Source organism: Coregonus lavaretus, assembly GCF_964263955.1.
Source record: "Coregonus lavaretus genome assembly, chromosome: 13".
Lineage (NCBI taxonomy): Eukaryota > Metazoa > Chordata > Actinopteri > Salmoniformes > Salmonidae > Coregonus > Coregonus lavaretus.
In genome coordinates, this window is record NC_140000.1 from 9,385,653 (window position 1) to 9,457,741 (window position 72,089).

Genomic DNA, 72,089 nt, shown 5'->3' on the forward strand with positions numbered 1-72,089 from the left:
CATAATACTGTGTAAAGAAAATGTCAATGTTTACATACACTGACCTGTCCAATCCCTTCCTACTTCCTTAATATCTATGATGTAATAGGGTAGCGTGCATTCCACCTGCATTCCCCTGATTAATAATTATCAGACTTAGTAATAACGAGTATTGGGTATCTTTCCGTTTAAAGATATCTTCCAGAAAAACATATTTCATTGTAAGTGTTTGACTCTCATGCCCCATTTCTCTCAACTCTCACTGTCTCACCTGTACAGTACAACAACTGAAACTCACTAGGTTTTGTATGAAGCCACTTAACCACCTTTATCATGATCAGTTTAGTGAGTCATGACAGTCATCTTAACTCTTCTATTCTAGTAGAGAATGTTTACATGCACTTTGACCCCCACTAATGCACCCCCAATCACACACAACTTCTGCCGGAAGAGCAACAAACGCTTCACTGGCCTCCTTTTAACAATATCAGGCAGTGAGTCAGGGGCTGGAAATGAAAGTTATTCTTCAACATTCTATTTTTGTGTCAGTTTACATACACTGCGATTACACACCCGCCCACTCTCTCTGTCTGTCTCCACCTCTCTGTCTGTCCTCTCGTTGTCTTCTTCGCTTTCTGTTTTTCTTTCCCTCTCCCTTTCTTTCTCCAGACCTCTATCTCCATCCCTCACCTCCATCTCTTCCTGTCTCTCCCCCTCTTCCAATCTCTCTCTCACTCCCTCTTTCTCCATCTCTCTCTCCCCAACTCTCTCTCTCCACTACTCCCTCTCTATGGGTCTATGAGAAGGTCAGTGTTGGTGTTAGTGGGGCCAGGTCGAGCTGGCCTGGCCTAGCCCTGGCTGTGTCAGTGTCTGTCTTGTATTAGTGACGCCCCTGCATCTGGCTGGACCCCTTGCAGTGCCAGGAAGAATGGCTGGAATGTCAGGAATGCTCCCCAGTCATAGATAAGATGGAAATTCCCCAGGAATAGAGTGAAAGAACACAAGGGACAACATAAAGAAAATAGACAGACTGACAATCGCCAGGGGGAAGAGAAAGGGATGACAGAGAGAAAGGGGATGATTAATAAGAGAGGGAAGGGACAGGACAGGATGACCAGCTAGAAAGAAAGATGCAACGCAATGATGGCGGACAGACTGACAATCGCCAGGGGGAAGAGAATTGGATGAGGTCATTTCCATGTAAAATGACCCATGAGCACAACCATGTGAAGTTCATAGGAGTATGTCAAATAGGATGTCAAATGAAAGCTAAGAGTCTATATTGTTTTAGAAATTAAGGCATATACAGTGCGTTCGGAAAGTATTCAGATCCCTTGACTTTTTCCACATTTTGTTACGTTACAACCTTATTCTAAAATTGATTAAATAAAATGTTTTCCTCAATCAACACACAATACCCAATAATGACAAAGCGGAAACAGGTTTTTATGAATTTTTGCAAATGTATTAAAAATTAAAAACAGAAATACCTTATTTACATAAGTATTCAGACCCTTTGCTATGAGACTCGAAATTGCGCTCAGGTACATCCTGTTTCCATTGATCATCCTTGAGATGTTTCTACAATTTGATTGGAGTCCACCTGTGGTAAATTCAGTTGATTGGACATGATTTGGAAAGACACACACCTGTCTATATAAGGTCCCACAGTTGACAGTGCATGTCAGAGCAAAAACCAAGCCATGAGGTCGAAGGAATTGTCCGTAGAGCTCCAAGACAGGATTGTGTCGAGGCACAGATCTGGGAAAGGGTACCAAAACATTTCTGCAGCATTGAGGTCCCCAAGAACACAGTGGCCTCCATCAATCTTAAATGGAAGAAGTTTGGAACCACCAAGATTCTTCCTAGTGATGGTCACTCCGACAGAGCTCCAGAGTTCCTCTGTGGAGATGGGATAACTTTCCAGAAGGATAACCATCTCTGCAGCACTCCACCAATCAGGCCTTAATGGTAAAGTGACCAGACGGAAGCCACTCCTCAGTAAAAGGCACATGACTGCCTGCTTGAAATTTGCCAAAAGGCACTTAAATGACTCTCAGACCTTGAGAAACAAGATTCTCTGGTCTGATGAAACCAAGATTGAACTCTTTGGCCTGAATGCCAAGTGTCACGTTTGGAGGAAACCTGGCACCATCCCTACAGTGAAGCATGGTAGTGGCAGCATCATGCTGTGGGGATGTTTTTCAGCAGCAGGGACTAGGAGACTAGTCAGGATCGAGGGAAAGATGAACGGAGCAAAGTACAGAGAGATCCTTGATGAAAACCTGCTCCAGAGCACTCAGGACCTCAGACTGGGGCAAAGGTTCACCTTCCAACAGGACAACGACCCTAAGCACACATCCAAGACAACGCAGGAGTGGCTTCGGGACAAGTCTCTGAATGTCCTTGAGTGGCCCAGCCAGAGCCCGGACTTGAACCAGATGGAACATCTCTGGAGAGACATGAAAATAGCTGTGCAGCGACGCTCCCCATCCAACCTGACAGAGCTTGAGAGGATCTGCAAAGAAGAATGGGAGAAACTTCCCAAATACAGGTGTGCCAAGCTTGTAGCGTCATACCCAAGAAAACTTGAGGCTGTAATCGCTGCCAAAGGTGCTTCAACAAAGTACTGAGTAAAGGGTCTGAATACTTAGGTAAATGTGACATTTCAGTTTTAATTTTTTATAGATTTGCTCAATTTCTAAAAACCTGTTTTTGCTTTGTCATTATGGGGTATTGTGTGTAGATTGATGAGGGGAAAAAACAATGTAATACATTCCGAATGCACTGTATACATTTTTCAACCATTGTCCATTCAAACATTTTGGAATAAGCAAAGGCTTTGATTTCTGGTCACACAGATGGAAAAGGGGTCTTAGAAAACATCTCCCAGAAAAAGACTTTAAAGGTATTAGAAATACATTTAAACACAATAATGTTGATGTAAAGACCCCACCTACTAATAGCAACACTTATATTTTGTTTTTGAGAAAATGTTCTGCCTTTTGTAAGTTTAAGAAACAATGCTTTGTGCCTTGAAATTCCGTTACCAAAAACCCACATATCTTTAAGACATTTTCAAGTTTCTCTCCCTCATGAGGAGGGAGGATAATGAAAGTTCACAGAAGTAACCAGTAAAGGTAGACCTATCAATTAGTTATAGTGTTTTTACTGATATCAATTTTGTTTATGAATTATTAAGTGATTAAAACTCGAAATTCCGTTTCCAAATCGGTAATGGAATTTCCTAAAGAATTGGTCACGGAATTTCTGCTATTGAATTGTCTACAATGGGAAATCAAAGTAATCACAAACCACAGTTGGGTTCACATGTTTGAAGAGCACAGTACAGTACAGTACAGTGCAGCATAGTACAGTGCAGTGCAGCACAGTACAGCACATAGTAAAGAAAAATAGAGTTCAGTACAGTACACAGTAGAGCACACTAGAGATGAGTACACTGTAATGTACTGTATTGTACTGTACTGAAGTATACTCTACTTTACTGTACTGTACTGAACTCTACTGTACTGAACTATACTCTACTTTACTGTACTATACTTTACTATACTGTACTGAACTCTAAAGTAGTGTACTTTGATGTCCAAACTTGTGAAACATAGACGTCTATGATTGGTTCAGATTTGGTCTGTCTCATTAAAATAATAGTCAGGAGGATATTGTATATTTCTACCTTTGTGTACCTATTTAGGTTACATCACCATGAAGAGAATGACTTTCATATCCGTCATTATGCTTTTCTGTGTAGTACAGATCAGGGATCCATGATGAAATTCCATTACCCCAATTTTCTTAACGGGTGTAAATCCACTTCACTTACTGTAGTTCAATAACCAAAATAGATTTTTTCAAAGTCAATGTGTAATGTCATAGCTGACACCCCATTGTTTCTGCAGACATCGCTAATCTTAATTCGTAGCAGATATCTAACAGAGTTTTGAGAAAATGTGGACACATAAAAAACTGAGGGAGATTTTACAGAAATTCTGTTACCAAACTTTGAATCTGTTAAATGTTTTGTGTAAATTCATAAAAGTAGTCCTTGTGCATAGAGTTGTATGGTTTGCTAAACTTTGAAATCAATGGTTTTTGTTTGGCATACATTTTAAATGAAACATCAGCACAATTCAATTTCCGTGGAATTGCCCATGACAGAGAAAGTGAGGGGGATGATGAATGATAGAGGGATGGGACAGGATGACCCGATAGCGAGACAGAGGTAGGACACAAAGGCAACAGACAGACAGACCATAGCCAGGGGGAAGAGAGAGAAGTATGTCACAGGAAGGACAAACCCAGCTAATCTGTGTGTGATTGGGCAGGTCTGACATTGTGGAGGAAGAGGAGGAGACGGCTGCATCACTACCTGATTTCTGAGTGGTGAGTCGTTAGCTGTGTGTGACAACACCTCTGTGTGACTCAGTAGGCCCTTTCTCATTTACATTTACATTTTAATCATTTAGCAGACGCTCTTATCCAGAGCTGTCCCACCTGCCTCCACTGGACCCTCTTTGTGACCGACTGGGTATCGAGCCTGGGTCCCCCGTATGACTCAAGATGGTATTTACCCTACTGAGCTAAAGCCTATACGTTAGCTTGGGGGAGCTTACACAAGTCTTTAGGTCTCAGACAAGTGATTTTAATTTAAGAAATCTGTTCCGAAGTATTCCATAATAGAGAAACTTTGCTGTAGTATTCACTGTAGTGTTACTTTCAGACTGAAGTCCACAAAAACACTACAGTGAATACTGTAGTATTTACTGTAGTATACTGTAGTATTTACCAGGGGTTGGAACCGGTTCAGGGAACAGAACAGAACATTTAAAAAATAAACAGAACCGGGAACGAAAGTGATCTCTGTTCCGGAACAGAACCGTTATTTTCAAATTCCAAAAATAAAATTCCCAATGTCTAGTAAATAATTCTGTAATTTGGAGAAGTTATAATACTAGTAATAGCCTTAACACATTCCAATTCACATCATGATGCTGAACTCTTCAAGCCAAGCCCCCTCCATGTCCACCCCTCTCTCTGTCGATGTGCCCTTGAGCAAGGCTCATTTGCTCCAGGGGTGCCGTACTAATATGGCTGATCCTGTAAAACAACACATTTTACTGCACCTATCCGGTGTATGTGACAATAAACATACAGTATTCATGTGGTCCTCTGTAGCTCAGCTGGTAGAGCACGGCGCTTGTAACGCCAAGGTAGTGGGTTCGATCTCCGGGACCACCCATACACAAAAATGTATGCACGCATGACTGTAAGTCGCTTTGGATAAAAGCGTCTGCTTAATGGCATATTATTATTATTATTATTATTATTGTTTTTACAAAGAAATTCAGTCACGTCTCGCACCTGCACTTAGGCCTATCTGGCCAATCAAACATGTCAACAACTATCTAACCCATTCCACAGCAAGCTGCTCTATCAACGCTAATTGGTGGAGTAAATGAATGAGCTAAAATGTAAAAACAATGTTGATTTCACAGGTTAAAAAATGAACTAAAATGTACAATATGAACCATTACCTTTTTTGTTCGAACCAGTTCAGAACTTTATTTTCTGTCCAGTACATTGGTTTCTGTTGGAACTGAACAATTGGAATATAATTTCTGTTCGAAACCCTCGTATTTACAGTTTAGTATAGTATAAATACTAGTGAAACTGTAGTATATACTAAAGTAATTACTGTAGTGTTTTTGCAGACTGTAGTATACTGTAGTATTTGCTGTAGTGTTTTTGGGAACATTAGTGTAGTATTTACTAAAGTATTATTGTTTTATTATCTTTGACATAGAAGTGGAGGCTTTTTCCTTGAGGAAACCTACTGGAGAAATACTAAAAGAGGACATTTTCCATAACCTGTAGGAAGGTAGGACTGGGTTCTGAATGGATAGTTCAGAGATTCTGCTCTTTCTATAACCTGTATGGAACACAATATATGGTCTATACTTGGCATTTAGGTTTCTCACATATGGGTGGCACAAATTGGGGGGAGGGGAATGGGCAGGGTATTTGCAAATTAAATATTTACTATATACATTTAAAAAAAACTGTAGTGTTTTTGAGGACTGTTCTGAAGTATTTATTACAGTGGTTTTTTTGTGGATAATACTGTAATATTTACTATAGTATTCTACAGTATACTACAACATTCTATAGTAAGTACTACACATGATCGAGGGATATACAGTGTTTAGTACAGTAGTATTTTTTTCATGTGGGCAGTGTGAGTCAGTAGGCCCTGTTCCTCTGTCTGCACTGACATCAGTGTGCCACTGGAATTAGCTCCAGTTCCAAATCAACCCATAGCAGGGAAGGGACTCAAAACTGACATTGGATCACTTCCTATGAGCAACTTCATCCAACTCCACATGAAGTGATTAAGCTAAATCGCTGGGAGTCGCTGAGTCCTGAGCTGCACTGGGAGCAGCTAGGAGGCTTTAACCTCATCTCTGTGCATGCTGGGGCTGATCTGGGAGCAGAAAGTAATGGTTTTAGGCAGCAGCTAAATAGCCCGGGGAGGGATCAAATTACTTTACCACCAGGGTAGTTTCCCCCCGTTTCCCTTGGATTACATCACCTCCCAGGATCCTTCATCCGTGAGCAAGCACATACCGCACGGCGAGGTGTGGCCTGAAACTATGCTGTAGGGTGGGTGGGGGGAACTGTGATCTATGATCTCTATATATGGTATGTACTGTACAGTAGTCTATATATGATGGTAGGGATGAGAAATGGTGTTGGGAGGAGTTACATACACTATTTACCCTAGAAGCAATAGAAGGTGATCTGCTGCCTCATGGTATGTAACTGACGTTGGGTGTGTCGCTGTTGGTGTGTGTGTGTGTGTGTGTGTGTGTAATATGCGTATGTGTGTTAGTAAAACTCACATCTGGCCTTAGCCCATCATGTCATAAATCCTAAAGCAGCCTGCCCTACTGCCATATACAATCCCCTAATGTGTTTTATCTTGTACAACAATGAATGATTCCTCTAATACTGTATCAGCAAGCAGAAGCCATTTATTATGAGAGAGAGAGTTTATTGGATTAGAACAGGACGGAGGGTGTGGAATCAGAATCCCTTTACAGTGAGGGAAAAAAGTATTTGATCCCCTGCTGATTTTGTACATTTGCCCACTGACAAAGAAATGATCAGTCTATAATTTTAATGGTAGGTTTATTTGAACAGTGAGAGACAGAATAACAACAACAAAAATTCAAAAATGTTTAATGAGGGAAATAAGTATTTGACCCCCTCTCAATCAGAAAGATTTCTGGCTCACAGGTGTCTTTTATACAGGTAACGAGCTGAGATTAGGAGCACACTCTTAAAGGGAGTGCTCCTAATCTCAGTTTGTTACCTGTATAAAAGACACCTGACCACAGAAGCAATCAATCAATCAGATTCCAAACTCTCCACCATGGCCAAGAGCAAAGAGCTCTCCAAGGATGTCAGGGACAAGATTGTAGACCTACACAAGGCTGGAATGGGCTACAAGACAATCGCCAAGCAGCTTGGTGAGAAGGTGACAACAGTTGGTGCGATTATTCGCAAATGGAAGAAACACAAAATAACTGTCAATCTCCCTCGGCCTGGGGCTCCACGTAAGATCTCCCCTCGTGGAGTTGCAATGATCATGAGAACGGTGAGGAATCAGCCCAGAACTACATGGGAGGATCTTGTCAATGATCTCAAGGCAGCTGGGACCATAGTCACCAAGAAAACAATTGGTAACACACTACGCCGTGAAGGACTGAAATCCTGCAGCGCCCGCAAGGTCCCCCTGCTCAAGAAAGCACATATACAGGGCCGTCTGAAGTTTGCCAATGAACATCTGAATGATTCAGAGGAGAACTGGGTGAAAGTGTTGTGGTCAGATGAGACCAAAATCGAGCTCTTTGGCATCAACTCAACTCGCCGTGTTTGGAGGAGGAGGAATGCTGCCTATGACCCCAAGAACACCATCCCCACCGTCAAACATGGTGGTGGAAACATTATGCTTTGGGAGTGTTTTTCTGCTAAGGGGACAGGACAACTTCACCGCATCAAAGGGACGATGGACGGGGCCATGTACCGTCAAATCTTGGGTGAGAACCTCCTTCCCTCAGCCAGGGCATTGAAAATGGGTCATGGATGGGTATTCCAGCATGACAATGACTCAAAACACACGGCCAAGGCAACAAAGGAGTGGCTCAAGAAGAGGCACATTAAGGTCTTGAGTGGCCTAGCCAGTCTCCAGACCTTAATCCCATAGAAATTCTGTGGAGGGAGCTGAAGGTTCGAGTTGCCAAACGTCAGCCTCGAAACCTTAATGACTTGGAGAAGATCTGCAAAGAGGAGTGGAACAAAATCCCTCCTGAGATGTGTGCAAACCTGGTGGCCAACTACAAGAAACGTCTGACCTCTGTGATTGCCAACAAGGGTTTTGCCACCAAGTACTAAGTCATGTTTTGCAGAGGGGTCAAATACTTATTTCCCTCATTAAAATGCAAATCAATGTATAACATTTTTGACATGCGTTTTTCTGGATTTTGTTGTTGTTATTCTGTCTCTCACTGTTCAAATAAACCTACCATTAAAATTATAGACTGATCATGTCTTTGTCAGTGGGCAAACGTAAAAAATCAGCAGGGGATCAAATACTTTTTTCCCTCACTGTATGTGGTACTTGGAGGGTGGAATCTGTGTATGAGGTTAGAGATGGACTAGGAGGGTTAGTGTGTGTATAAATCTCTATGTGTATGTGGAATTATGTGTGTGAGTGTGTGTGGAATCTCTCTGAGGTTATGGTTGGGGCAGAAGAGAAGCCCAGGTCTCCCTAGGGGACAAATGTGTTTACTCCTGTACCCAGCAGGTTACGTCAGCTCCTCCACACACACACACACACACACACACACACACACACACACACACACACACACACACACACACACACACACACACACACACACACACACACACACACACACACACACACACACACACACACTCACACACACACAGCTTATAAAGAGCCCCTGTGAGGTCAGCTCCTACATGCTGAGGCTGCCCACTGTTAGCCTGGCTAGCCAGCTAAGCCCCACAGTCTCCCAGGCGGCTCCAGCCACCGCCACCAACCACCCTGCTGCCCTGCCCTGCTCACTCTCTTTCTCTCTCTCTCTCTCTCTCTCTCTCTCTCTCTCTCTCTCTCTCTCTCTCTCTCTCTCTCTCTCTCTCTCTCTCTCTCTCTCTCCTACTCTCTCTCTGTCTCTCTCTCTCTGTCGGCTGTCTGTCCTGCCGTTGGCTCTCTGGAAGGGTGTGTGTATTGGGGAGGGGGTCAGTGCTGCAGACTGGGGCCTGGTGGTCTTTTCCTAAAATGTCTGCACCCCTCCTCTCCTCTTCCCCCTCTACCTTTTCCTCTCTTTTTCTTCCTTTCTCGGGGGCTTGGGGGGCTGTGGGCAGGGGCCTTATTCCGTCAGCCCCGGGGCTTCTGTTGGAGGCTTGTTCCATTTTGCGTCATGGTGTTGACTGAGCGGATCCCACACTTAACTCCCATAGAGCAGTAGGCTGGGCGGGCAGGCAGGCGGCGCGGGGTAATGCTGCCCCATGTTCACAGGCTGATGATCTGATGGCCGTGTTTATTTTATGTAGCGCTCGTTTGAAGGAGCAGAAAAAGTCTTTGGGCTTTTTGTTTCAGCACTTTCACTGCCAGGTCAGAGGTGCTCACCGTGGTTACGCTCAGGAATAATAATATTTGCCCTCATATTCGCTCCAAACAGGCTTTTTTCCATATTAGTGTGTGTGTGTGTGTGTGTGTGCGTGTGTGTGTTTGTTTATGTGTGTAAGTGTGTGTGGTGTCAGGGATATTCGTTGAGTTTCTCTTCCACTGATTCGGCACATTGGAGGTGAGGGGTAGAGAGGGGGTGAGTCGACCGCACCGCGATAGCATCTCATTCCAACAGGAGAGGGTGTTGTTCAGGTCACCACCGGGGGCTATCCCTGCACCCCTGACTGAACCCCTGGCTGTCACAGCCCACGGAGAGGCCCTTCATGGCCACGTAAAGCCCAGACGTGAGTGATAACGCACACACAGACTCCTGCATATACACACACTCTCTCTCTCTCTCTCCCTCCCTGTGGGGGCGGCAGGTAGCCCAGCGGTTAAGATCGTTCGGCCAGTAACCAATAGGTTGCTCGTTCAAATCCCCGTTCTACCCTTGAGCAAGGCAGTTAACCCCCAACAACAACTGCTCCCCGGGCGCCGATGACATGGACGTCGTTCAGAGTGGTTGGGTTAAATGTGGAAGACACATTTCGATTGAATGCATTCAGTTGTGCAACAGAGTAGGTATCCCCTTCCCCCATGCCCCTGGCTCCCCCTCAGCCGTATTGATTTTCAAAGCTTCCCGGGGGTTAATTCACTTTAGTGGAGTTTGAAAAGTAAAGTTCAGGAGTGGCACAGCAACACCGCCCACTCCTCCAGCACTTTAACAAGCCTCGCCTATTAAAACTCACACACCCACCTATCTAAACCGCGTCAGCTGGTTTACATAACGCCTGTCAAACAACGCGCCAGAAACCCCTGAGCAGAGTCTTTAAGTTTGTGTGTGGTGCATTCACCCAAACAAACAGTAATGACAAAAATAGTTGAACTATATAGCTCCTGTACCAAGCTACTGAGATAGAAGAGGTAGAACTATAGATCCTGTACCAGGCTCTCTCTCTCTCTCTCTCTCACTCTCTTTCTCTCTCTCTCCCTCTCTACCTCTATCTCTCTCTCTCTCTCTCTCTCTCTCTCTCTCTCCTCTCTCTCTATCTCTCTATCTATCTCCCTCTCTCTCTCTCTCTCTCGCTCTCTCTCTCTCTCTCCCTCTCTCTCTATCTCTCTCTCCCTCTCTCTATCTATCTCTCCCTCTCTCTCTCTCTCCCTTTCTCTCTATCTCTCTCTCCCTCTATCTCTCTCTCTATCTCGCTCTCCCTCTCTCTCTCTCTCTGTCTCTCTCTCTCTCTCTCTCTCTCTCTCTCTCGCTCTCGCTCTCGCTCTCGCTCTCTCAATTCTGTTCTCTTCTGACTCAGCTGTTTTGTAGGAAACCCTGTCCCTTTGAAGAAGGGAAGAATCTTTCATTACTAGACAGAAGAGAGAGAGAAGGAAGGAGGGAGATGATAGGGAGAGAATAACTGGTCCATTGTCTCCCCCCCCCCCCCCCTTCTCCCACCAATGATAATTGGCCTGAGCTAATTACAGAGAAACGCTCCAACAGGTGTGGAACTCTGCACCTGGGGACAGAGTTGTGTGTGTGTGTGTGTGTGTGTGTGAGAGAGAGAGAGAGAGAGAGAGAGAGAGAGAGAGAGAGAGAGAGAGAGAGAGAGAAAAAGTAAGAGAGAGAGAGAGAAATGGACAAAGAGAAGATCGATCTCCCTGTATGACTATTTACAACCATATGACAGCATGTATGCGCATATCAATGTGGCTGAATGTGTAGCTAATGGTATGACATGTGTCGGTGTGTCGGTGTGCATACATGAATGTGTGAGTGTGTGTCACACACAGACTAATGACCAAACCTTAGACATGACATACATTCAAACTCAGACAGGGATCAGAGAGGTTAACTGTAGAGCATATAACTGGACACAATATTACACAATCAGCACAGTGCGTTACTCTCCCCTCCAGATCTATTTTCCATACATTTGGGTTAAATTACTGGAAAGTAAAAATTAGCACACACACACATTCTCACTCACTCTCACTCATACACCGCATTTAATTTCAAATGAGAGAGATCACAAAGTCACTTATTGATCAATTTAACCACAGGGGCCTCTTAGAGATGATTCACAATCTATAACCGACTCTAAGCAATAACATCGAGTGCATGTTTTTCGATAACAGCCGAGTAAGACAGAGACAGGATCCCAGTTAGAATTGGAGACGGTGACGATGATGTAAGTCCTTTCTCTCACGGGAGTGTTTTCAGGCTTTTTACCATAAAAGAGTACAGCCAAAGTTGTTGACCGGAAGAGAGGAAGAGGTTTGGCTACCAGCCAAAGCATTAGAGGAAAAAACACACACAACTTCTTGAGATTCGAGATAAATACCACTTCATTAAGTCGTGGGAATTTGAAGATGCTTCAAAACTGAAGAAGAAAGATAAATTGACAGACTACTTTCTCCACTCTCAATAGGCTATTAGAACTGGGGGGAAGTAGGCTACTTTGTTTATTTAGAAATTTGGCATGAGTCTACTGAGTGACAACAAATAGTTAGGTTACTTACAGTAACATGGTTTATGAGACGCTCGCAGGCCGTCACACAAACAGATGTTACTCACACCACACAGTCTGACATCACCCGTCTGCTGCCCGTCCACAAAAACCGTGCACTAATTTCACTTAAACGAGCTACTGGTCATTTTATGAGACCAACTATCGGATATGGCGCATTAATGCAATAAAGGAACAAACTGATTAGACTGTCCACAGCCAGTTCAGCGTGTGTCATCACCGCACAGAGAGGAAATGAAAAATCTTACCCATTGAAGTCATACTCTCTGACCCCTCAGACAGTTCACCTTGGCACAGCCAAGCCCAGGCATCATCGAGTGTGGTCGTCATCCGCTTCCTAAGCCATGGAAGCACCATCATGCGTATGTTATGTCTACGTTGGAATAACCTATTAATCACACAGGAAATATGATATTTCGGAAATCGGGTTGACTGACAGGGACCCCCGCTAATTCCCTAGTCTAGTAACTTTTGAGTCATCATTCCAGCGGTTGACTGAGTGCTACGTCGCCACCTTGTGGTCCTTTCATTTTGGCACCCCGGGTACAAAATGAGTCAGGAAATTCACCTTTCCAGACCCTGTCTAGTTGTTGAGTAGCGTGGTACAATCAAAGTAAAAGAAAACAAGGACAAAACAGCCATAACAAAGGAAACACACTGTGCAGATCATATGCTACCTACATTTTATTTATAATATGAGGACAGTACATGGCAGTTAGAAATAAAATACACATGGTAAAACAGTTTCCTTCATAATGTTAGTGTTTACTTTGGTATACAATCTAATGTTCTGTGACAATACACATTTACCATATTCTTTATATGAGAATATTGGTGAGCATCCATCCATCCAGTATAAAGCTGACCTACAGGGATATATTTTGCATAATAACATTGTCATACCACAATCTATGCTTCATTTTGCAGGACTCTTCTTTTTCAGGCAACCACTGCATCCAGGCAATGTGTTACAAAATAAAGAGTGTTTAGAGAACAGTAAAGAAACAGTTGTATTGTCTTACAGTTAGATAACTATTACAGTGTTTTATGACTTTCTTTTGACACTTGCCATTCCTCACACCAGTTGCCATTCCTCACACTAGTTGCCATTCCTCAACTAGTTGCCATTCCTCACACCAGTTCCCATTCCTCACATCAGTTGCCATTCCTCACACCAGTTGCCATTCCTTACACCAGTTGCCATTCCTCACACCAGTTGCCATTCCTATCCATTGCATCTGCCTTACGACAGAGGGTTCATTACAGAGGGTTCAATATAGCATTGTTATCAAAGTAGCCCGAGATGGATGAGGTTGCCCCTAGACGCTGATCAGCTGTCAGTTTTGTGTCTTTCTCCCTTCATGGTTGAGGCGGATGGTGAGCTGATCCTAGAACTGTGCCTAAGGGTAGCTTCTACCTGGAACTCAACTCTTCAGCGCTCACAGCCTGGTCCTCTGATTGGCTGGCAGCTCATCCTGGTCGAGTCCCCACAGGAAGTTGCGCAGGCGTGTCACTTCCTTTTGTAGCTCGGGGCTGGGGATTGGCTGGGAGAGGTCCAGCTGAGGCGTCTCATTTGGCAGGATGAGAGGGGGATGGTCCAGGAAACTTTCGAAGATGTCTTGGACAGAAAAGCATTAATAGAAATGTAGTGGTCTGAGATTCTTAGGAAGAAATCATACCCCTTCTATACATGTATACCTACAATGTTCAGAATGTCTAAGGGCTGAATCCTGACTTGAGATCACAAACATTTTTTAATTTACATAAATGCATAATTTACGTGAACATTCTACTTATCTCAAGTTAGCAGTTGTATCTAATGTTGTGTTCATAACCAAGTGGGAAGTTGTGAAGTCGTAAATACCAGTTGGATGCATTCACATGCTTTAAACTCATTGAGAAACGCTGATTGGCTAATGGCCAACAAGCTTCATCAACCATAAACTAAAAGTACAGCTATCATGCTTGTAAACAGATTATAGTGTTCAAAAACCATATTAATACATTGCTATTTATAATTTATGTTCTGTTGTTGCATTTAACTGCTGAAAATGCTGTTATCGAGGTAATTTCCTTGGAAGGGGATGTCAGAGGTCAGCATGTGGGAGAAGTCGGAGCTCAGGGATGATAGATGAGTTTCCCACTAGTAATTACTAGTTGGAGAGGTATTCACGTGTATTTTTCCCAGTCATATATGGTAAATACTACCTTCCCACTTGTTTATAAACGCAGCATTAGCTCCTACATAATGACCCTCCAGGACACCCAACCCCTCCTCTCTCGTGTCTCACCTCCACTGAGCTCCGTCCCAGGGGGAGGGGCCCAGGAGGCCGGCGGGGCTCTGGCCGGTCCCAGCTTGTAATGGGTCAGCAGGTGGTGCAGCTGGGTGGGGCTTAGCAAGGCGTGGTCCTCCTGTAGACTGGCCCAGGATGACTGGCGGGGGAGAAACAAGCGAACGACCAATGAGCAACAAAACAGAGGAGGAAAAGTGGACAATATCAGCAATGTCTACAACTGAGATGGGATGCCAAATCTGAAATCTACCACCAGCCCCTTGACACCTCTAGATGACCCCTCATATCTGAAAATAACTAAATGGGTGTGAACAAATTAACGGAAAAACGTGTCTATCCAGCTTCCTAGAGCGGTTATCATACAGTTTATACCTATCTGATCCAATCAGCTTTAGGAGAAGGCATCAGGAAGTGTCTAGTGGTAGGGGCTAGGGGTGGATGTGTGATAAGTCAAATAGGTTTAGAGGAAGAACAACACAACAACAAAAACAACGAGACCAAAACATGATTCTTTATCCAGAATGTTTTGATTTGGGTCATTATCTTGCTAAATCGACTGATTGTTAACTGGCTAAACCAGCATTAGTTTTACCTGGATGAGGCGGGTCTTAGGGACGCACAGGAAATTGACTGTGACAGACAGCTTCTTCAGGAACTCAGAGGCGATATCTCCAAGTCCTGCGCCCTGCAGCCAGTCCAGAACCAGGTCCAGGTTTGTACGGATCTGGACCGCTCTAGACCAGGAGAACAGACCGTCTGAGAGAGGGAGGGAGATAGAGAGGGGGAGGGAGACAGAGAGAGAGAGAGAGAAGAGAAGGAAGAGACAGAAAGAGAGGGAGTGTGTGTGTGTGTTAGTGTGTGTGTGTGTGTTAGTGTGTGTGTGTGTGTGTGTGTGTGTTAGTGCACATCTGAACCAGGGTTGGAAAGTTCAACTTATTTTAGAGCCGCACCCAGAGTCTCTGTCTCGCTGTGCTTGGTAGCGCGCATCCTCCTCATGACCTCTACACTAAATGGTTCGTGCACAAACAATGGCTTGTGTAGCGTAAAGCAATTTCTGCATGTGTAATGTGGAACCCGCTTAGCTCATGACTGCAGCTTCCTCAGACCAACCCCTGACCTTGGACCCCAGTATGACCCCTGCCCTCTCACCTCTCTCCAGCAGTGTGTTGAGCAGGGAGGTGTTGGTGAAGAAGAAGAGGTAGCCAAAGGTTTGGGAGGTGAGTGGGGGGGAGAGGCACGCCTCCCGGGACAGCATCAGGGAGCAGCGGTACACCTCCACCAACCCAGCCACCGTAGGGGGGAGGGAGGACACGTCATCCCCATCTCCCTCCCCTCCACCACCCTCACCCCCCTCCGCCTCGTCTCTCTCCTTCTCCTTCTCCAGGCTGGAGAAAGGGTTGTTGTCCAGGAGAGCTGGTAGGAGTGAGTACAGAGTCTGACAGAGAGAGAGAGATGAATTAATGTATAGATCGGGATATAATTATGGACGGTAACTTGATCGTGTCTTGATTGTGAGGTAACTCAACCTCCCTCACCTTTGTGAGGTGGTACACGCACTGCTGGAAGGTGTGCATTATGACGTCATCAAGCTGCGCCAGGGCCTCGGAGCAGGTGTCCAGGTCAGCTGACAACACCGGGTCACCAGGAGCTGGTAAATATATATGCATTAACTTCTAACTACAGTCATATAACTACTGTTATTGCAGAACAATCCAAAATATCTTAAACTTTCTCAATGACTAAACTAACTCTTGTTTTGACTACTGTGGGGCTAAATTATGATAGTAGGAATGTCACACAGGAAGAGCAAGACAGGGAGACACAAAGATACAACAGCCTTGTGACGTCAAACAGAGAGATGAGGCTAATGTTACAAAATGCTATTATTTTAGAAATAAGCTTTTTTGGCAGATGATCAATGGTGATTTGCATTGCTCAAGAGGAAACAGACTATTTTGACTCGGGTGTCTCACCCTCAAACTCCCAGTCTCGCTCCATGGCCTCAACTTTGACCTGGAAGAAGTTCAGGAGCTCTGTGGCATTGGACATCCAGAACATCAGAGGTCGAAGGTCAGAGGACAGCTTCTGTGCACTGGGCGCGCTCAGTTCAACCTCCTGCTCTGTGGAACTGGACAGACCAGAACAGAACACACACAGCGTTATAGAAGTTGCTGTCACTATCTATTAATCGATCTACTCAAGGAGTTACAGCAAGTCCTTGATCTATTTTATTGAGCATGTAATGACGGGGTTCAGTAACACTTTATTTGGATAGTCCATCTGTAGATGCTCTACAGACTATCTACAGACTATCAATAACATTTCAACTAACTATCTACTAACCCTAACCCTTAACCCTTATCCTAACCATAAACTTAACTCTTACCCTAGACCTGACCTTAACCCTTACCCTAACCCTTATTCTAAACCTAACCCTAACCGTAACCTTAGCATGCAGTTACTTATCAACAAATACTTTGTTGATAATATGACCATATGTAGAGCATCTACAGATGGACAATCCAGACTATCCAAATAAAGTGCGACCGAGGGTTCTACTACATCTGATTACATCTGTTAACTGCTATTCACTTGGGATAACATCTGCTAAATGAAAATTAATATTAATAGATATTTGTGTACAGTATCAGTTTATCAGTATCATATACAGTTTATACTTTGCATAAAAGTCACATATTTGAATCATGAATCCTTGCATAATGCTAAATAGTATCTGCATGTTTGGCACATAATTTACAGACACACAAGCTAGACAAACACTGCTCTTGATTCACCCTAATACAGCCCTAAAGGAAGCTCTAAACACAGGAAACAGCTGAAATATGACGTTGAACAGAAATGATCTTACTTTTGCGTGGGATGCTTATCCCCAAATTCCTTAATGTTATCCTGTAAAAAGAGTTGGAGAGGGAAGAGAGGACATGAGAGGAGAGACACAGTTTCCAGGGCAATTGCAACACAGTTTCCAGATGGAGGGAAGTGACATCAGCTCATCCCCTGTTCTGTTCATCTACAATGACAGGCATCTGTCTGTCTGTCTGAATGAATCCCTGTTCACAGCCTACAGGGTTGTAGAGAAAGACATGTCTGTCTAGGGCTGGCTTTCTGTTTATAACCCTTTACAATCCCATTTTATCTATTGGGTATCTTTCTCTGTCAGTCTTGACTGAGCTACGGCTAGTTAGCGTTATTACCATTGAGATGATCCTAAATGAACTCACCCAAACGATCCCTTTGATCTGATTGGCTGCTTTCAGCAGCAACTGAGGCATGAGGGCGGGATCCAGGTGTTTGGAGGCATGGTCAATCATGATTGACAGGAGATAGGCTGGGGCTAAAGGCCCGCCCTCTGAGTCTGGAGAGGAGTTCTTAGAGATGATCTCCTGATGGAGAAAGAGTGTGAAACAGTGGCTTTAACCCACCTGTAGAACACAGTTCTCTACTCTAATCTGTAGCAGACAGGTAGCAGACACAGTGGTGTAACTAACAGACACAGTGGTGTTACTAACAGACAAAGTGGTGTAACTAACAGACACAGTGGTGTTACTAACAGACACAGTGGAGTTACTAACAGACACAGTGGTGTAACTAACAGACACAGTGGTGTTACTAACAGACACGGTGGTGTTACTAACTGACACAGTGGTGTTACTAACAGACACAGTGGTGTAACTAACAGACACAGTGGTGTTACTAACAGACACAGTGGTATTACTAACAGACACAGTGGTGTTACTAACAGGCACAGTGGTGTTACTAACAGACACAGTGGTATTACTAACATACACAGTGGTGTTACTAACAGACACAGTGGTATTACTAACATACACAGTGGTGTTACTAACAGACACAGTGGTGTTACTAACAGACAAAGTGGTGTTACTAACGGACACAGTGGTGTTACTAACATACACAGTAGTGTTACTAACAGACACAGTGGTGTAACTAACAGACACAGTGGTGTTACTAACAGACACAGTGGTGTTACTAACAGACATAGTGGTGTTACTAACAGACACAGTGGTGTTACTAATAGACACAGTGGTGTTACTAACAGACACAGTGGTGTAACTAACAGACACAGTGGTGTTACTAACAGACAAAGTGGTGTAACTAACAGACATAGTGGTGTTACTAACAGACACAGTGGTGTTACTAACAGACGCAGTGGTGTTACTAACGGACACAGTGGTGTTACTAACAGACACAGTGGTGTTACTAACAGACACAGTGGTGTAACTAACAGACACAGTGGTGTTACTAACAGACACAGTGGTATTACTAACAGACACAGTGGTGTTACTAACAAACACAGTGGTGTTACTAACAGACACAGTGGTGTTACTAACAGATTCAATGGTGTTACTAACAGACACAGTGGTGTTACTAATAGACACAGTGGTGTTACTAACAGACACAGTGGTGTAACTAACAGACACAGTGGTGTTACTAACAGACAAAGTGGTGTAACTAACAGACATAGTGGTGTTACTAACAGACACAGTGGTGTTACTAACAGACGCAGTGGTGTTACTAACGGACACGGTGGTGTTACTAACAGACACAGTGGTGTTACTAACAGACACAGTGGTGTAACTAACAGACACAGTGGTGTTACTAACAGACACAGTGGTGTTACTAACAGACACATTGGTGTTACTAACAGACACAGTGGTGTTATTAACAGACACAGTGGTGTTACTAACAGACACATTGGTGTTACTAACAGACACAGTGGTGTTATTAACAGACACAGTGGTGTTACTAACAGACACAATGGTGTTACTAACAGACACAGTGGTGTTACTAACATATCCAGTAGTGTTACTAACAGACACAGTGGTATTACTAACAGACACAGTGGTGTTACTAACGGACACAGTGGTGTTACTAACAGATACAATGGTGTTACTAACAGACACAGTGGTATTACTAACAGACACAGTGGTGTTACTAACGGACACAGTGGTGTTACTAACAGACACAGTGGTCTTTCTTCTCTTACCTGTAGCAGAGCATCAGCGTGTCGGGGCTGGAACCTTAGCAGAGCCTCAGGGGACCCCAGGTACTGCCTCAACGCTTCCTGTCTGTCCACCAATCCCGAGAGGCAGCAGGTGGAGGGGACGTCGGCTTGCCAGGGCAGCGCCAATGCCAGTGGAGGGGACGGGGTCACTCGGGGGTCCCGATACAGGAAGAGGAAGTGACCTCCTATGCCAATCACGTCCCCAGGTTTAAGCACCGCCTCCCGGTAGAGAGCTTCTCCGTTGTGTGTGACTGCTCCTCCTCTGAAGGGACGCACCAGAGCTGGGGGAAGACAGAAAATAGGTTGATTAACTAGTAACACTATAATTGAAGTTCTGCTCATAAACTGCTTATAAACATGTATGATAGTTTTCTAACCATATATAAGGGGGTATCAAGAAGTGTCTAGCGGTAGGATCTCTTGATTGTGGACAGGGAAATACTGTAAAATCAGGTGTCAACGTGTAGTAAGGAAGTATTACTTCTTTGGATACATGTAAGCGTATTTGGAAAAGGCTCATTATTTTGCTGGCACCTTTCTTTTTTGTTCAGATCTGCAAACATCACAGGAGTAGGGCCTGGGTTTAAGACTAGGGTTGTTTGTGGACCAGGCCTACCTTGTCCAGAGGGAACGTCGGGTACGGCTGAGTCTCTCCTGACCAACAGGTGCCTGGCCAGCATGTCTGGAGCAGAGAGGAACGTTTCCACCTTCAGAGGCCTCTTCCCCTTCCTTTCCCTTTCTCTGTCCTTCTCTCTCTCCCTCATCGTTGGCTTCCGCCCAAACACGTGTGTGTGCCCCGCCATGATGTACAAAACAAAGTCCTGTACAAAACACAGAAAACACACACAGAGGAGAAAGGAAAAAGGAAAGAAAGAAAGAAAGAAAGAGAGAGAGAAGGGAGTCTGTTATCATCCGAAGGCCATGGTTATGATAAGAGGACATCTTGGCGATCTTAAGTTGTGCGGAGGTCAAGAGATAAGGTATGAAGTGTGTCACAGTTTGCTACAATGAAGACCTGTGTGAGGTCATTGTGAGAGATGGAGTGATGTACACAGTGGGGTATTGTGTGTCTCCCAAGGTATTGTGTTGCTGTGAGCCTGTTATGTGCTCAGGGTTGAATGGGAGAGGCTGGGGAAGGGATGGAAACAGTGATGGTATGTGGCGATTAGGGGAATGCAGGTATGATGTCATGTTCAGGGTTTGTGTGTGTGTGTGTGTGTGTGTGTGTGATCATCTGGGAGGCGCAGGACTAACCTTGCTCTGGTCGTAGCCCTGCAGCAACAGGAAGTAGGGTCGGTCCGTGGGCGGGAGGATCAGGCTCTGTGACATCACTTCCAGGTCGCAGGCTGAGTAGTCTTTCTCCTCCTCCACGGCCTTGTCTGCTTTGTTCCTCCTCTCCACCTCGTCTCTGACCTTTGACCTCATCATCTAAGACAGAGGGAGGAGTCCTTGTGGTCAGACTGCTGCACTGTTGAGATTAGGTGGGGTTGCCCTGTTGCTATCAAGTTGCAATATGTGTTGAAACACATCCACTCATCCTCACCTCTCCGTGCTCCAATGGAGCTATCATGCTCACAATGTTCTTCCTGTCCTGGAGTCCTGCGCTGTTGTTAGGGTGGTTTCCGGAGCGACGGGGGTCATTGCCGACGTGGTTTCCTTGGCGACGCCTCAGGCTGAGGTTCATGTCGCTGATGCTCCTCCTGAGTTCCGAGTTCCGACCTCGATGACCTCGCTCGCCCTCTTCAGCCCCGCCCCCCGACTGTATGCGGCTCCGCCTCCAACGTACACCTGTTACCACGACAACCAGACATTAAAAACAAAGAAATTACACTTTTCAACGGATGACTGGAGGAAACCCCAGATGTAAGAGCTGGTCATCAAGAGACACTATATTGTCCTTTTACCTGTGTGGTTCTCTCCTTCCCTCTCTCGCTCCTTCTCTTTCTCCCTCTCCTCTCTTTCGTAGTCGTCCCGTCTCTGGATCTCGAAGCGGCGTTCAAACCCGTCCTTGGGCTGCCACATATCCACCAATAGCAGCGGGCATTCCCATTCAGCCACGCCCCTACGACACTCTGTCTCCCATTGGACGGCTCCATCCGGTTGCTGGATGGGCTTTCCAATGACATCACACAACAGGAAGTCTTCCGGGCTGTGTTTCTGCATGGCTGGGAGAGGGAGGTAGGGCGACCAGGCTAATTATTTTCCCAGTGAATATGATGTGCATAAACTGGACAAGTGTTCACAGCTGTGGTTGTATTTACTGGAACAATTCTGGCTAAGTGCCTGACTTCATCGGGCAGTGATACAGTGAGGGAAAAAAAGTATTTGATCCCCTGCTGATTTTGTACGTTTGCCCACTGACAAAGAAATGATCAGTCTATAATTTTAATGATAGGTTTATTTGAACAGTGAGAGATAGAATAACAACAAAAAAATCCAGAAAAACGCAAGTCAAAATGTTATAAATTGATTTGCATTTTAATGAGGGAAATAAGTATTTGACCCCTCTGCAAAACATTACTTAGTACTTGGTGGCAAAACCCTTGTTGGCAATCACAGAGGTCAGACGTTTCTTGTAGTTGGCCACCAGGTTTGCACACATCTCAGGAGGGACTTTGTCCCACTCCTCTTTGCAGATCTTCTCCAAGTCATTAAGGTTTCGAGGCTGACGTTTGGCAACTCGAACCTTCAGCTCCCTCCACAGATTTTCTACGGGATTAAGGTCTGGAGACTGGCTAGGCCACTCCAGGACCTTAATGTGCTTCTTCTTGAGCCACTCCTTTGTTGCCTTGGCCGTGTGTTTTGGGTCATTGTCATGCTGGAATATCCATCCACGACCCATTTTCAATGCCCTGGCTGAGGGAAGGAGGTTCTCACCTAAGATTTGACGGTACATGGCCCCGTCCATCGTCCCTTTGATGCGGTGAAGTTGTCCTGTCCCCTTAGCAGAAAAACACCCCCAAAGCATAATGTTTCCACCTCCATGTTTGACGGTGGGGATGGTGTTCTTGGGGTCATAGGCAGCATTCCTCCTCCTCCAAACACGGCGAGTTGAGTTGATGCCAAAGAGCTCGATTTTGGTCTCATCTGACCACAACATTTTCACCCAATTCTCCTCTGAATCATTCAGATGTTCATTGGCAAACTTCAGACGGGCATGTTCATGTGCTTTCTTGAGCAGGGGGACTTTGCGGGCACTGCAGGATTTCAGTCCTTCACGGCGTAGTGTGTTACCAATTGTTTTCTTGGTGACAATGGTCCCAGCTGCCTTGAGATCATTGACAAGATTCTCCCTTGTAGTTCTTGGCCGATTCCTCATCGTTCTCATGATCATTGCAACTCCACGAGGTGAGATCTTGCATGGAGTCCCAGGCCGAGGGAGATTGACAGGTCTTTTGTGTTTCTTCCATTTGCGAATAATCGCACCAACTGTTGTCACCTTCTCACCAAGCTGCTTGGCGATGGTCTTGTAGCCCATTCCAGCCTTGTGTTGGTCTACAATCTACATCCTTGGAGAGCTCTTTGGTCTTGGCCATGGTGGAGAGTTTGGAATCTGATTGATTGATTGCTTCTGTGGACAGGTGTCTTTTATACAGCTGTGAGTGTGCTCCTAATCTCAGCTCATTACCTGTATAAAAGACACCTGGGAGCCAGAAATCTTTCTGATTGAGAGGGGGTCAAATACTTATTTCCCTCATTAAAATGCAAATCAATTTATAACATTTTTGACATGCGTTTTTCTGGATTTTGTTGTTGTTATTCTGTCTCTCACTGTTCAAATAAACCTACCATTAAAATTATAGACTGATCATTTCTTTGTCAGTAGGAAAACGTACAAAATCAGCAGGGGATCAAATCCCTTTTTCCCTCACTGTATGTGTCAACAAGGAATATGAATACCAGTAAGCCACTGTCCCTTTCTCTACAGTTACTGTAATTTCCTGTCCTGCCATCACAGGCATAGGCTACATACTGAAAGTCCCAAAGCTTTTGGCTGTATTAGTTATTGTGTGGTAATCATACAATAGTCTTATCCCATGTTTATCTGTACTTTCACGCCTCTCTTACATGAATCCCTGTACTGTACTCTCTCAGTATTCTCTCTCTTTCTGCCTCTTACCGGCATCGTCTGTCTCCTCCCTCTCTCTCTCCGTGTAGCGGGTGATGACCTGGGTGATGAGCTGTTTGGCTGTAGAGTGGGCGTTGGCCAGCAGGGAGCGGTAGTTAGCCCCACTAGACAGAGCATCCCCATAGATCTTGATGAGGCCTGGGGCTGTGGAGGAGGCAGGGGGCAGGTAGTGGTGGGAGGAAGGGGCAGCAGAGTGGGCCCACACCTCCCTCTCCTTCTCCCCTATGGCCTTGTCCCGGTCACTGTTTGAGCGCCCCCTCAGGAAGAGGTGAGAAAGACGCTTGGTGCGGGACTGGGGTCCGGCGGGACGGGGCCGGAGGAAGGCCGGAGATGGAGTGGGGGATGGGGGAGCGAGGGAGGGGGTGGAGATGGAGAGAGAAGAGGAAGGGGCAGAGGGGGCCTCGTGGAGGGATGCTGCGTCAGAGCTGGTGGTGGACCTAGGGAGAGAGAAGGAGAGGAGGGGGAAAGAAAAAGAGATAGGCGGAAGAGAGAGGGGCAGTAGGGGAAGTCAGCTGTGAGTTATGGCTGACAGAGTTGAACATAGACAATAATAACTGCTAGAAAAGGGTCACAGGATTCAAGGAACACTGCATGACATATGGAACATGACCATACAATCAAATCAGTCCATACCGAGCTGTTGTCTTGGTTTATTTATTGTATGCAAAAACATGTCAGACACTTAACTTTACTGTGGCTGAAGATATAGTGAGGAGGACTGAGGGATAAACAAACTGAATACAGAACAAACTGAAAAAACAGAGAGTCGGCAGACAGACAGACAGACAGACAGACCGACAGACAGACAGACAGACCGAAAGACCAACCGAGTTAAGAGACCTGGATTGATGTGTGATAAATTGATTAGCTGAGTCAGATGTGTTAGTGCTGGACTAGAACAAAATAGTTGAGAATCAACATTGAACTAAGTGACATTGAGGTACTATACATAGGTAGCAGAGAGACTGACTTGACAGAGACGGCACTGGGCCACCGGCCCCCCAGCTTGGCAAAGTGTTTCCTGGGAGAGTTGATCCACAGACCCACAGGGAAATGGAGCTTCCTGAAGCGAGGACTGTCAGTCCCCTCCATCTGATCCATCTGAGATCCAGAGAGAGAGAGAAAGGTATTGTGTAATGTGAGAACTCAAAGAACACAGATCAAATGTTGATAATCATTGGGTTAATTAAGTAAAAAAATGTGTGCCACTGATATAAAGATGTGTGTGGACTATACTGTTTTAGATTCTATTCATGTGGGCCTGAAACAGGCCCTTGATATATTTGGACACAAATCAAAGGTTGAATCATCAGGGGGAGGAAGACTGACCTTTTCCTCCAAACAACCCAACTGGGGGTATGTAATCCTAAACTTGTCAAATAATGATATCATCATCATAAATAGCTTAAGGTCATCATCATGAATAGTTTGAGATCCTCCTGATCCTTGTGGAATTGTTCATTGTTACACACCAAAGGAATTTGGCTGTGGAAGTGATTGCTGCCCCACATTGGCAAAAAAAAAAAAAAAAGGTAGATAGGTCTACACTTGGCTCAAATCATCTCAAATTCTTACGGTACAGCACTGTAAATGACATCTTTGTCACAAAGGTACTCTAAATTGAATGTGTGTCATTCCTCCTTGTCCAAACAGGAAGTGTGTTGTACAGGCCTCAGATCCAGCTGTCGTGTTGAAAGGGAAATCCCCACTCTTAAGGTCACTACATGTCTGCCCCTCAGCCTACAACTAGGAGTAGAATGAAATTACCCCTAGACACTGACCTAAGGTCAGTGAAGTTTTCCCTCGTAATGGTGGAATGGAGAATTTGGGGAGGGAAAACTGATACTAGATCTGTGCTCAAGGGCAGCTACTACCCTTACTTCTAAAATGATATGGGTCAAAATGAAAAATGAAAGTGCAAAGTGAGGTAAGTAGAACGGTTTAAATTTGCACCCAGAAAATCTATTTTCATTGTTGGTATTTTGATTATATTTTCTATAAAGCAATGTTACAAAAGAAACAGCAAGAACTTATCAGCAACATTTTACGGTGGAAAATGATCAATATTGTGACCTTATCTTATCATGGATGACAGCTCAAATGTTAACAAATCTAATGGAAAAGTAACGAACCAATGCAACACTATAGGCCCTCTACAATAAAAGCGTATTTGAAAGTACTTACCGAGGACGACTGCAGTTCCCTCTTCGTATAAGTGTTTTATTAGTCCTTCTCAACAGAGAAAAAGAAAATGGTTAAAAACAACTTAGTATTTTCCTTTTTCCCCAAGACAAAAACTCCATTTTCAAAATGTCTATCTGCGCCACAGGTCTCTCTCTTTCTCTCGAACACGTTCTCTTCATCAATATATTCTCTCTTTTTAAATCAGAACATATTTTTCTCCACTTTCTATTGTTTTCTTTCTGTTTTCTGTCTGTCTTCTAAGTAATGGTGGTATGGGCTCCTTCTCTCTCTTTCTCTGCCTCTCTGAGTCTATAGATAGAGAAACAGGCCCATTGTTCTAAGTGACAGAATTTCCTTCCTTCGCGCTGGACAACACCTATATCCTGAGAGAGAGAGAGAGAGAGGAAATGGGGAGATTATAGTGTAATGCACACACTTGCTGGCCCCTTGTACCCTCCCTGGACATACTGTATATACTGTACATACACACTACAAAGAGATAAGACTAGGAATAGAGAATGGGGGGGAGGGGTTAATCCAGCATTCCCCTGTCTCCCCCAAACACACATGCACACTCGTGGACACTGGTCTGATTCTGTTGGACCATTGCCTCTGGCATTAGAATGCTTTGGAGCGATGGGGTTGGGAACGGAGAAGATGGGGTGGGGGCGGGGGGTTGTCATTTAGAATCTGTGATTAATTTGGACAGCTAATTACTTTAACAAAGCCACTGAGAGAAAAGAGGTTTATGCTCCCAGCTTAAAAACTGTGACAGAGGAAAGTGTGATTTGGGGTTCATGTTTTTCGCAATGATAGCAGTCAGTCAGAATGTGTACCCTTTGTCTTATTGTCCACAGGAATGTTGCTTTTGAAGTGTAGTCCAGAGTTCAGATCTCTGATAGTCCAAGACATTGCATTGTAGGGCATCAAGAAATAGGCCTATAATCTTTTCTAGAAAAGGACATAATTTGAGCAGCAGGTTTTTGCTGAAAAGAGGAAGAAGGAAACAGTGAGACAGGAAGTCAGAGAAAGAGGGACACCTGTGACCTCTGACCTTGTCTACAACAGGAAGATGGTGACAGGAAAAGAGAGGACAGGCAGGGAGAGAGGGGGAGCAAGAAAAGGAGAAAGAGAGAAAGTTACATTGGATTCATCATAATATCTGAACCACTAGGCTAAGGCTACATACAGCCCTTCCACTATAATAACAGATATAGTACACACTATCCATTCCTCCAATGTGTTCATAAATGTACAATAAAGCTTGAAACTATGCAACTGAAAGTTTAGGCTATATCAGGTACTACCAAGACACACAAAAACTAGACGCTTCCTTCGAAATGAGACAGAGTGTGCCAAACCACATAGTGTACTTCCACTGAGAGGTAGTGAGCTCGTCCAGACACTCTGAAGTCTTTGGTTTGGAGAGGTGCTCACAGACAGGGATGGCCGGGTGACAGCAGCCTGTGAACACTCCTTTGCGTCATGGAGTTTCGTTTATTTTGTTTGCTTTTGGCGCGTGGGTAACCCTCTGTGGGTTTTCATTGGAATAACTGTAAACTAAAATAATGACACTTTAAACTGGGCACAGTCCAGGTTATCTTCCTTGTTCTCTATCTATATTTTCTTTGGGAACAGATAAGAGTTAGAAGCTATTTATCTTTACTATTGTTAGACATACTGACACAGTTGCGGGGGATCTTTTTTAGCCTGGGCAAAGATGTCAATTTTGGACTGCTACTGTGCAGTCTGTTCTCACAGCCTACATTGCTTACAAATGTGTGTGCAACGTTTATGAGCAACGCAACGCTGCTGGACGACAGAGATTTGCAGAGGGTTCTAGATGTTGAGAGGCAGGGGTAAAAATAGATGAGTCACAACATTGGCCATCCTGTTGATTTGGGACAGTATTAAGGCTGTTGATTTGGGACAGGAGGTAATTCTGTTGATTTGGGACAGGAGGCCATCCTGTTGATTTGGGACAGGAGGTCATGCTGTTGATTTGGGACAGGAGTTCATCCTGTTGATTTGGGACAGGATATCAGGCTGTTGATTTGGGACAGGAGTGAGGCTGTTGATTTGGGACAGGATCAGGTGTTTTTGTCTGGGGCAACAACCGAAAATGTGCTGTTGGGGGTAATGGAAGACTGGGGTTGGGAAACACTGTACTAGGCTATCACTGACATGTTTGACATGATCTTCTTTGTGTAAATAAATTATGCTAAATTCAGTGACTACACTTTATGTGGCTTAAAAATCCCAAAGTGATTCCCATAATTTGTTAGTGTTTCTAATCATTGTTTATAGACAATAGAGAAGGAATTATGCATAAAAACCTGGGAAACTGTTACTTTTTTGGGGGGTCGTTCCCATGCTATGGTGATTACACTTGCCAGTCCACTCACAACCTCCAACATCCCAGCATACACCGCGTTACGGTCTTCCGGGGAGAGAGGACCTCATCATACCAGAGAGGACACAAGAAACAGTCCAAGGTAAGTCGTGGAAAACTGCCGGAAAATCATCATAATTAGTCTCTTTCAATGAATATACTGAGGGTCGGTAGTTTGGAAATAACGTGTGCCGTGCCACTGTTTTGATACAGCCGGCTAGCTAGCTGAGTTCAAGCTAATGTAGCTAGCCAGCAAGCAAGCCAACAAATACATGTGAAGCTATGCCAACTATGCTAGCAAGCTATGCTACACTAGTTCATTCGATGTAGTTAGCTAGCTGTAAATTCTAACATTCTAGCTAGTCAGAAATCGTCATTCTTCAACCATGTTTTTTTGGTAAGTCTTTACTTATTTGTTAACTAACTAGTTAGCTGAAAATAAGGATTGATAAGTCACCTTCCATGACTGAATTCAAGCTAGCTAAGGTTACCAGCTTTCTATCTATCTAACTGTCTGTCTGTTCTAGTTGTGAGTTGTCATTGCGCGATGGACCAGCTAGCTAGCTATGACCTAGCCAAATAGACAGCTGTACAGGCTCTCATGGATAAGTATTTTGCTAGTTAATAGGCCTATCTGAACTAGCTCATTCCATATTCTATTATCATGTACTCCCGAGTGGTGCAGTGGTCTAAGGCACTGCATCGCAGTTCTAGCAGAACCAGGATCTCTAGTGGCACAGCTAGCACTGCGATGCAGTGCCTTAGACCACTGCGCCACTAGAGATCCTGGTTAGAATCCAGGCTCTTACTTAACTGTAAGTCGCTCTGGATAAGAGCGTCTGCTAAATGACTAAAATGTAAAATGTAATGACAACAAGATAATTTCCTATGTGCAAGTGTACAGCTAGCTTTGGAAGCCCATGCGAGTCAACGAGAGCAGATTTGGAAGGATGGCCTCGTGAGACTAGCGTACAGCTCATGTTTACTTTCATGACATTATATGACATTTCCCTATCGATGTGTTTCAGTGTTGACATAGTGAGACTACCAGCTAGCCAGCATGTCTGACGTTATTGAGGAGAAGATAAAGAACTACAGGACGGCTCCCTTCGACGCCCGCTTCCCCAACACCAACCAGACCCGCAACTGCTTTCAGAACTATCTGGGTAAGTCAACTAGCTGATTAACTACTTCTCTTTTCTGACCCCACACACATTCTATCTCTATCTCCCTCTCCCTCTCTCTCTCTTTCTATCTCCAGCGCCTGCCAGCAGTCTACTACTCATTTCTACCTCCCAACTGACACACACACACACACACAAAATGGTGCAAGGACAGGATACTTCTAACCATCAGGCTCTTCTGCCACCCTGAACACTCATGGTTCCCTTCCCAGCAATTTTGTTCACAAAGATAAAGATCTGGGTTGGTTAACAAAACAAGGATTGTTACCTGAAGCCCAAATTTAACCTCATTTGCCTGCACTTTGAATCATGCTGTTGATGATTTGCAGTTGATGTGCATTATAAACGGTGGTATTTGCTCGCAAAACATTGATGCATGTCTAACTTTTTGGGATGATAAGAGCCCCACGAGTAGCACCTCCTCAGACAGTGGTCTAAAGCACTCTTTATCAGTTCACTTTAGACCAGCTAGAATGTTGGCTGTCCCTCAACTATTCACCAAGGTGCGCCATCATAAGCCAACTGTCTGTACTGACTGACATGTCCGTTAGGCAAGGGTACTACTTGGATATGCCAGATCTTTTCGGTCTTCAACACTCTCGTTTAGTAAGGATATCCTAATGTGTCTGTCGGTGTACTTTTTTTATCCAGAGCGACTAACAGTAGTGTGCATTCATTTTTTGGGGCTTCATACTGGTCTTCCGTGCGATTCAAACCCACAACCTTGGCGTTGCAAGAGCCCATGCTCAACTGACTGAGCCACACGGGACCCCACAGGTTTTCTCTCTGCTCTGTTAGTTTTAATTTGTGTCAGATGCCTGTTGACATCATTTAGTACAGCAGATATGGATCCATTTGTGGTGGCTATATGTTTGCTATTAGATTATTAGGTTCAGAAACGTAACACTAGTGTCAGTGAAAGTTGTAATAACGGTCTTGCTTAATGCTTACCACTTCATTCTCTGTCAATATTATCTCTCTCCTCCCTCTCTTTCTAGACTTCCACAGGTGCAACAAGGCTTTGTCAGACAAGGGCCAGGATGTGGCTCCCTGTGACTGGTACCAGAGGGTCTACAAGAGTATCTGTCCCATGAGCTGGGTACGTATGCTGCTACTGTGGCTCATAGTATGGGGCGGGCACCCCTTTATAGGGTTTAGCAGAGCCATAGAGTGGCAAACTATTCTGACAGAGCCTAAAGGAGTGGGCACACACACAATGCCCCCTAACTACCTTCCCATGGTTGTGTAGTATTGTCAGAAATGATTGGACCTCCCCTAGAGATGGATGATGAATCACTTTAATCAGCTCACATTAGAACCTACGTTCACTCACATTAGCAGTGCCTCAACTATTCATGAGGTGCCAACAGTCTGATGAGCACCACATTCCATAGAAGCCTTTAGTAGTTCCGGCATGTCTAAACTCTGCCAACAGTCTGTTCTGACATGTCCACTGAGCGGTGCAGTTCTGAATGTACCTGTTCTTCTGTCTCAAATGTCCTTACCTGAAGTGGTAGTTGGTATACAGTGTGGACCTCTGTTATGTCGCAAGTGTTTATACACTCTGGTTGTTGTGAGTCCAATAACTGACCATTGTCCCAGTCCGAAGTCGATCCCTACCCCCTACCCTTAGACACTTTTCATAGATCTGAAAGCATGGGATGGGTGTAAAGGCAAGGCAGAATGAAGGCTACAGTAGCTACTGTGTTATAACTGTATGTTACACTGATAGGCAGTTTAGCCTCTTGATCTCATTTCCTCCTCCAGGTCGCCAAATGGGACGACCAGATAGAGGCTGGAAGCTTTCCCGGGAAGATCTAGAATGGCTGACCCCTGACCCTGACAGTTTTGACCTCAGGACATTCTGTTAGCCACACCTTCAACTTTGACCCCTGTAGCGTGCCTAAGGACATGTGTTGACCACGTACCACACCATTCTAAATGTTATTAACAGTGTTACTAATGTTTCTAATGTTACAAACACTTAATAAAAATACGCACACGTTTTGAACCTGTCCCCCTGAATGTCTGGTGGTGGTTCATTTGGTATTTTATTAGGATCCCCATTAGCTGTTGTAGAAGCAGCAGCTACTCTTCCTGGGTCCACACAAAACCTAAAACATGACAAAATACTTAACACTAATAGACAGGAACAGAAACACATTTTAAATAAGAACAATACATCTAAAAAAAGGTCCCTTACTGCGCATATATATATATATATACATACAAGATTTTAGGTCATACAGCAGGGTTCCCCAACTGGTGGGCGGAATTTGGCCCGCGGGTGATTTTATTTGGACCCCCAAGTTTTGATTTTTATTGTTGGACATAAAAGACTGTAAAAAACACCAGCAAATCAGCACAAAGTGATTTTAATTTTGGTAATCTGTTCCAAAGTATTCCCACACATAAGAGATATATTTGATTGTATACGAACGTAAGCAAGGTTTGACATTTTTATGTTTTAGTCCAATGTTATATCTGTTTGTGTCACGAACGTTAGACGGAGTAGACCAATGCGCAGCGTTAGTTGCGAACATACTTAACTTTATTATCTTAAGTGATAATATAACAACGAAACGTGCAGTCCTACGGTTAACACAGAAACAACCAAACGGAAACAAGATCCCACAAACACTAAGGGAAACAGACTGTTTAAATATGGCTCCCAATCAGAGACAACCAGCAACAGCTGACACTCGTTGCCTCTGATTGGGAGCCACTCTGGCCAACATAGAAAATCAACAACTAGAACTCCCACACAGAACATAAACACATAGAATCTACACACCCTGGCTCAACATATAGAGTCCCCAGAGCCAGGGTGTGACAGTACCCCCCCGCAAAGGCGCGGACTGCGACCGCGCCTCCACATAAATAAACCAGGGGAGGGCTGGGTGGGCATTATGAGGCGGTTCCGGCTCCGGGCTAGACCACCACCCTTCAATAATCCCCCCGTAGCGCCCCTGGTCCGGTCTGGCCCCGCTGGCTGGAGCTGGACTGGACATTGAATGAGCGGATTGCTTAAGCTCCGTTGTGGAGCAGCTGACCGGTACCTGATCAGGCACCGGTGACCCAGGCACGGGTTGTGCCGGACTGACGACGCGCACCCCTGGCTTGGTGCGTGGAGCAGGAACGGACCGGACCGGGCTGACGATGCGCACCCCTGGCTTGGTGCGTGGAGCAGCAACGGGCCGGACCGGGCTGACGATACGCACCCCTGGCTTGGTGCGTGGAGCAGGAACGAACCGGACCGGGCAGACGATGCGCACCCCTGGTTTGGTGCGTGGAGCAGCAACGGGCCGGACCGGGCTGACGATGCGCACCCCTGGCTTGGTGCGTGGAGCAGCAACGGGCCGGACCTGGCTGACGATACGCACCCCTGGCTTGGTGCGTGGAGCAGGAACGAACCGGACCGGGCTGACGATGCGCACCCCTGGTTTGGTGCGTGGAGCAGCAACGGGCCGGACCGGGCTGACGATGCGCACCCCTGGCTTGGTGCGTGGAGCAGGAACGGGACGGACAGGGCTGACGATACGCACCCCTGGCTTGGTGCGTGGAGCAGGAACGAACCGGACCGGGCTGACGATGCGCACCCCTGGTTTGGTGCGTGGAGCAGCAACGGGCCGGACCGGGCTGACGATGCGCACCCCTGGCTTGGTGCGAGTGGCAGGAACAGGCCGGGCCGGGCTGGCGACGCGCACCGTAGGCTTGGTGCGAGTGGCAGGAACAGGCCGGGCCGGGCTGGCGACGCGCACCGTAGGCTTGGTGCGAGTGGCAGGAACAGGCCGGGCCGGGCTGACGACGCGCACCATAGGCTTGGTGCGAGTGGCAGGAACAGGCCGGGCCGGGCTGGCGACGCACACCGTAGGCTTGGTGCGAGGAGCAGGAACAGGCCGGGCTGGCGACGCGCACCGTAGACTTGGTGCGAGTGGCAGGAACAGGCCGGGCCGGGCTGGCGACGCGCACCGTAGGCTTGGTGCGAGGGGCAGGAACAGGCCGGGCCGGGCTGGCGACGCGCACCGTAGGCTTGGTGCGAGGAGCAGGAACAGGCCGGGCCGGGCTGGCGACGCGCACCGTAGGGTTGGTGCGAGGAGCAGGAACAGGCCGGGCCGGGCTGGCGACGCGCACCGTAGGCTTGGTGCGAGGGACAGGAACAGGCTGGGCCGGGCTGGCGACGCGCACCGTAGGCTTGGTGCGAGGAGCAGGAACAGGCCGGGCCGGGCTGGCGACGCGCACCGTAGGGTTGGTGCGAGGAGCAGGAACAGGCCGGGCCGGGCTGGCGACGCGCACCGTAGGCTTGGTGCGAGGGACAGGAACAGGCTGGGCCGGGCTGGCGACACGCACCCTAGGCTTGGTGCGAGGGGCAGGAACAGGTTGGGCCGGACTGGCGACGCGCACCATTAACTTAGTGCGGGGAGCAGGAACGGGCCGGACCGGACTGGTGACGCACACCACTTGCTTGGTGTGAGGAGCGGGACTGGGTTTCATCATAACCCTCCGCTCCCTCAGCTGCCTACCTAGTTCCTCTCGCCGTGCCTCTATTCTCACCTTCTCCCTTATCGCCTCCAGTAACTCTACCCTCTGCACCACTAACTCCTGCTCCCTCTGCACCAATAGCCCCCTTAACCTGGTGGCCTCCTCACCTAACCTCCTAATACGCCCTGTGGCTGCCTCCTGCTGCCCAGTCGCCCATGCCGTGTGCCCCCCCCTAAAAATGTTTTGGGGTTGCCTCTCGTCCGACCGACGACGACACTGTTTACGCCGTTGCTCCTCTCTCCGTCGCGCCTCTACCGTCTCCTTCCATGGCCGGCGATCCATCCCGGCCTGGATTTCCTCCCAGGTCCAGGACCCCTGCCCGTCCAATATTTGCTCCCACGTCCAGGCTGCCTGCTCTTGGACACGCTGCTTGGTCCTGGTATGGTGGGATCTTCTGTCACGATCGTCGTAGAGAGTAGACCAATGCGCAGCGTTAGTTGCGAACATACTTAACTTTATTATCTTAAGTGATAATATAACAACAAAACAATAAACGAAACGTGCAGTCCTACGGTTAACACAGAAACAACCAAACGGAAACAAGATCCCACAAACACTAAGGGAAACAGACTGTTTAAATATGGCTCCCAATCAGAGACAACCAGCAACAGCTGACACTCGTTGCCTCTGATTGGGAGCCATTCTGGCCAACATAGAAAATCAACAACTAGAACTCCCACACAGAACATAAACACATAGAATCTACACACCCTGGCTCAACATATAGAGTCCCCAAAGCCAGGGTGTGACAGTTTGGGCTTCTTGCGGTCAATTTGCAGTCTACAAATTATTTGTAATTAGGTTTTGGACCCCTGACCATCCCGCTCAATAAAAAAATTGGCCCACGGCTGAATCTAGTTGATGATCCCTGTCATACAGGGTCAGAGGCGTTGTGCCATGAGGTGTTGCCTCACTTTGTTTTTTTTAAGCTAACTTTGCCGCTTGCCGCATGCAACCATCGCTCGATACAATACTATGCGTTCTGGATTTGGGGACTCTTAAGAGACCCTGGTGGCATGTCTGGTGGGGTAAGTATGTGTGTCAGAGCTGTATGTAAGTTAATTATACAAACAATTTGGAATTTTCAACAGAATGTTTCTTACAAGAGTGATGCAGTCAATCTTATCTACTTTGAGCCAGGAGAGACATTGTATTTCTGTTATTGAATATGTTGAAAATACAAACCATTCTCGCTACTTTGACAGGGCTCTTTTTACTTTGATATACTACTTAATTCAGCTGGACATGTATGAGTTACAATGATGTTTCTGTGATAGTCGGTCTATTGAATAGTTGTTGGTAATTAGAAATGCTAATTTTTGGACTGAGAAATTCCAATCAATCTTATATGTTTTATGATTGGGCTCAGTGCACGGCACATACTGACATTGATTCTGCTGCTTCCAAGTCTTCCATAGCGTCTAATCTCCAAATTATGGAAATAGTCATGACTAGAAATCAGTTCAATGCAATGCCCACTTTGTAACACAGGGTGGCAGTGTTGGATCAATTCAATGCGTTTCTGCTAATGTTACAGGTTTCTGCATACTGGCAGTCTTGAAAAGCTTTCTGATCAGTGAGAATGTCTGCTGATTTTTAATTTTATTTTTACACCTCTGACAAATAATGGTTTCTATGACATGGTTTCCTCTGACTGGCAAGATATAGAGCAACTTCTAAGGCCAGAGCTCTAATTACGTGACGTCTTCTGAATGTAGGCAGCCCAATTCAGAGGTGTGTTCAGTTCCCTTGAACGTTTTCTATGTTGCGGACCGGTTTGTACTGAACGACACGTTTCCCCAAAACGTTCTTGTACGTTCTTGAACAGACTGAGGTACGTATGCTCCCGTTTGGTGGGTGTGGCGAAGTGCGGCTTGAAGCAATGAGTGACGTTTTTAAAGGGAAATGGCCATGCTGACAGCGATCGACAACCCAACCCCTCCCAGTTGTTCAGCTGGTCCTTCAGTACAGCACCGTTTCCGTTCAATTGAACGTTTCAGAACGTAAAAACGTACTGAGCGCAGCCCTGATCTTTGTTTCACTAATTGGTATTTTGACCAATCAGATCAGCTCTGAAAATGATCTGTGATTGGTCAAAATACCAATTAGTGGAAAAAAGCTCAGAATTGGGGTGCCTTTGTAAACGCAGCTTTTGAAAACCCAACAGTTTCCCTACTTGTGCCATATAACATGACCACATCAGTAGAGTGGAGATGGAGTGTGTCTGAGTGCACGTACCACACCACACACACCCCTCTCTCCCCCTCCCTCTGTTGACTACAGCAGGTTTTCACAGCTCCCTGGCAATGTTATTGGCTTAGAGAGACCACATGACCAGTGGAGATGTTGGCCGATTGGTTTCCCAGGCAACAGCTCTGAGACCACAGACAGGATGTGAGAGAGAGGGGGAAGAGACTGATAGACTAAACAAAAGTCACGTCTGTCAATCCCACGTAATCAAACTGTTGGGTCCCTGTCAAATGACCAAATTCCTTTCATATTTGTCAGGAGTCACTTGTTTTTGGTCCGAAAGCAAACACATTCTAAACTAGACTTTACATTTACATTTTAGTCATTTAGCAGACGCTCTTATCCAGAGCGACTTACAGTTAGTGAATACATTTTATTTTATACTGGCCCCCCATGGGAAACGAACCCACAACCCTGGCGTTGCAAACGCCATGCTCTATCAACTGAGCTACATCCCTGCCGGCCATTCCCTCCCCTACCCTGGACGACGCTGGGCCAATTGTGCGCCGCCCATGAATCTCCCGGTCGCGGCCGGCTGCGACAGAGCCTGGATTCGAACCAGGATCTCTAGTAGCACAGTTAGCACTGCGATGCAGTGCCTTAGACCACTGCGCCACTCAGGAGCTAAACTAGACTTAAACAATGCATATCATTCAGATTTGTTGTGGATAGTTAAAAGTGTTTCTTCTGCAGGGTTTTCCTTCTCAGTAGTGAAGGTGACTCTCCTCTACATCCCTCTGATTTGATAGATGTTTCATAGGCAATGATGTCTTGAAGGAGGACAGGCAGGGTTTCATAGGCATGATGTCTTGGAGGAGAATGGGCAGGGTTTCGTGCAAGATGAAGGATGCAAATGGACGTCACAGTGGTAGGCTATCCATGTCTGATCACACTTCTGAGAATCTGTCTGCTGCAATTGGTGACTGTTCTCACTACACAGTTTCCTGTTTCAGAAAAGGAAGTTTGCTCAAGACACAGCTGCAGACAGAGAAAGACGGAACAGCAGCATCCTTACCCAAGTTATGAAAACTACTGAAAACAGAACTCTTCACCAACATTGTATTTCTTGCACTCATACCTGAACTTGTCTTATCTTCCTGGCACTGATTCTGCTGATAATGGCTATTTTGAAGAAAAGTCTACTTGCAATGACTGTGATATGTGGTTGTTTTACCCTACTAAATGTATTTGAACGTGCTGACCATCAGTCATTCTGGCTGAGCCTCTGCTAAATGACTCAAATGTAAATGTAAGAAGTTTGTCAGAAGTGCATACACAAAATGAAACTGTAGCACCCCGCATCAAGTTCTTCAGAAGTGACAAACACCCACAATGAAGCTGCAGCAGTATGTTAACAGATCCATTACTAGCAGAGAACACCGTTTCTAGTCCTTTCAGTCACTGTGTTCCTCCACTCTCTGGCAGAGTCCAGACCTCATTTGTTCTAATTAAGAACATTCTTCATACCCTCACCCTACCCTCTCCCACAATGCACCACAGGCCAGCTCCCACAAGCCCTGGCCTGCCCCTCTGTTCTGTAGCTACCGACAGCCATGGCTCTATCCATCTTCCAGGTCAGCACACCTGTCACTACCACTACAGTATGTCCTGTCCTTCTCTCTGAGTTTTCTATTTCTCTCTCTGTTCTTCTCCCCCTTTGTTCTGCAGGAGGTGTTCTGAATTTAGAGAGGTAGTGGGTTGGCTAAGCATAATAAATACATTCTTTTTTTGCTTTTGGCGGTTTGTGAGGTATACAAAATAAATATGCTACATAAAAGCAGAATTGGTATGAACAGCAATATTTAGTAGACTTATTATTATGCAGTAGTCTAGGCAGGAGAGTTTGTCAGGTTCCAGACAGGGAATTAGTAGGCTATGAAGATTAGAAAGAGTTGATCGAGATTAAAATGTGCAGGCCATTCTCACTCTTGTTTTACCACCCACTGTGCCGGTCTCATGATTTCTGCATGACCGTGCTTTTGTGTCCGAACTCAGTGTCCATAGTCTTTTGTTCTCGGGCTTGCGGTGGGCAGCACAGAGCTTCTATTCACCGGGACTGTTTGTTCTCAATCTCGCGATCCGCACGCATTCCCGAGCTCGTCGTCCCCCCAGATTCAGTCAAGCGCAAATACCAAAAATATTGTTGCGCCACTGGTCCACACATTACAGTATTCACGAAACACATCGACTCAGAGCTGATGGCTCGTGTGGCATTTAAGCCCTGAACAGCGCCTAACAGGTAGCTCTGTCTTCCAGGCTGCATGCCGCCCCCAAGACCATACCCAGGGAAAAAATGCTTCTCATCTGTGGTAGGCTAAGTGAATAATGTGATGCGCCTCCGCCGGGAATATTTTATTTTGATTTATAAAAGTAGGGACTAGTTTACCATTGAAGCTGCATCACTCAACTCTGCCTCACGCTCTACACCACTACAGAGTTTAGTTAGCTTCTTAGCTAGCTGTAAAAAGTGTAATTGTTATTAGCCTTAGCCTATTTAGCTAGCTCGAACCAGTTAATCTGCCACTGCCACGATGGATATCAGAAATTGGCTCTGCCAAAGTACCCAAACAAAGCCGAAGGAGAGCGATCAGCAGCAGCAGCATCAAACCACCGAGCTAGCTCGGCGTGCAGAGCCTTCCCCCTCTTTCACAAGCTCCGCCTGGATAATGGCTCCACAGTCCCCTCCACCTCCGACTGTTCATGACGATCTTGGAACAGAGGAGCCAGCCCAGTTTAGCCTAGAATCCTACCCTAGCTTCAGGTTTTCTGCCCAAAAAACATTTGTTTAATAGCAACTGGTTCATAGGAAGAGAGTGTCTGAAATACTTGGTTACTGCAGATGCAACATTTTGTTTCCCATGTCGAAAGTTCTGTGTTGGGTTCAATGTTAACGCAGACAAGGCCTTCACCAAAGCTGGGTATTCTAACTGGAAGCATGCTATTGATACTAAAGGATTCACTAGGCATGCGTCACACAAAGAGCATTTGAAATGCACTGCACTGTGGAAAGAAAAACTAGTTTGTGTATGGGTACTGAGGTGTCAGCACTTGTTAATGATGGGCAGCTGGCAAGAAATGTAAGTGTCGGCGTTTGTGGACATTATTGAGTTCCTTGTTTCAAACCAGCAACCACTGAGGGGGACATTGGACAGGATAGAGTCAAGAGGGGAGGGGGGCAGTGGACTTTTTCTGTCTATGATGGAATATACTCTCTGAAAAGACAAGCAACTTGCCAAGGTTTAGCACTATACCCCACAATGCCACATACACATCACACAATATTCAAAATGAAATCATAGGGCTCATGAGTGAGATTGTCACTGAGGAAGCTACATGCGATAACTCATTTAGCCACTTTGAGAAACATGTTCAGTCAGCCCAGAAGAAGCATGCTACACTGGATGAAAGCTCAATTAATCCAACTGGCAGTTGAGGGGGATCTTACAAGAAGATTTCGGAGAGAGAGGAAAGATCGATTACTCAGGAAGTTCCACAGAGCATCAAGGAGGCTGCAAGTGTTCGGAAAAGTTAAGAAACAATCTGTTTTTTATAAAAATATTGCTTTTGTGTGTAGGACGCTGTCCATGGAGCTGATAGAGCGCAGAGGAGATTTCACGCCAACCTGTTACTTCTTGGTCAAAAGCATTTGAACTTTTGTTTATTGTGGTATAACGTGATATAAGCAGAATTCAATATAATTCCAATGCAATAACCCAAATGTCGCCCCTGGGTATAGCTACATATCGGTATGTTTCATAATAGAAATAGATACATTCTATTATAGTTTTCTTGGTAGCCTATTGGTTTTTGTGTTTGTAAATGGAACTGTACCTATTGGAAACGTGTTTATGGTATGCTGGCATTACTTAATTGATTATGTGGGTCGAATTTGATTCACAGAAGTGCATTGTGCCATATCACAACATGTTGCTGAACTCATGAGTGCTGAGCGGCATGATTTTCCATGTTTGAAGCAGGTTTATTTATTTGGCAAGACAGCTGTGCATGGCTGCTTCTCACTGTAATATTTTTTGGTTAATTGGATCTCCATTCGCCTTTTGTTTACTGTGTTTGTTTACTGTTAATGTAACTAGCCTACATATATACTGAACAAAAATATAAACACAACAATTTCAATGATTTTACTGAGTTACAGTTCATATAAGGAAATCAGTCAATTTAAATCCATTCGTTAGGCCCTAATCATTGGATTTCACATGACTGGGCAGGGGCACAGCCATGGGTGGGGCCTGGGAGGGCATGGGCAGTAGTTTTTCCCTACAAAGGGCTTTATCATCAACTGTCCGGGTGGCTGGTCTCAGACAATCCCGCAGGTGAAGAAGCCGGATGTGGAGGTCCTGGGCTTGCGTGGTTACACGTGGTCTGTGGTTGTAAGGCCAGTTGGATATACTGCCAAATTCTCTAAAATGACGTTGGAGGCGGCTTATGGTAGAGAAATGAACATTCAATTATCTGGCAACAGCTCTGGTGGACATTCCTGCAGTCAGCATTCCAATTGAAACATGGGACTAACACTTTACATGTTGCGTTTATATTTTTGTTCAGTAGATTAGGTCATGCCTTTATCGATCTGATATTTTGTTTACTATGCCCACTACTTGGTACCGCTGTTTTGTTCTGTTCACGGAGATAGATTACAAATTTCGAGCCATTCCTGACTGTCACTTCAAAAGCACTCAATGATCTCGGAGTCTCTGAATTTTATGTTTATTGTGGTATAGCATGATATAAGCAGAATTCAATATAATTTCAATGCAAGAACCCCCAAAAATGTTGCCCTCTCGTCGATTTCAACTGCCCCCTTATCCTGGCAACGGGTATGCCCAACACCAGAGCCAATCGCATGCAAGGCACAATGAACCATCGAGCCACATTCAAACAGAGGCAGAAAGCTGAAGCCTAGAGGAAAAAAGGTAATATAGCTAGCATCTTTCAAAGTTAAGGCAACTTTATACTGATATATCACTGATATTATATCAGACTGATTTGTTGTAGATTAGCAATCTTTTTGTGTTTGTTAGCTAGCTTGCTAGCAGGGCTGCTTAGCAAGCTCACCTAGCTAGGTAGTCATGTTAGCTAGCAAGCTAACTAGTTATCTATGCTGTTTGTTAGCTTGCATAACTGATATGTGTATAAATATAGGCCGAGGCTACAAATATGGAGTTTTTGCCCCCGCCCCTCTGGATTTTTTTCCCTCAAAAGTAAGGATCCGATTCACATTCTGCGCATGTGTTATTGAACACACACATTCAAGTTTCTCTCTTTACGCTACGCTTTACTCTCAACCAATTTGATCGACATGATGTAGCCTATGTCTCTGCCTCATATTTCTGAACAGCTGAAATATAAACTCTGTGGCGATTTGAACAAACATTCCAAAAACATACAGTACCAGTCAAAGGTTTGGACACAATTAGTCATTCAAGGTTTTTTCTTATTTTTACTATTTTCTACATTGTAGAATAATAGTGAAGACATCAAAACTATGAAATAACACATATGGAATCATGTAGTAACCAAAAAGGGTTAAAAAATCTAAATATATTTTATATTTGAGATTCTTCAAAGTAGCCACCCTTTGCCTTGATGACAGCTTTGCACACTCTTGGCATTCTCTCAACCAGCTTCACCTGGAATGCTTTTCCAACAGTCTTGAAGGAGTTCCCACATATGCTGAGCACTTGTTGGCTGCTTTTCCTTCACTCTGCCGTCCAACTCATCCCAAACCATCTCAATTGGGTTGAGGTCGGGTGATTGTGGAGGCCAGGTCATCTGATACAGCACTCCATCACTCTCCTTCTTGGTCAAATAGCCCTTACACAGCCTGGAGGTGTGTTGGGTCATTGTCCTGTTGAAAAACAAATGATAGTCCCACTAAGCCCAAACCAGATGGGATGGCGTATCGCTGCAGAATGCTGTGGTAGCCATGCTGGTTAAGTGTGCCTTAAGTTCTAAATAAACCACAGACAGTGTCACAAGCAAAGCACCCCCACACCATAACACCTTCTCCTCCATGCTTCACGGTGGGAACTACACATGCAGAGATCATCCGTTCACCCACACTGCGTCTCACAAAGACACGGCGGTTGGAACCAAAAATATCCAATTTGGACAAATTTCCACCGTTCTAATGTCCATTGCTCGTGTTTCTTGGCCCAAGCAGGTCTCTTCTTCTTATTGGTGTCCTTTAGTAGTGGTTTCTTTGCAGCAATTCGACCATGAATGCCAGATTCACGTAGTGTCCTCTGAACAGTTGATGTTGAGAACAGTTGATGTCTGTGACTTGAACTCTGTGAAGCATTTATTTGGGCTGCAATTTCTGAGGCTGGTAACTCTAATGAACTTATCCTCTGCAGCAGAGGTAACTCTGGGTCTTCCATTCCTGTGGGAGTCCTCATGAGAGACCTTCAAAGTTCTTGAAATGTTCCGTATTGACTGACCTTCATATCTTAAAGTAATGATGGACTGTCATTTCTCTTTGCTTATTTGAGCTGTTCTTGACATAATATGGACTTGGTCTTTTACCAAATAGGGCTATCTTCTGTATACCCCCCTACCTTGTCACAACACAACTGATTGGCTCAAATGCATTAAGAAGGAAAGAAATTCCACAAATTAACTTTTAAGAAGGCACACCTGATAATTGAAATGCATTCCAGGTGGCTACTTTGAAGAATCTGAAATATAAAATATATTTTGATTTGTTTAACACTTTTTTGGTTACTACATGATTCCATATGTGTTATTTCATAGTTTTGATGTCTTCACTATTATTCTACAATGTAGATAATAGTAAAAATAAAGAAAAACCCTTGAATGAATAGGTGTGTCCAAACTTTTGACTAGTAGTGTATATGAAGGCTATCTGTCTGTTACGGATATTGTCATAGCACAAGCAAGACACAGTCTACACACAAAATATACACATTGCATTGGGACAAAACTAGCAGCATTTAGTGTGAAAATCCGGAACCGCAGGACAATTCATGTTTTGTGGATAATATAAAAATGTACAGAGCTCCGTTCCTGACAGGCTGATCAGATTAGCTTTCAGCCTCAGAGCTTTATCAGATTTAATAGCAGCCTCAGAGGGTGATAAGTCAGGATGCTGCTTTGTAGGCTGTTTCATGAGTAATGCAGGCATATTAGCAGTCCAAGTGCCTTACAGTCTGATACATATGATCCAGTGGGTGAGTTATATTCCTGCCAGGCTGATCAGATTCAATAGCAGCCTCAGAGGATCATAAATCATGATGCTTCCAATCATGGTTCCATGTTGACTCAATTAACCACTTCCCTCCTCTCTGCCAGCTCCCTGTGCCACTCCAGACTAGCCAAGTTTCTAGACAGCATGCATGTAGTGGCCAGCGACAGAGAGACAGTGTACTGTGAGCCCAGTGGCTGCCACAGAGACACAGCCATCAACAATCAACGCAGGCAGCCCAGTCAGTACAGGCAACCTGCCCAACCTAAACATTCTGCAGGCCCCTCAGAAGGAAAGCCCACCTAGCCCCTCCTCAACCCATTTCTCTGGGCTCACTCTCTGTGTGGGTCCCCCCACACACCAAGAGGTCAAGGGGTCTGCCTGAGTTTTTGCAATCCCATAAGTAAACACCTTCTGTATTGTGTGTACTGCGGCTAGGCACCAACACTCAAGTTTAAACACTTGAACACTCTCTCCAGCTCTTTACACTCCCTATGGCTCCTTGCATGTTCTATTGGAATGGATGATTCAGGAGTATGACTGGCTATAGCTTCTCTCGACTTTACTGCTCACATTGTCTTCTTGTTTTCAGACACCTGCCACCTGTTATTGGCTGTTTGTGATTCTGTTGACATAAACCATTGCTCTACAAGGGGAATCACATAACCCTTTTCTTTTTCTTTCCCCCAGACGGAAAACTCTTATGTTCTTTACAATCAATGCACTTTACAAGACTATGGTATCTATTTCCCTTCTCTCTCTTTCATTCTATGTCTCACTGCTTTGTTCTATGCTGTTGTGTTTGTGTACGAGATTTGGCTCTAGTCAACCTCTTCTCTCAGTTGCCCACATGTCCTTTATTAATATCAGAATGGACAGACTGCATGCACAGTAAACTCTTGCATATTGTGTCATTCTTAATGCCTCTTTAGGGTCTTTAGGGTTTTGCTGTGTATGATCTGTAACTGTGTGCATTTTGTGTGCATTTTGTCTCTTCAGTCACTCCATACCCAAAGCTAGAGCTCCTCTACTGCACTGAGCCTGGGGTTCCAGAATTCTAAAGGAGTTCTACAGGAGTCCAGTCTACTTACAGCTCCTGTAAAAGGAGATTTTGTTTTCATTTCTTAAAAGAGGGAATTGGTTTATTTTATTTGAACCAGTCCAGTCAATTGTTGATTAAGGGATGATGTTGATGAGGAAATCTGATGATTAAGATGAAAACCATGTTCGGTTAGTTTGGAATTAATCTGCCAACCCTTTTTATCACAACACACTTACATATATTATTGTATCTCACTGTTTATATCATGGAACAAAAGTATAACATAAAGAAAGGGTGTGTGTGTCTTAAAATAACACATTCCCTGTATAGTGCACTGCTAGTCCTGGCCATAGGTAGTGGGAATAAAGTGCCATTTCAGATGTACATTCTCATTGCCTGCTTGTTTATGTACTAGTAGAAGGATGCCATGGCAACCCAGACTGATCCTGAACCTTAAGACTAACATGTCAATCTGCTTGTTTATGAAGGTCCTTCTGAGATAGGCACCGCTCAGATGTCTTAACCTTTGTATGATATGGATCAGTTCATGCCCAGTTGTTTGGGAGTTGAGGTGTTTTGTAGATGAAATCATTTGTGAAAAGCCCATCTCAAGTCGGCCCTCTAGAACAAGCTCAATGTCTACTCCAGGGGGTATGCTCTTTTGAGAGCATCTTTCAGAATGTTGCAGATAGAAGTAATACATAGAATAATATATGATGCCACCCTCTTGAATAATAGACGGTTTGTCGACGTTGTACATTCTTACAGTATTTCTATCGGCATTCTGCATGTTGTGTTTCACTTAATATGCCCCAGATTTCTTTCATTCTAATGTGAAGGTTCTATTCAGTTGTCTTTTTTCATTGAGCTGCTGTACTTAAACTGTAAACAAGTCATTTGATATACTGAAAACAATTAATTTGTACTTTGTAAATATTTTGGTACTTGTTTTGATGAACCATACTGTCAGATAGTGCTCAGTCTTACATACAAGATGGTCCTAAAGGGACCTCATCTCATTCATGATTATCATGCACTAAATATCTGCTCAGAGCACATGGACTATAGCAGCATAGCCGCGGGAAGTAGGGGTGAAGAGGGGACTGCATCACTCCCTGAAAATTCAGAATAAGAAAAACATTTTCCACAAAAGTAGTGCACTGGGCCTTTACTAGTCCTGTATTAGCGGACGGATATAGCCATCTGTAGCGCAGGCATATATTTTACATATTCTATTCTTATTTACAATAAAAGTGACTCCAAAATGTCACAATACATTATTTAGCATTCATTTCTATTGAGCACAAAATAATCTGAAACACAACCAAAACAAACAAAAGTTTGTAGAGTCACAAGCTTGATGTAATCATTGCGTGCTAGGAATATGGGACCAAATACTAAACCTTTGACTACTTTAATACACGCACTCATATGTAAGTGCATTTGTCCCAATACTTTTGGTCCCCTAAAATGGGGGGACTATGTACAAAAAGTGCTGTAATTTCTAAACGGTTCACCTGATACGGATGAAAATACCCTCAAATGAAAGCTGACAGTCTGCACTTTAACCTCATAGTCATTGTATCATGGAGTACAGAGCCAAAACAACAAAAAATATGTCACTGTCCCAATACCTTTGGAGCTCCATGTACTGTATATGAACTCACCACTGAGTGACATAATGTAGAACACCCTTAACTATAACTGGTAAGACTCAAGTGTGTAAATGACAAAACAGACCAACACAAACATCAGCCGTGCGCACTAGATCACCTGCTGGGTGTCGACGAATGGTGGCCATTCAACATGTAGAATCATTGGGAAATTATTTTTAAAATGACAATATTCTGTGGTCTGAGGCTGCGCAACTGCTGTGCAAGGTCAACGTTAGTGTTGGTCTGTCGTGTCCTTTATAGGGAACAAAGTAAGACGAGACAAGCCATCATCTTCAACACTGCATTTATTGTCATAGGTCTAATTTGAACATTGCCTCCACAGTGCTTCTATCAGAACACAAACCGGGAGGAGAAATAACACCAAAATGTACACAAGAACCAGTGTGTTGGAATATAACAGCAAAACAACAAACAACAATGCTTAAATAAGAGTTAAAGTGCAACCCATTTTACCAGGAGGCAAATGTAAACGGGGAATCCTTTTGTAGTCTTGGTAAGAGAACTCATGTCCCCACAGCTAAGGCAGGACGTCCTCAGGGTGGTCTGGGTTTGGGACATAAGCCTGGAGAGAAGCACAACAGACGTGGTGTTAGGGGATAGGAGGACACCTTGCTGTCCGGCTTACGGAGGTTAAACTCCGCCTTGGGGTGACTCAGCTCCTGCAGGGCCTTCTACTCATCCAGAGACATCTCCATTGCAACCTGGACCGTGAAAAACCCAGCAGCATTGCAGTTCTTGACACAAACCAGTGCGCCTGGCACCTACTACCATACCCTGTACAAAGGCACATAAATATTTTGCCTTGCCCATTCACCCTCTGAATGGCACACATACACAATCCATGTCTCAATTGTCCCAAAGCTTATAAATCCTTCTTTAACCTGTTTCCTCCCCAACAGCTACACTGATTGAAGTGGATTTAACAAGTGACATCAATAAGGGATCATAGCTTTCACCTGGATTCACCTGGTCTGTCTATGTTGTGGAAAGAGCAGGTGTTCCTAATGTTTTGTATACTTTAAAGTACTACTTAAGTCATTTTTGGGGGGGTATCTGTACGTTACTATTTATATTTTTGAAAATGTTTATTTTTACTTCACTACATTCGTAAAGAAAATAATGTACTTTTTACTCCATACATTTTCCCTGGTCATCCCTACTGTCTCTGGTTGGGCAGACTCACTAAACACACATGCTACATCTATAAATGATGTCTGAGCGTTGGAGTGTGCCCCTGGCTATCCGTAAATTGAATAAACAAGAAAATGGTGCCGTCTGGTTTGCTTAATATAAGGAATTTGAAATGATTTATACTTTTACTTTTTATGCTTAAGTATATTAATACCACATACTTTTACTTGGCCAACTTCTCAAATGGCTTATCATGTTTTGTATGCACTACTTTGACATAGTCCTCTGCTGAATTAGTCAGGCTTGTCACAATCACATCTGTTTCGGTTTCCTCATTCGGGGGAATTTACCCAAAAACGTTTCTAGTATCAAACACACAGAAACCTCTCCATGACAGATTAACCTTTTCAGAGTACATTTAAAACTCCCAATGGGCTCACTGATGGCCATTCTGAGCTGTCCCCTTTTGAAGACCCTCGGATCAATGTCAGCTAAAATTTTTTAGATTGCTAAGTTAGTTTAGGGGCCAGCTCTCTAAACTTGTTAACATGGTGGAATTACCAGCCGGGGGGCCTCCATTGATTTTGTTAGTCAGTCTCACTCAGATATCGTATAAAAAAACTGCAAGACATTTCTCTACAGCCTATGGCAAATTGTGTAGAATTGCTGGAAATTAGCTGTAAAACCGCACATTTTCCTCTCCGCCCCATAGCATAATGAGTAGAATTGTATGAAATGAGTTATAAAATTGTTCTCTCCGGGGGGGGACTATAGCCTCATAAGACCATCCTGAAATCTCCTGAGCTTCCACTGTTCTACCTACAGTTTGAAACCGCAAGTTCAGGATGGTCGTGAGAGGCTACTATGACTATGAATTTGAGAGAGGTAAACTTCTCTCCAACGTCATTCTTCAGCATTATGTGGCAGGGTTACTGTTATGTTTCCATTAGGACTAAGGAGCGCACCATTAAGTTGAAACAATATTATGTTACACAATATCAGATGCGTAATTTACTGTACTGCAATGCTTCAGAGACACCATTCCTCTTATCACAACGTTCCTTGCTGATGAATCCCTAAGATTTCCACCATCTTGTCTTATTAGCCAATGATGTACAGCCTGAGAGAGAAAATTACATTTCTGTTATTTTAGACCCTTCTTACTGTTTCTTGTTATTCATACCTTTCTTTGGACTAAATTACCTTTTCAATTGCTTCCAAATTGCAATCACTGTAGTCATATGTGGTCCTCTGTAGCTCAACTGGTAGAGCACGGCGCTTGTAACGCCAAGGTAGTGGGTTCGATCCCCGGGACCACCCATACACAAAAAAAAATGTATGCACGCATGACTGTAAGTCGCTTTGGATAAAAACGTCTGCTAAATGGCATATTATTATTATTATTATCCTATGTAAACCAATTAGCCTGGCAAGCATGTTCATATGTAAATATGTCAATCAATCATTGTGACACTGAATTTTGAAAGGAGGCTGTCAGATAGTTACTTGTAGTACATGGAACCAGCAAAGTAACACTGCAGTATGTGGGACGACTGATTTGATTGCCTTTATTTCTTTCATGTCACTGTTAACAATCACACACCTATAAGACAAAGACAAAAAATGTTGTGAAACAAAGTAGTACATCCAATCATTGATTGAAGAATGACTACAATTAAGGTCAGGTAGCAGACTTGAACCGATTCATATTGATACTGTAGACAAAAAATGTACTAATGAATACACTTTCAAGGCAGCATCCTAACTGAGTCTCTCTGAGGCTGCTATTGAATCTGATCAAATAAAATTGTATTTGTCACATGCGCCGAATACAACCGGTGTAGACCTTACCGTGAAATGCTTACTTACAAGCCCTTAACCAACAATGCAGTTCAAGAAAGAGTTAAGAAAATACTTACTAAATGAACTAAAGTTTTTTTTTAAAGTTAACAAAAGAAGTAACACAATAAAATCCCATTAACGAGGCTATATGCAGGGGGTACCGGTTACCGAGTCAATGTGCGGGGGTACAGGTTAGTTGAGGTAATTTGTACATGTAGGTAGGGGTAAAGTGACTATGCATAGATAATAAACAGTGAGTAGCAGCAGTGTAAAAACAAAGGGAGGGGGGAGGTGTCAATGTAAATAGTCTGGGTGGCCATTTGATTAATTGTTCAGCAGTCTTAAGGCTTGGGGGTGGAAGCTGTTAAGGAGCCTATTGGTTCTAGACTTGGCGCTCCGGTACCGCTTGCAGTGCGGTAGCAAAGAGACCAGTCAATGACTTGACAATTTTTTGGGCCTTCCTCTGACACCGCCTAGTATATAGGTCCTGGATGGCAGGAAGCTTGACCCCATTGATGTACTGGGCCGTACGCATTACCCTCTGTAGCGCGTTACGGTCAGATGCCGAGCAGTTGACATACCAGGCGGTGATGCAACCGGTCAGGATGCTCTTGATGGTGCAGCTGTAGAACTTTTTGAGGATCTGGGGACCCATGCCAAATCTTTTCAGTCTCCTGAGGGGGAAAAGGTGTTGTCGTGCCCTCTTCACGACTGTCTTGGTGTGTTTGTGTCATGATAGTTCGTTGGTGGACACCAAGGAACTTGAAACTCTCGACCCGCTCCACTACAGCCCCGTCGATGTTAATGGGGGCCTGTTCGGCCCGCCTTTTCCTGTAGTCCACGATCAGCTCCTTTTGTCTTGCTCACATTGAGGGAGAGGTTGTTGTCCTGGCACCACACTGCCAGGTCTCTGACCTCCTCCCTATAGGCTGTGTCATCGTTGTCGGTGATCAGGCCTACCACTGTTGTGTCGTCAGCAAACTTAATGATAGTGTTGGAGTCGTGTTTGGCCACGCAGTCATGCGAGTACAGGAGGGGACTAAGCATGCACCCCTGAGGGGCCCCAGTGTTGAGGATCTGCGTGGCAGATGTGTTGTTGCCTACCCTTACCACCCGCCAAGAAGTCCAGGATCCAGTTGCAGAGGGAGGTGTTTAGTCCCAGGGTCCTTAGCTTAGTGATGATCTTTGTGAGCACTATGGTGTTAAACGCTGAGCTGTAGTCAATGAACAGCATTCTCACATAGGTGTTCCTTTTTTCCAGGTGGGAGAGGGCAGTGTGGAGTGCGATTGAGATTGCGTCATCTGTGGATCTGTTGGGGCGGTATGCGAATTGGAGTGGGTCTAGGGTTTCCGGGATGATGTGTTGATGTGAGCCATGACCAGCCTTTCAAAGCACTTCATGGCTACCAACGTGAGTGCTACGGGGCGGTAATCATTTAGGTAGGTTACCTTTGCTTCCTTGGGCACAGGGACAATGGTGGTCTGCTTAAAACATGTAGATATTACAGACTCGGTCAGGGAGAGGTTGAAAATGTCAGTGAAGACACTTGCCAGTTGGTCTGCACATGCTTTAAGTACACGTCCTGGTAATCCGTCTGGCCCGCGGCTTTGTGAATGTTGACCTGTGTAAAGGTCTTGCTCACATCGGCTACCGAGAGTGTGATCACACAGTCGTCCGGAACAGCTGGTGCTCTCATGCATGCTTCAGTGTTGCTTGCCTCGAAGCAAGCATAAAAGGCATTAAGCTCGTCTGGTAGGCTTGTGTCACTGGGCAGCTCGCGGCTGGGTTTCCCTTTGTAGTCCGTAATAGCTTGCAAGCCCTGCCACATCCGATGAGCATCAGAGCCAGTGTAGTAGGATTAAATCTTAGTCCTATATTGAGGCTTTGCCTGTTTGATGGTTCGTCTGAGGACATAGCAGGATTTCTTATAAGCGTCCGGATAAGTGTCCCGCTCCTTGAAAGCGGCAGCTCTAGCCTTTAGCTCGGTGCGGATGTTGCCTGTAATCCATGGCTTCTAGTTGGGATATGTACGTACGGTCACTGTGGGGACGACGTCGTCGATGTACTTATTGATGAAGCCGGTGACTGAGGTGGTATACTCCTAAATGCCATTGGATGAATCCCGGAACATATTCCAGTCTGTGCTAGCAAAACAGTCCTGTAGCGTAGCATCTGCGTCATTTGACCACTTCCGTATTGAGCGAGTCACTGGTACTTCCTGCTTAAATTTTTGCTTGTAATCAGGAATCAGGAGGATAGAATTATGGTCAGATTTGCCAAATGGAGGGCGAGTAAAGGTGGTCTAGAGTTTGTTTTCCTCTGGTTGCACATGTGACATGCTGGTAGAAATTTGGTAAAACTGATTTAAGTTTGCCTGTATTAAAGCGCCGCTTCTGGATGAGCATTTTCTTGTTTGCTTATGGCCTTATACAGCTCGTTAAGTGCGGTCTTAGTGCCAGCATCGGTTTGTGGTGGTAAATAGACGGCTACAAATAATATAGATGAGAACTCTCTTGGTAGATAGTGTGGTCTACAGCTTATCATGAGGTACTCTACCTCAGGCGAGCAATACCTCGAGACATCGCACACCAGCTGTTATTGACGAATAGACACACACCCAAGCCCCTCGTCTTACCAGACGTAGCTTCTCTGTCCTGCCGATGCACGGAAAATCCAGCCAGCTCTATATTATCAGTGTCGTCGTTCAGCCACGACTCGGTGAAACATAAGATATTACAGTTTTTTATGTCCCGTTGGTAGGATAGTCTTAATCGTAGATCATCCATTTTATTTTCCAATGATTGCACGTTGGCCAATAGTACGGATGGTAGTGGAGGTTTACTCACTCGCCTACGAATTCTCAGAAGGCAGCCCGACCTCCGCCCCCTTTTTCTCCGTCTTTTCTTCACGCAAATGACGGGGATTTGGGCCTGGTCTCAAGAAAGCAGTATATCCTTTGCGTCGGACTTGTTAAAGAAAAAATCTTCGTCCAGTTCGAGGTGAGTAATCGCTGTTCTAAAGTCCAGAAGCTCTTTTCGGTCATAAGAGACGGTAGAAGCAACATTATGTACAAAATAAGTAAAAAAATAAGTTACAAACAACGTGAAAAAACAAACAAAATAGCACAGTTGGTTAGGAGTCCGTAAAATGGCAGCCACCAGCCTGGTAGGAATAGAGCTCACCCACTGGATCATATACATCAGCCTATAAGGCACTTTGACCACTAATATGCCTGCAAGGAGCTTTGCTCATGAAACAGTCTACAAGGCAGCATCCTGACTTATCAGCCTCTGAGGCTGCTATCGACTCTGATCAAGCTCTGAGGCTGAAAGCTAATCTGATCAGCCTGTCAGGAATAGAGCTCTGAACATTTTTTTATTATCCACAAAACATGAAGTGTCCCTTATAAATATACGCATATCAGTTATGCAAGCTAACAACCAGCATAGGTAACTAGCTAGCCTGCTAGCTAGCTAACAGGACTACCTAGCTAAGTGAGCTTGCTAAGCAGCCCTGCTAGCAAGCTAGCTAACAAACACAAAAAGATTGCTAATCTACAACAAATCAGTCTGATATATCAGTGATATATCAGTATAAAGTTGCCTTAATTTTGAAAGATGCTAGCTATATTACCTTTTTTCTTCTAGGCTTCAGCTTTCTTGCATGCGATTGGTTCTGGTATTGGGGGTGGCATGCAGCCTGGGAGACAGTGATGCCTGGCTTCTTCTTCTTCTTCTTCTTCTTCTTCGGTGGGGTTTAATGGCGGTTGGCAACCAATATGTTCAATTAATGCTCCCAACTGGACTATAGTATAAATCCATTATACTTTGTGATACCCCCAAAATATATAAAAAATATATATATAATAATACACCCTTCCAACTACCCCATTCCACTACTTTGACACTATCTGCTCCTGCACCATGCCAACGGCCTGGGAGGACAGGACACCACCTCTCAACACACAGTCAAATCTCGTACACCCAAGTAATGCAGCTGCCACCACAACATCTATTTTCTGTGATTTACATTCCATTTCTGAGGTACAGTTGATAGCCATTGCTATGAACGCTAAGAAGCCAACCTTACTGAAGCATATATCACTCCTTTGCCTATTCCTCTGTGCTGGCACAGATCTACTACTCACAGGCAGAGCCGCAGGAAGTAGGGGTGTTGAGGGTGCTGCAGCACCCCATGAAAAAGCAGAATAAAAATACAAATGTACTTTTTTTTGTCCACAAAATTAGTGCACAGGGCCTTTTAAGTCCTTCTCAGATTTTATGGTTCAGAATGGGTGTACAGATCCCTGAAGATTTCAGAATCCCCAGGCAAGAAAGTATTATTTCTCACATATTTTTCTCGTATTGACTATTTCTTTATTGATCATAAGTTACTTCCAAATGTCACCTCTTCTGAATATTTACCCATTGTAATTTCTGACCATGGACCTTTAGCCCTCAACATAGTCCTATCAGGACAAACTCGTACTCCTCTCTGGAGATTCAATTATCTTCTCCTGTCTGATGCAGACTTTTGTAACGTTATCTCCACTTCTCCCGAGTGGCGCAGTGGTCTAAGGCACTGCATCGCAGTGCTAGCTGTGCCCCTAGAGATCCTGGTTCGAATCCAGGCTCTGTCGTAGCCGGCCGCGACCGGGAGACCCATGGGGCGGCGCACAATTGGCCCAGCGTCGTCCAGGGTAGGGGAGGGAATGGCCGGCAGGGGATGTAGCTCAGTTGGTAGAGCATGGTGTTTGCAACGCCAGGGTTGTGGGTTCGATAAAAATAATGTATGCGCTAACTGTAAGTCGCTCTGGATAAGAGCGTCTGCTAAATGACTAAAATGTAAAATGTTCTATTGATCATTTTCTTTTTTCTAATCAGACAAGCTCAACCTCTCATTCTCTCTTATGGGAATCACTTAAGGCCTATCTCAGAGGATAAATTATTTATTATTCTTCTCATTTAAACAAAACTCGGAAAGCTAAACTAGAAGAACTCTCTAAAGCCATCCTTGACTTAGACCATCAATATGTCCTGACGCCATCTCCAGAGCTATATAAGCAACGCTTGAACTTACAATCTGAATTCAATCTCCTGTCCACTACAGATGCAGAATGGTTACTATTGCATTCACGTGGTACCTACTATGAACATGGCGACAGGGCAAGTCATCTGCTCGCACACCAATTAAAACGCAGTGCTGTTACCCGTCTGATTCACCAAATTAAAGATTCCTCTCATAGCTTGATTTCTGATCCTACAGGGATCAATGACACTTTCAAATCTTTCTATTCCTCCCTGTATACGTCTGAATTTCCATCAGATACTGCCAATATGACTACATTTTTGGGTGAACTGAAGACTCCCACAGTTGAGGCTGAAACTACAGATGACCTTGATTCCCCTCTCAGCCTTGAATAAGTTATTCAGTCTATTAAGTCAATGCAGAGCAGCAAGGCTCCAGGGCCTGATGGGTTTCCAACTGAGTTCTTTAAGAAATTCCATACCAAGTTAGCCCCTTTACTTTTATCTATGTATAATGAGTCACTTGAACATGGCTCGTTGCCACCTACCCTAACACAGGCTTCAATATCGCTTCTCCTTAAGAAGGGGAAAGACCCCACTTCCTGTTCTTCATTTAGGCCACTAAGCCTCCTCAATGTGGATGTAAAGGTGCTGACGAAGGTGATAGCGAGGCCTCTGGAAGTTGTCTTACCAGGACTCATATCTGTGACACTCTGGCTCCGGGACTTTTATATTTGAGCCAGGGTGTATTTGTTTTGTTGGGTTTTGGTTTGGTTATGTTGGGTTTTGGGTGTATTTCTATGTTTGCAGTTCTGTGGGGTTTATGTCTAGGTTTGGTCAATGACTCCCAATCGGAGGTAACGAGTGTCAGCTGTCGGCTCGTTATCTCTGATTGGGAGCCATATTTAATCTGATTGTTTTCCTGTGGGAATTGTGGGTTTTTGTTCCGTTTCAGTCATAGTCACTGTTGGACTTCACTATCGTCTTTTGTTTTGTATTTACGCGCTTTATCATTAAAGTCATCATGTTCACTCAACGCGCTGCGTATTGGTCTGCTCCTGTTTTAGACGATCGTGACAGAAAAACCCACCTTAAAAGGACCAAGCAGCGTGTCAAGCGGCAACAGGACCTACCTACACAGGATTTATGGACACCTCCAAAGGATTCATGGACATGGGAGGAGATACGGGCTGGAAAGGGTCCTTGGGCACAACCGGGAGAATATCGCCGCCCTCGTGAAGAGCTGGAGGCAGCTAGAGCCGAGAGGAGGTGGTATGAGGAGGCAGCACGGAGTCGAGGCTGGAAGCCCGTGGGTACTACCCAAAAATTTCTTGGGGGGGGGCTAAAAGGGAGTGTGGCGAAGTCAGGTAGGAGACCTGCGCCTACTCCCTGGACTGACCGTGGAGAGCGAGAGTACGGGCAGACACCGTGTTACGCAGTAGAGCGCATGGTGTCTCCTGTATGCAGGCATAGCCCGGTTCGGTACATTCCAGCTCCACGTATCGGCCGGGCTAGATTGAGCATTGAGCCGGATGTCATGAAGCCGGCCCAACGCATCAGGCCACCAGTGCGTCTCCTCGGGCCGGCTTACATGGCACCAGCCTTACGCATGGTGTCCCCGGTTCGCCTACATAGCCCGGTGCGGGTTATTCCTCCTTCCCGTACTGGTCGGGCGACGGGGAGTATACAACCAGGTAAGGTTGGGCAGGCTCAGTGCTCAAGGGAGCCAGTACGCCTGCACGGTCCGGTATTTCCGGCGCCACCTCCCCGCTCCAGTCCAGTACCACCAGTGCCTACACCACGCACCAAGCCTCCTGTGTGTCCCCAGAGTCCTGTGCGTCCTGTTGCTGCTCCCCGCACTAGCCCTGAGATGCGTGTCCTCAGCCCGGGACCACCAGTTCCGGCACCACGCACTAGGCCTTATGTGCGTCTCGGCCGGCCAGAGTCTGCCGTCTGCCCAACGGCGCCTGAACTGCCCGTCTGCCCAACGGCGCCTGAACTGCCCGTCTGCCCAACGGCGCCTGAACTGCCCGTCTGCCCAACGGCGCTTGAACTGCCCGTCTGCCCAACGGCGCCTGAACTGCCTGTCTGCCCAACGCCGTCTGAACTGTCCGTCTGCCAAGCGCTGCATAAGCCGCCCGTCTGCCATGAGCCTTCAGAGCCGTCCGCCAGACAGGAGCCGCTAGAGCCTTCCGCCAGACAGGATCAGCCAGAGCCTTCCGCCAGACAGGATCAGCCAGAGCCTTCCGCCAGACAGGATCAGCCAGAGCCTTTCGCCAGACAGGATCAGCCAGAGCCTTCCGCCAGACAGGATCAGCCAGAGCCTTCTGCCAGACAGGATCAGCCAGAGCCTTCAGCCAGCCATGAGCAGCCAGATCCTTCAGCCAGCCATGAGCAGCCAGATCCGTCGGCCAGCCATGAGCAGCCAGATCCGTCGGCCAGCCATGAGCAGCCAGATCCGTCGGCCAGCCATGAGCAGCCAGATCCGTCAGCCAGCCATGAGCAGCCAGATCCGTCAGCCAGCCATGAGCAGCCAGATCCGTCGGCCAGCCATGAGCAGCCAGATCCGTCGGCCAGCCATGAGCAGCCAGATCCGTCGGCCAGCCATGAGCAGCCAGATCCGTCGGCCAGCCATGAGCAGCCAGATCCGTCAGCCAGCCATGAGCAGCCAGATCCGTCAGCCAGCCATGAGCAGCCAGATCCTTCAGCCAGCCATGAGCCGTCCAGCCAGGATCCGCCAGAGCCGTCCAGCCAGGATCCGCCAGAGCCAGCCAGCCAGGATCCGCCATTGAGTCCGGTGCTGTCCCTTAGCCCGGTGCTGCCCCTTATCCTGGTGCTGCCCCTTAGTCCGGTACTGCCCCTTAGTCCGGTGCTGCCCCTTAGTCCGGTGCTGCCCGTTAGTCCGGTGCCGCCCCTTAATCCAGTGGGGTTTAGTTGGGGGGTGGTCATATGGAGGAGGCTACGGAAGCGGATAGTGACTAAGGTGGGGTGGGGACCACGACCAGGGCCAGAGCCGCCACCGTGGACAGACGCCCACCCAGACCCTCCCATAGACTGTATGCTGGTGCGCCCGGAGTTCGCACCTTTAGGGGGGGGTACTGTGACACTCTGGCTCCGGGACTTTTATATTTGAGCCAGGGTGTATTTGTTTTGTTGGGTTTTGGTTTGGTTATGTTGGGTTTTGGGTGTATTTCTATGTTTGCAGTTCTGTGGGGTTTATGTCTAGGTTTGGTCAATGACTCCCAATCGGAGGTAACGAGTGTCAGCTGTCGGCTCGTTATCTCTGATTGGGAGCCATATTTAATCTGATTGTTTTCCTGTGGGAATTGTGGGTTTTTGTTCCGTTTCAGTCATAGTCACTGTTGGACTTCACTATCGTCTTTTGTTTTGTATTTACGTGCTTTATCATTAAAGTCATCATGTTCACTCAACACGCTGCGTATTGGTCTGCTCCTGTTTTAGACGATCGTGACAATATCACAGGAACAAACCGGCTTTATAAAGGACAGATGTTCATTTTGAAATATTCTGATGCTTTTTAACATGATTTATTCTAAACAATTCTCCAACTCCCCTGAGGTGGTAATCTCCCTAGACGCAGAGAAGGCATTCAACAGAATGGAATGGGAGTACCTATTTGCTGTTCTTAAAAAAAAAAGCTAATGGATCCGTCTCTTGTATACATCTCCCCAGGCCAGTGTCTGTACCAATGACACCCGTTCTGATTATTTTGCCCTGGAACGTGGGACACGCCAGGGCTGCCCACTGTCCCCTTTATTATTTGCTGTCGCCATTAAGCCCCTTTCAGTAGCTTTATGGGCATCCTCCTCTTTCCAAGGTGTGACACGGGAAGGAGTTGAATATAGGTTATCATTATATGCAGATGATTTGTTAATCTATGTAAATAACCCTGTAAGCTGTTTACCTTCTATCCTTTATATTCTGGAGAACTTTGGCTCCTTCTCTGGTTACAAGCTGAATCTCCAGAAAAGTGAGTGCTTCCCAATCAATCCAGCAACGCTACAGCTCCAGCAGACAGACTTGCCTTTTCAGCTTAGCTGCTCTGGTTTCAAATACCTTGGAGTGAACGTAACTCGCTCATTACATGCTCTTTTTTCTGCAAACTTTGCTCCCCTTCTTGCGCAAATGAAAACTGATTTTCAGAGATGGGGTAGCTTACCACTATCACTTATAGGAAGGATTAATGCTGTAAAAATTCACAGTTTACCCAAATTCCTTTATTTATTTCAATCTACCCCATTGTTTTTACCAAAGTGTTTTTTAAAGTCAATCAATCAGGCTGTTACCACATTTATCTGGGGAGGAAAGGTACCCAGAGTCAGTAGATATTTACTTCAGAGATGCAAGTTTAGTGGAGGGCTGGCACTACCCAACTTTTTATACTATTACTGGGCAGTCAACTTTCAGAAATTGCCATTCTGGTTACATTCTCCAGATACCCCATGGTGTCAACTAGAGGCACATTCTTGTATTTCTGCTTCTCTTCCAGCTTGACTCGGCTCTTCTCTCCCAGCATGCCCCTCTCGCTGTACTCGCAATCCTGTAGTGCTTTCCACACTTAAGATTTGGTACCAGTTTCGACTGCATTTTAAATTCTCCTCTGCATCTACTATGGGTCCTATTGATAAGAATCACTTATTCTCCGCTTCCCTAATAGATAATGCATTCTCTCACTGGACAAGGAAAGGTATTAAGTCCTTCCAAGACATATGTAAATTGATTTTTTTCTAGTTTTCCCAACCTGGCTTCTAAATACTCTTTGCCTCCATCTCACTTTTTCCGTTACCTTCAAATTAGGCATTGTGTCTCCGCCCAATTTTCTGGCTTCCCTGCTCCACCCCCTTGCCAACCCTGGGATGGCATTTTGACTCTATTACCGTGACAGAAAGCAGTCATTTCTCAGATCTATCTATTTATTATGTCATTGGACAAACACTCCACCAACACAACTAACTCTGCTTGGTAACGGGAAATGGGTGTTGAATTTGCACAGGAGTGGTGGGATGAGGCGATGGATAGAGTACGCTCCACTACATCTTGTGCTCGTCTTGGTCTCATACAACATTAAGGTTTTACATAGAGGGCATTTTTCAAAATCCAGATTGTCTGAAATATATCCAAATGTAAGTGATGAGTGTGATAGATGTCATGTCTCACCATGTGACCTTAGTCACATGCTCATTCAATGCTCTAAACTACAAAATTACTGGAATTCTATTTTTAAAATGTTATCTGAGGTGCTTGAAATGAACCTGCAGCCATGTCCCTTGATAGCTGTTTTTGGTATTCCAGAAGACTTGTTCTCCTTGGACCCCAAACATGCTGATATTGTTGCTTTTACATCCTTATTAGCTCGACGTAGAATTCTCCTCCAGTGGAAGTCTGCTCAGCCCCCCTCTACTTCTCAATGGCTCAACAATGTAATGTTCTTCCTAAAGCTTGAGAAAATTAAGTATTCTCTTAGGGGTTCAAATTATACGTTTGTTAGAAAATATCAACCATTTATATCATATAATGGCTTGCAGAAGCTCCCCTCTGATGATACGCTTTAAGGTTTCCCAGTAGGTATTCCCAATAGTCAATACATAATAGGTACAGTGGCTTGCGAAAGTATTCACCCCCCTTAGCATTTTTCCTATTTTGTTGACTTACAACCTGGAATTAAAATTGATTTTTGGGGGGGTTAGTATCATTTGATTTACACAACATGCCTACCACTTCGAAAAAGCCTAATATTTTTTATTGTGAAACAAACAAGAAATAAGACAAAAAAACAGAAAACTTGAGCGTGCATCACTATTCACCCCCCCAAAGTCAATACTTTGTAGAGCCACCTTTTGCAGCAATTACAGCTGCAAGTCTCTTGGGGTATGTCTCAATAAGCTTGGCACATCTAGCCACTGGGATTTTGGCCCATTCTTCAAGGCAAAACTGCTCCAGCTCCTTCAAGTTGGATGGGTTCCACTGGTGTACAGCAATCTTTAAGTCATACCACAGATTCTCAATTGGATTGAGGTCTGGGCTTTGACTAGGCCATTCCAAGACATTTAAATGTTTCCCCTTAAACCACTCAAGTGTTGCTTTAGCAGTATGCTTAGGGTCATTGTCCTGCTGGAAGGTGAACCTCCGTCCCAGTCTCAAATCTCTGGAAGACTGAAACAGGTTTCCCTCAAGAATTTCCCTGTATTTAGCGCCATCCATCATTCCTTCAATTCTGACCAGTTTCCCAGTCCCTTCCGATGAAAAACATCCCCACAGCATGATGCTGCCACCACCTTGCTTCTCAGGGTGATGAGAGGTGTTGGGTTTGCGCCAGACATAGCGTTTTCCTTCATGGACAGAAAGCTCAATTTTAGTCTCATCTGACCAGAGTACCTTCTTCCATATGTTTGGGGAGTCTCCCACATGCCTTTTGGCGAACACCAAACGTGTTTGCTTATTTTTTTCTTTAAGCAATGGCTTTTTTTCTGGGCACTCTTCCGTAAAGCCCAGCTCTGTGGAGTGTACGGCTTAAAGTGGTCCTATGGACAGATACTCCAATCTCTGCTGTGGAGCTTTGCAGCTCCTTCAGGGTTATATTTGGTCTCTTTGTTGCCTCTCTGAATAATGCCCTCCTTGCCTGGTCCGTGAGTTTTGGTGGGCGGCCCTCTCTTGGCAGGTTTGTTGTGGTGCCATATTCTTTCCACTTTTCTATAATGGATTTAATGGTGCTCCGTGGGATGTTCAAAGTTTCGGATATTTTTTTATAACCCAACCCTGATCTGTACTTCTCCACAACTTTGTCCCTGACCTGTTTGGAGAGCTCCTCTGTCTTTATGGTGCCGCTTGCTTGGTGGTGCACCTTGCTTAGTGGAGCTGCAGACTCTGGGGCCTTTCAGAACAGGTGTATATATACTGAGATCATGTGACAGATCATGTGACACTTAGATTGCACACAGGTGGACTTTATTGAACTAATTATGTGACTTCTGAAGGTAATTGGTTGCACCAGATCTTATTTAGGGGCTTCATAGCAAAGGGGGTGAATACATATGCACGCACCACTTTTCCATTATAGATTTTTTTGTTTCATTTCACTTCACCAATTTGGACTATTTTGTGTATGTCCATTACATGAAATTCAAACAAAAATCCATTTAAATTACAGGTTAGAATGCAACAAAATAGGAAAAACGCCAAGGGGGATGAATACTTTTGCAAGGCACTGTATAATCATCAACATAATGCTATCCAGTCCAAGCAAGTTTGTCTAAGGTTTACTGATAATTTTATTTATTTATTTCTGTTTTTATATCTTGAATCTGTATTGAGTTGTTTGTATATTTTTTGCTCTCCCCTGTATTCTTGTTTATTTGTTGTGATATCTCTGTAGAATTTTTGTTTTCTAGGACTGAATTGAGGGAGGGTGTAGGGTGGGTTGGGTATATGGTGTGATTGGGGTGGGGGGTTGGGGGTTGGGAGGGAATCGAGGTGGGTGGACTGAGGTAGGGCGGAGAGGTAGGCAAGGGATTGGGGGGTTGGGTGGAAGGGAGGGAGGGAGGGAGGGTGGTTGGAATATGGTCAAATCTTTGTACTTACATTGACGTACATTTTGTAGAACCTCTTCTTCCTCTTTTTCCTCCTCCATTCCTACACCGAAATCCACCTTTCCATGTCCCTGTCCCAATATTCTTCTTCTCCCGGCTTTGCTAGCGGCCCGGTGGCATCCCGATGTAACTCCATCTCATAATCGTCCTGCTCACCTCGGAAATGTGTCTTCTACAGGCGCCAACATTTTAAGAGCATGAGCAGTGACACAACTCCCAACCAGCCTACACTCTCCTCGAACGTTCTCTCAGACAAGATCAGAGCTGCCTGTCAGGCGCTGTTCAAGGCTTAAATGCCCCACGAGCGCAATGATTAGGTAAAAACTGCATCTGCTTTTACGTGTAGGAGCAAGCATGACCAGAGATGGCCAGGGCGCGTAGGATGTCGGCAAAGCTAGGCAACGTGCCGACAGACTCGTGCCACTATCGTATATAAGTCGGTGACGAGAGAGGGAGGGGAACAAGCGCTGAACATTCTGCTTAGCATACAGTTCTAGATAACGGACTAAAGGGAGATACGATAACCGATTTGGCACCAAACAGGAATTACGGTAAAATAGCCTATATCATTTTACTATTGTGAAGTTAGCCAACATTTGTATTTGTTCATATAAATATTTTCAGTACTTCCCAGGCTCTTTATTTAGAATGAGAAGAGACGTATTTATAGATTTATAGACTTCTAGATTTATTTATAGACTTTAGTCAATAGTGGTCAACAGGAGGATGCTCTTTCAGAATTAGTGGGGTATAGAATAGAATGAAATGTGATGTATGCATGAAAATGAAATTTTTATCATCACCACTGTCGTAGAATCTATCATAGATGTCAATATCAATCTAGGGAAACGTTGATTTCGTTCACATTTGAATATCAGAGTTGAAACTCTGATAGTGAGATGAGGGAGGAAGGAAGAAGAGGGAGGGTTTTATCATCATGTCTTTTGCTGCTCAAGCCAGATAGTCTACTGTACAGTAGAGGTTGAATTTATGCATACACTGGTAAAATATACTCTGCTGACTATTCAGCTGCTAGGCTTGATGTGTTACATGTGTTTTAGTTAATCACTTCTTCTAATGTATTAAAATGCTTCTGTTTAAATTTGTCTCTGCAGGTTGTTCCTCTGCAAACCACTGTTTGGACAGCCTACATTGTTTACCTTGCAAATGAGAGCCTAGTTTTGGAAGGAGAAACTCAAACAAACTATTTTACTTGGAGTTATTTGATCTTTCCTGAGGAAGTCAGTCAGTGAAACAGAATTCAAGATGGAGAATATGGAAGATGGGAAGGTAAGCAACACATTAGGTCTGTCATCTTCTCACATCTAGTATTCTCCAGTGCTTGACTTGGACTGAAATAGGTGCCGGTACTCATTTTGGGTGCTGGTACTATTTATATTTAGGTGCAGGAACTCAACAATATTTTTGAGCTAATATTCTATAAAAGGTGCAGGAACTCAAGCAGTAGTCATTTTGAGGTGCTGGTACTCAGCTCTGGTGAGCTCCTGCCCAAGTCATGGACTGGTCTTTTCATATAGTTACTGATTACATCATCTTACTTTATTCATTTATTTCATGTTCTTTCTTTTTATTGTTGTTACAATTATAGTTGTTATTGTTTCCTTTCACAACTTAACAATGCAATTGAATTACATCACCATTTTAACCACATAAGTTACTCTACCATTACACCAGTTGTGCAACTGTATGTTTACTACGACTCTTCTCCTCCACCTCATTGTACATTATACATTCATTTATCTCTGGTGACTGTTTTATAAACAATCCTCATCCAGCAGCTGTGTTTCCTGAGGAAGAGTAGAGCAGTGTGTTTTTCCCTCCCTGTCTTTGTCTCCCTACCTTTAATGAGTCAGTCAGAGAATGGTATTTACGAGAAGGAGACGGGTAAACACTACCTTTCCTCTCTGGCATGTAGAAGAACAGGGGATGGGGTAGAAGGGGAGTGGGAGAGGAGAGAGGAAAGAGAGAGAGAGGAAAGAGAGATAGGAAAGCGAGCGAGGGAGGGGGGAGAGAGAAGGAGAAAGGGGATTGGTGGATGCTACAGCTACAGGTGACATGTCTGAACTTGAGCATGTCTGTTTATTCTCTGGCCTGTACCTGCATGTAGGACTAGGAGAGACACAGACAGAATGAGGGAAGAGAGAGTGATATGTGGTAAGAAAAGGGGGTTATAGGAAATGATGTGTGAGGTAAGAGAAAGAAGTAGAAAGAGTCTTATGATAGAGGGAGCAATAGTAAAAGTAATAGTGTGACAGAGGGATAGAGTTATAAGCCCTTGTAAACAGTAGTTATGTGGAGATTATCCATTAGGCCTAGATTGGCCATCAGACCCCCCATGATGAACCCTGTGACCACAGATCTCCATACATTGACTTAGCAACACAAGGCTTTCCTTATTCTCTATCACTTACATAAAGTACCCCTAACAACACTGTTAACCTAGTCATGATTACACTCTTAAGCCACTCTAAAATGCAGATGGATCGGATGCTTATTGTTACCAGATGCTTCTTCATATGGTTGCTTAGCTACAACACGGCTTGTCTTTTGAAACAGGTTGCACACTGTTGGTTGCCTTTCTCTTCTTTGTGGCTGTTAGGCAATGAGACTTTCCCACTAACCGTTGATGTGAAATTGAGCTCCTTGCCAATAGCATGTCACTCACTGGCCATGTTGTTACACTACATGACCAAGAGTATGTGTACACCTGCTCATTGAACATCTCATTCCAAAATCATGGGCATTAATATGGAGTTGGTCCCCCCTTTGATGCAATAACAGCCTCCACTCTTCTGGGAAGGCTTTCCACTAGATGTTGGAACGTTGCTGTGGGGACTTGTTTCCATTCAGCCACAAGAGCATTAGTGAGGTCTGGCACTGATGTTGGGCTATTAGGCCTGGTTTGCAGTCGACATTCCAATTCATCCCAAAGGTGTTCAAAGGGGTTGAGGTCAGAGCTCTGTGCAGGCCAGTCAAGTTCTTCCACACAGATCTCGACAAATCATTTCTGTTTGGACCTCGCTTTGTGTACGTGGGCATTGTCATGCTGAAACAGGAAAGGGCCTTCCCCAAACTGTTGCCACAAAGTTGGAAGCACAGAATCGTCTAGAATGTCTTTGTATGCTGTAACATTAAGATTTCCCTTCACTGGAACTAAGTGGCCTAGCCCGAATGATGAAAAACAGCCCCAGACCATTATTCTTCCTCCACCAAACTTTACAGTTGGCTCTATGCATTCGGGCAGGTAGCGTTCTCCTGGCATCCGCCAAACCCCGATTCGTCCGTCGGACTGCCAGTTGGTGAAGCGTGATTCATCACTCCAGAGAAGGCGTTTCCACTGCTCCAGAGTCCAATGGCTGCAAGCTTTACACCACTCCAGCTGACGCTTGGCATTGCGCATGTTGATCTTAGGCTTGTGTGTGACTGCTCGGCCATGGAAACCCATTTCATGAAGCTCCAGACGATCAGTTATTGTGCTGATGTTGCTTCCAGAGGCAGTTTGGAACTCAGTAGTGAGTGTTGCAACCGAGGACAGATTATTTTTATGCGCTAAGAGCTTCAGCACTCAGCGGTCCCGTTCTGTGAGCTTGTGTGGCCTACTACTTCGCGACTGAGCTGTTGTTGCTCCTAGACATTTCCATTTCACAATAACAGCACTTACAGTTGACCGGGGCAGCTCTAGCAGGGCAGAAATTTGACAAACTGACTTGTTGGAAAGGTGGCATCCTATGACGGTGCCACGTTGAATGTCACTGAGGTCTTCATTAAGGCCATTCTACTGCCAATGGTTGTCTATGGAGATTGCATGGCTGTGTGCTCAATTTTATACACCTGTCAGCAACGAGTGTGGCTTAAATAGCCGAATATACTAATTTGTCCACATACTTTTGTGTATATATAGTGTATATTGACTAACAGCACTGATGGGAAATGAGAAATGTTACAAATAGGGAGGTTCAAGACCCTCGTATGACATCACAGTCAAATGGGGGGATGGATTGCAAAAGGAAATAGCAAAATGGCATTATACTGGGAAAGATGGGTTAGTCTGTGGACATCGGAGGGTTGGAGTTAAAGATCAGAATGAATGGTGGATTGGCCACTGTGGGTGAAAATCCAGCACTTGCAGAAAGATGAAATTAGGAATAGAGAGACAGAGATAGAGAATCAGATGGACAGATAATAGGATGAGAAACAGAAGGGCTTCATTATACATCAGAAATCACTTTTCCGGTCATGTGACACACACACACACACACACACACACACACACACAGCAGGTAGGCACACTTTGACAAATGCGCATACGTCTTCATAGGTTTGTGTAAGACAGATGTTGTGCAAGTCAACAAGCTTTACAGGCTTTTTAGTACAGTCCAGTATGTATGGTATATACACATGCACACTCAACCATGCTACTCGTTGTTTATTATCTATGCATAGTCACTTTACCCCTACCTACATGTACATATTAGCTCAATTACCTCGACTAACCTGTACCCCTGCACATTGATTCGGTACTGGTACCCCCTGTATATAGCCTCGTCCTTACTCACTCAGCCACTCCCTTATTTAGTCATATTATGAACTGTGACGGTATTCAGTACAGTAAATGACACACTCACACACTCTTTCCTGGTATCTTACTCAACATTAAAGCTGGAATCCTTAATGGTCAAACTGCCACATCCGTTTGGGCTATTACAACAACAAAGAAGTTACTGTAAACAACGAACACTGTATTTTTTTCCTCTGACATCGTTGCACGCACGATAGAACAACAGATTAGGTACAGCGATTTTTGTTTTACCACATTGGGCTGCACCCCTTTTTTATGTTTTATTTTTTATTTATTTAACCTTTATTTAACTAGGCAAGTCAGTTAAGAACAAATTCTTATTTACAATGATGGCCTACCAAAAGGCAAAAGGCCGTTGGGTGGACAGTGGCACTGATTCCTTTACTGCAGATTCCATCTTTAACATGTCTGTGCAGATGAAATATGAAGGCCCACTTCTATTAAAGAGACACACACACAAACACACTCACCAGCCTGTCCTTCAGCCCGTACCTCTGACGACAGTCAAAACTTGTTGACTTGCCCAACATTTGTTTTACACAAACCTATAAAGATTTACATCATCTCATTGGGATTATTCTTTTGAAGGGGCCCTGTTTTACCGTCTTTACATATCTTACTTAACTGAATGAATAGGCCTACTACAAGTTTTCTGTTTGTTTTAGATGACTGGGTATTGTAATGCCAGAAGGCCAGAGTGTCCTTCCTAGGGAAATACAATATGCCTGATTAGTACTATCACAGAACATAACACTTTTATCAGTGTAACTTGGTTAATGAAACCCTTTCAGCATTTTATTCTTATGGCACTGACGTCAGTGTTTTTAGCGTTAGCCCGGGTTACCTCCGTACATAGTCATTCTGTGTCAGTTGGTCTTTGTTTTGAATTATTTTCCAGAACTAAGCCTCTTAGTTAGGCCTCCTAGACATATACTAGGACCGTTATGATAACGTTACGATCATCAGTTTTCCTCTACATTCCTGTACACACGTAGCCTATGTTTCATAACATTACAAGACTGTTTTCCATCTTCAAAACAAATCGTTTTATTTGTACCCATTGTGTTAAACTGTGACAGTTCTAGTGACTGTTAGAAACAGTGTGGCCAGTCACAGAACCAGCGAGTTACATCTATCATTACAAGAACAGACTGTTCAGTCCAGGACAATACAACACAAAGCAGTCTGTCTAGGGTGACACTGCTTTCACACTGTGATATAAAGGGAACTGCCAAAATAAAGGAAACACCAACATAAAGTGTTTTAATAGGGCGTTGGGCCACCACAAGCCAGAACAGCTTCAATGAGCCTTGGCATAGATTCTACAAGTGTCTGGATGTGACACCATTCTTCCATGAGAATTTCTATAGTTTGAGGTTTTGTTGATGGTGGTGAAAAACGCTGTCTCAGGCGCCTCTCCAGAATCTCCCATAAGTGTTCAATTGGATGGGGGCATTGTCATCCTGGAAGAGACCACTCCCATCAGGATAGAAATGATTCACCATAGGTTGAAGGTGATCACTCGGAATGGCTATGTATTTATTGGTGTTTACCTTGCCCTCTAAGGGGTTGAGTGGACCTAAACCATGGCAGGAAAATGTACCCCCACACCATAACAGAGCCGCCAGCCCAGAACCCTCATTTACTCAAGCGTTTCCTTTATTTTGGCACTTACCACTATGCCCACTGTTCCCTCATATCAATCTATCAATGTCGTGTGCAGGTTGACTGAGCCTGTGTGTGATAATGTTTTTGATACTGCCATGCTGTGTTATTGTGTCATTTTGGTGATATATGTAGATATTAAGTCTGGTGACGTGGTGGACAGAGACCATATTACATTAAACTGCTCTCCTGAGAGGAAGCTCACTGTGTCTCCTGTAGCAGACATACAGTGGGGAAAAAAAGTATTTAGTCAGCCACCAATTGTGCAAGTTCTCCCACTTAAAAAGATGAGAGAGGCCTGTAATTTCCATCATAGGTACACGTCAACTATGACAGACAAATTGAGGGGAAAAAATCCAGAAAATCACATTGTAGGATTTTTTATGAATTTATTTGCAAATTATGGTGGAAAATAAGTATTTGGTCACCTACAAACAAGCAAGATTTCTGGCTCTCACAGACCTGTAACTTCTTCTTTAAGAGGCTCCTCTGTCCTCCACTCGTTACCTGTATTAATGGCACCTGTTTGAACTTGTTATCAGTATAAAAGACACCTGTCCACAACCTCAAACAGTCACACTCCAAACTCCACTATGGCCAAGACCAAAGAGCTGTCAAAGGACACCAGAAACAAAATTGTAGACCTGCACCAGGCTGGGAAGACTGAATCTGCAATAGGTAAGCAGCTTGGTTTGAAGAAATCAACTGTGGGAGCAATTATTAGGAAATGGAAGACATACAAGACCACTGATAATCTCCCTCGATCTGGGGCTCCACGCAAGATCTCACCCCGTGGGGTCAAAATGATCACAAGAAAGGTGAGCAAAAATCCCAGAACCACACGGGGGGACCTAGTGAATTACCTGCAGAGAGCTGGGACCAAAGTAACAAAGCCTACCATCAGTAACACACTACGCCGCCAGGGACTCAAATCCTGCAGTGCCAGACGTGTCCCCCTGCCCGTCTGAAGTTTGCTAGAGTGCATTTGGATGATCCAGAAGAGGATTGGGAGAATGTCATATGGTCAGATGAAACCAAAATAGAACTTTTTGGTAAAAACTCAAATCGTCGTGTTTGGAGGACAACGAATGCTGAGTTGCATCCAAAGAACACCATACCTACTGTGAAGCATGGGGGTGGAAACATCAAGCATTGGGGCTGTTTTTCTACAAAGGGACCAGGATGACTGATCCGTGTAAAGGAAAGAATGAATGGGGCCATGTATTGTGAGATTTTGAGTGAAAACCTCCTTCCATCAGCAAGGGCATTGAAGATGAAACGTGGCTGGGTCTTTCAGCATGACAATGATCCCAAACAATCCGCCCGGGCAACGAAGGAGTGGCTTCGTAAGAAGCATTTCAAGGTCCTGGAGTGGCCTTGCCAGTCTCCAGATCTCAACCCCATAGAAAATCTTTGGAGGGAGTTGAAAGTCTGTGTTGCCCAGCGATAGCCCCAAAACATCACTGCTCTAGAGGAGATCTGCATGGTGGAATGGGCCAAAATACCAGCAACAGTGTGTGAAAACCTTGTGAAGACTTACAGAAAACGTCTGACCTGTGTCATTGCCAACAAAGGGTATATAACAAAGTATTGAGAAACCTTTGTTATTGACCAAATACTTATTTTCCACCATAATTTGCAAATAAATTCATTAAAAATCCTACAATGTGATTTTCTGGATTTTTTTTCTCATTTTGTCTGTCATAGTTGACGTGTACCTATGATGAAAATTGCAGGCCTCTCTCATCTTTTTAAGTGGGAGAACTTGCACAATTGGTGGCTGACTAAATACTTTTTTTCCCCACTGTACATAATAGCTCACTGTGTCTCCTGTAGCAGACATACATAATAAACCTGTGGTTTTCAACTGGTTTTGCCTCGGTGTCACGCCCTGGCTCTGGGGACTCTAATATGTTGAGCCAGGGTGTGTATAGTCTATGTGTGTTCTAGGTTTCACTTTCTGGTTTTGTAGATCTATGTTGGCCAGGGTGGCTCCCAATCAGAGACGGCTGTAGCTCGTTGTCTCTGATTGGGAGTCATACTTAGGTAGCCGTTTGGCACTCATTCATTGTGGTTTCTTGTTCGTATTTGGTTTGTGTATTACCATTGACTGTCACGTCATCGTTTTGTTGTTTTGATCGTGTGATCATTCTAATAATAAATATGTTCGCCTTCAACGCTGCGCCTTGGTCCTCCTCTCTGTTTGACGATCGTGACAGAAGAAACCACCAAGATTTGACCAAGCAGCGTGTCCAGGAGCCATCACCAGGGAGATCCCTAGCAGATCTCCTTTGCCTCCTCGACTGGGTCAAGCAGAGTGAGGAAGAGAAGGGCTTGACATTGTGGCAGAAGGGCGAAAGGCTGGCGAGGGACATGGAGACCTGGTCCACGGGTAGGAGAGACGCCCAGAAATTTTTTAGGGGGGGGGCTAACGCCGTGGACGACGGGCCAGCAGGAGACCGCGGCAGAGCGGCCCAGCGGATTGGCAGAGGAGGCCGCCAGGTTACGGGGGCCACTGGTCGAAGAGGGGTGGAAGGTGTAGAGGCACGGCGAGAGGTACTGGTGTGTGTTACCAGTCCGGTCCGGCCCATTCCAGATCCCTGCGTAGGACCAGTGGTGTGTGTCCCCAGTACGGTCCGGCCTGTTCCTGCTCCCCGCACCAAGTCAGTGGTGCGCTTCGTCAGCCCGGCTCGGCCTGTTCCTGCTCCCCGCACCAAGTCAGTGGTGCGCTTCGTCAGCCCGGCTCGGCCCGTTCCTGCTCCCCGCACCAAGTCAGTGGTGCGCTTCGTCAGCCCGGCTCGGCCCGTTCCTGCTCCCCGCACCAAGTCAGTGGTGCGCTTCGTCAGCCCGGCTCGGCCCGTTCCTGCTCCCCGCCCCAAGTCAGTGGTGCGCTTCGTCAGCCCGGCTCGGCCCGTTCCTGCTCCCCGCACCAAGAAAGTGGTGCGCTTCGTCAGCCCGGCTCGGCCCGTTCCTGCTCCCCGCACCAAGTCAGTGGTGCGCTTCGACAGCCCGGCTCGGCCCGCTCCTGCTCCCCACACCAAGCCAGTGGTGTGCGTCGTCAGTCCGGCACGGCCCGTGCCTGTTCCACCGGTGGCTGGTCCGGCACCGGTCAGATGCTTCACGCCGGAGCTAGAGCAATCTGCTCCACCAGTGTGCAGTCCAGCTCCGGCCAGCGGGGCCAGACCGGACCAGGGGTACTTTGGGGGGTTGGAGAGGGAGCGGGGATCAGGCCCGGAGCCGGATCCGCCGCCTAAGCGGAGTGCCCACCCGGTCCCTCCCCTGTGGTGTTTGGTGGGCGCGGTCGGAGTCCGCGCCTTTAGGGGGGGGTACTGTCACGCCCTGGCTCTGGGGACTCTAATATGTTGAGTCAGGGTGTGTATAGTCTATGTGTGTTCTAGGTTTTACTTTCTGGTTTTGTAGATCTATGTTGGCCAGGGTGGCTCCCAATCAGAGACGGCTGTAGCTCGTTGTCTCTGATTGGGAGTCATACTTAGGTAGCCGTTTGGCACTCATTCATTGTGGTTTCTTGTTCGTATTTGGTTTGTGTATTACCATTGACTGTCACGTCATCGTTTTGTTGTTTTGATCGTGTGATCATTCTAATAATAAATATGTTCGCCTTCAACGCTGCGCCTTGGTCCTCCTCTCTGTTTGACGATCGTGAAACTCGGGACCCAAATTGAACCAGGTTGTCTCAGTTGCGACCCAATTTTTGCATCGTGAAAAACAATCGCCAATATACAATCTAGAAAACAATTTTTAATGCTACATTGATAGTAAATGTAGCAATTATATGACAAGGGAACAACATTCCCACCTCTTTCATTGTCAATAATTACATTTTGCACATATTCTTGATGAAGAATGTCAATAAACTCAGTGGCTTGAGACCATAAAATCAACCAAAATAGTGCCGCTAATATCTCTATATTGAAAATACTGTGATTGAAGAAAAATTGTTCAGAGATTAAATTATTT

The 72,089-nt window shown here is 45.1% G+C and overlaps 2 protein-coding genes across 2 annotated transcripts; one reads left to right on the top strand and one right to left on the bottom strand.

Annotated features, from left to right (window-relative positions):
• Positions 1–12,942: 12,942 nt before the first annotated feature.
• LOC311139139 (ras-interacting protein 1-like) lies at positions 12,943–26,218 on the bottom strand. The gene is made up of 16 exons (XM_084174028.1): positions 25,928–26,218; positions 24,714–24,844; positions 23,735–24,180; positions 21,519–21,779; positions 21,158–21,402; positions 20,869–21,042; positions 20,231–20,435; positions 19,597–19,895; positions 17,813–17,974; positions 17,440–17,480; positions 16,544–16,698; positions 16,106–16,218; positions 15,720–16,005; positions 15,163–15,326; positions 14,568–14,709; positions 12,943–13,894 (listed from the first exon to the last, which is right to left on the bottom strand). Exons 2-16 carry the CDS (start codon positions 24,842–24,844, stop codon positions 13,716–13,718), a joined length of 3,003 nt encoding a protein of 1,000 aa, XP_084030154.1. The 5' UTR covers positions 25,928–26,218; the 3' UTR covers positions 12,943–13,715.
• Positions 26,219–28,356: 2,138 nt separating this feature from the next.
• Positions 28,357–31,520, top strand: LOC311140736 (cytochrome c oxidase subunit 6B1-like). Its single transcript, XM_084175944.1, has 4 exons — positions 28,357–28,422; positions 29,348–29,485; positions 30,502–30,602; positions 31,271–31,520. Exons 2-4 carry the CDS (start codon positions 29,380–29,382, stop codon positions 31,322–31,324), a joined length of 261 nt encoding a protein of 86 aa, XP_084032070.1. The 5' UTR covers positions 28,357–28,422; positions 29,348–29,379; the 3' UTR covers positions 31,325–31,520.
• Positions 31,521–72,089: the final 40,569 nt, after the last annotated feature.

What these genes read in the sequence shown, in the direction of transcription:
- LOC311139139 (XM_084174028.1), bottom strand. Translation starts at nt 24,844, where the DNA reads ATGGATCAGATGGAGGGGACTGACAGTCCTCGCTTCAGGAAGCTCCAT. An exon ending in CCCAGTGCCGTCTCTGTCAA is followed by an intron (nt 24,181 to 24,713) that starts GTCAGTCTCTCT and finishes CTCTCTCCCTAG; the next exon opens with GTCCACCACCAGCTCTGACG. An exon ending in TGGGACGGAGCTCAGTGGAG is followed by an intron (nt 13,895 to 14,567) that starts GTGAGACACGAG and finishes TTTCTGTCCAAG; the next exon opens with ACATCTTCGAAAGTTTCCTG.
- LOC311140736 (XM_084175944.1), top strand. Translation starts at nt 29,380, where the DNA reads ATGTCTGACGTTATTGAGGAGAAGATAAAGAACTACAGGACGGCTCCC. An exon ending in CTGCTTTCAGAACTATCTGG is followed by an intron (nt 29,486 to 30,501) that starts GTAAGTCAACTA and finishes CTCTCTTTCTAG; the next exon opens with ACTTCCACAGGTGCAACAAG. An exon ending in GTATCTGTCCCATGAGCTGG is followed by an intron (nt 30,603 to 31,270) that starts GTACGTATGCTG and finishes TTCCTCCTCCAG; the next exon opens with GTCGCCAAATGGGACGACCA.